This window comes from Mastacembelus armatus, chromosome 18 (assembly GCF_900324485.2).
Source record: "Mastacembelus armatus chromosome 18, fMasArm1.2, whole genome shotgun sequence".
Classification (NCBI taxonomy): Eukaryota; Metazoa; Chordata; class Actinopteri; order Synbranchiformes; family Mastacembelidae; genus Mastacembelus; species Mastacembelus armatus.
The window spans coordinates 16,995,454-17,046,173 of NC_046650.1; the positions used below are offsets into that span (position 1 = coordinate 16,995,454).

At 41.6% G+C, this 50,720-nt stretch overlaps 4 protein-coding genes and 1 long non-coding RNA gene across 7 annotated transcripts; 4 read left to right on the top strand and 1 right to left on the bottom strand.

The window, feature by feature from the left end:
- The first annotated feature begins 3,490 nt into the window (after window positions 1-3,490).
- LOC113141881 (uncharacterized) lies at window positions 3,491-4,559 on the top strand. Its single transcript, XR_003296853.1, has 3 exons — window positions 3,491-3,577; window positions 3,854-3,985; window positions 4,478-4,559. It is a non-coding gene; the product is annotated as an uncharacterized LOC113141881 (long non-coding RNA).
- Window positions 4,560-9,821: 5,262 nt separating this feature from the next.
- Window positions 9,822-10,891, top strand: LOC113141734 (ladderlectin-like). Its single transcript, XM_026326280.2, has 3 exons — window positions 9,822-9,990; window positions 10,463-10,551; window positions 10,712-10,891. Exons 1-3 carry the CDS (start codon window positions 9,930-9,932, stop codon window positions 10,874-10,876), a joined length of 315 nt encoding a protein of 104 aa, XP_026182065.1. The 5' UTR covers window positions 9,822-9,929; the 3' UTR covers window positions 10,877-10,891.
- A 6,616-nt stretch (window positions 10,892-17,507) lies between these two features.
- Window positions 17,508-19,027, top strand: LOC113141643 (lactose-binding lectin l-2-like). Its single transcript, XM_026326187.2, has 3 exons — window positions 17,508-17,684; window positions 18,500-18,600; window positions 18,761-19,027. Exons 1-3 carry the CDS (start codon window positions 17,624-17,626, stop codon window positions 19,010-19,012), a joined length of 414 nt encoding a protein of 137 aa, XP_026181972.1. The 5' UTR covers window positions 17,508-17,623; the 3' UTR covers window positions 19,013-19,027.
- A 2,207-nt stretch (window positions 19,028-21,234) lies between these two features.
- LOC113141495 (ladderlectin-like) lies at window positions 21,235-23,290 on the bottom strand. The gene is made up of 5 exons (XM_026325943.1): window positions 23,120-23,290; window positions 22,356-22,447; window positions 22,064-22,195; window positions 21,460-21,571; window positions 21,235-21,347 (listed from the first exon to the last, which is right to left on the bottom strand). Exons 1-5 carry the CDS (start codon window positions 23,178-23,180, stop codon window positions 21,280-21,282), a joined length of 465 nt encoding a protein of 154 aa, XP_026181728.1. The 5' UTR covers window positions 23,181-23,290; the 3' UTR covers window positions 21,235-21,279.
- A 4,904-nt stretch (window positions 23,291-28,194) lies between these two features.
- LOC113141358 (ladderlectin-like) lies at window positions 28,195-40,308 on the top strand. 3 transcript variants are annotated; one of them, XM_026325737.1, is made up of 5 exons: window positions 28,195-28,255; window positions 38,608-38,708; window positions 38,849-38,983; window positions 39,933-40,044; window positions 40,168-40,308. In XM_026325737.1, the coding sequence occupies exons 1-5, from the start codon at window positions 28,195-28,197 to the stop codon at window positions 40,236-40,238; spliced, it is 480 nt and encodes a 159-aa protein (XP_026181522.1). In that variant the 3' UTR covers window positions 40,239-40,308. The 3 variants fall into 3 exon arrangements, with proteins under 3 accessions (XP_026181522.1, XP_026181530.1, XP_026181512.1); XM_026325745.1 differs by lacking the exons at window positions 38,608-38,708; window positions 38,849-38,983; window positions 39,933-40,044; window positions 40,168-40,308 and adding exons at window positions 32,360-32,451; window positions 32,612-32,743; window positions 33,236-33,347; window positions 33,482-33,564; XM_026325727.1 differs by lacking the exon at window positions 28,195-28,255 and adding an exon at window positions 37,612-37,790.
- Window positions 40,309-50,720: the final 10,412 nt, after the last annotated feature.

Genomic DNA, 50,720 nt, shown 5'->3' on the forward strand with positions numbered 1-50,720 from the left:
CATACAAAGAGGCAGCAAACTTAACTCAAACCCAGGAGAACAAAGGCAGACGGCAGATCTGGCAGTACTGGCAAGGGAAAACATGCGAGGGGAGACAACCACATATCAGGACAGACAAAACGCATGTGAGGGCAGATGACCTAGCAAAAAAACAAAGACTGAACCAAGGTATAAGAAGGAAAGGAACACAAACGAGGCAAGGGTGCAAACAATCAACTAATTGGGTCAAAGTAAAGTGGAACAAGGGAAAACAAAACCATATCCTAAAGGAACTACAAAATAAAAGCACAAAACAGGAACTCAGAAACACAAATCCTGACAACAATAGTGTGTTAACAATACTTTTCAGTCATTGCTTAATACAACTTCTGTTGTTCTAGTGAAGTATCACTATCGTATGTGATCACGGGGTCTCTCTCCACCTGATCACACCCCCTCTCCGGAGGAAGATAGCGGTGTGTTATTATGCAGCTGCATATGATGTGCTTACACATTCAATAAAGCCTCAGATTACAAAGATGGACTGTTTGCCTGTTTTACTTATATCACACGAGTCAACAGGAGTAATAACATGGAAAAAACAAAAGTCAGTCTCTTTCAAACATTAATTTCGGTGTTTCACTATCGGAATTGCTCCTTCACCAAATTCTACATTTTAGTTCAGTAACAAAAGACAAACACAACTGATGGCACTCTCCTGTACATGAGCTCAGGCTTAAGGCATGTTTTCATCTTATAGTGAATTTGAATAATTTGAATGTAAGAACGAGGCAGATGACCCAAACTGAGCCAGGTTCTGCTGCAGGTTTCTACTTTTAAGGGGAGTTTTTCCTCTCCACTGTCGCCAAGTGCTGCTCACAAGGATTTGTAGGGTTTCTATGTAAAGTGCCTTGAGATGCTTTTATTGGTGCTATACAAATTGAGTTGAACTGAAGTGAAATTGTTTCTGTTGTCACACTGGTCCTTGTATAAACAGTACGAAGTGTCTGTGTGTCTGATCAGTCATCACATTAAACAGCAGATCTCCTCAGGAATAGTAGAGAACAGCGCCCCCAGGTGGATGCACAGAGGAATGTATGACAGTAAGTAAAATGCTTGTGTCACAGTAATGAGCTGTAGTTCAGAGACAGAATGAGGTTTGGACACTTTAGTTGTCTCCTCTTGTATCTTAAATAACAGTCACATGTTTTTCATATTTCTGTCCATAATATATTCAGTTCATGCTAATTTGTGAGCCTGATCCCCCCTGAAATACTGCACATCATTTGAGTCCTGCCGCCCAGAACCACAACTATTCTGAAAAAGTTGACCTAGGACGTCCAGATGGGGGCAGCACTAATCTAAATCCATCGATCATCTATACCCACTTATTCCTAACCAGGGTCACAGGGATCTGCTGGAGCCAATCCCAGCTGCCTTTTTTATCTTTAATAAGATTTGTAGATTCTGGTTTGCACAGATGAGGCCATGAGGGTTGAATCCAGATATTGTTCTCCTGAAATATGTTGATCTTGTGATCACGATGACATTTGATATTTGTGTAGGGAAATAGGTCAAAAAGCCTTTAGCCTCTAGTCTCTGCCAACACATGTCCTGAGAGGAGAAACGGTTCCTGCTGTTTTAACATGTTGTTGAACTTTTTGTTTGACTCCTGCAAATATTTTCTGTCAGACGACATTAAAGTTTGCTCTGACTGTTTGTAATGAGCAGGTGACAGATCAGCTTTGGGCGACATGTGAGACTGATCCAGGGCGTTGTTGGACCAGAGACACTGAGTCTGTCTTCGTGGAAAGCCATCCAGGTTGTCTGGGACATTTCCACACTGCCATCCATATCATCCACTGGCCTGGCTAAAAACTGGGAACGTACCAGCTCTAGAGTTTGCATGGACACAAAACATCCAGGTGTCTCAGTCTGTCCAGCGTTCTGTCTCCTCTGAATGAGCCTTTGAGCCAATCACAACTTAAGGCACAAAATCCATATATGGTCCAGGTCCAGCATCAAGGGACGGTCTCTGCTTAACCTGCCTGGCTGAATACATTTAAGTTACGTCTGTGAATTTAAGGCACAACAAGACCATATTTCCTCAATACTCATGTACACGACCAAACACAGGCCACAGTTACTGTCAACACACTGTACTTCTAAGGAAATGAGATGATCTTATATTGAGATTTAAAATCTAGTCTGACCTGTTTGGAGTTCGCAGTTTGGACTATCAAGTGCTGACTAGTGCTGCCAGGCTGTTTGACTTAGGTCAAGTACTTTAATAAGAAACTGGAATTAAAGTGGAGCAGTGTTTTCTAGGTAATAGGAACTTATCTGGTATGAGAGGCTCCAGTGGGATTTGACATCAACTAGTCAAAGTCCATTAATAACAACGGTGCTGTCTTATATTTATAGATTTAAAATCTAGTCTGACCTGCTGCCTACAACTGTCTACACTGTTCAGTCTGTCCTGCTGACACGTCTGAACTAATAAACACAGTAAAAGCCACATTAGGACGTTCTTTGACGTTATGGCCTTAAGGTTTGTGATGTTCTGTCTCTCATTGGACTGTGTTGGATTTTAGCTCAGGAAACATAATGTTTATCCCCTGAGACATAATATAATTAACGTTTTTAAATGGTGTTTGCACAGAAGGATCTGTGAAACTTTTAGGCTAATTCAGGGCGTTTCTGAAGAAGAAGATGTATGCTGAGTAAACAGCTTCACTACATAAATACCAGAGACTCCAACTCCGTGATCATCTGGTGTCTTGTCTTTGACAGGCTGTCAGTCTTTACAGGTCTGTTCCCTACAGAGATATCAGCCTCATCTTTAACATCTGCATCATCTTCACCATGAAGACTCTGATTCTGGCTGCTCTTCTTTGTGCCCTGTTGGCTCTGGACACAGCTCAGGGTGAGTATTACTACACTATATATTGTGTGTATATATGTTTATGGAATAGATATCCAGATGTTATAAATGTATATATTCTGTGGATCAAACCAAATGACTTCTGCGTTAAGTTTCCTAGAGCCCAACACAGATATGAAATGGATCAATATAATGTCTTTCCACCTGTTGTGTCTCTGGAAATGATGCTGACAGGATGTTCTACACAGAGCTGCACTGCCCAAATTCCAACCCAGTCTATTAGAGTTTGTGTTATTGGACTTTGACCACTTTGTTCATCAGAGTTAGATACAACATCCTGCACATTTCCTTCTCTCTGACTTCCTTTAAGGCAAACTAAGGGCTTTGTACTTCTTCATACATTAAGACACATCAGAAATAAAACCTGATTATTTCCTTTATGGTCATTTCTGTATTTTCTCACCTTCATCCAAAGATGCAGCTGTGGACCAAAGGAAACTGTTTAATAATTACAGAGTTTTTATGTGTCAGAGGAAGAGATGTGACAATAAATAAATAAATAAATAAATAAATGCTGATGGTTCAAATTCATGAGAAACTAAACATTGTGCATTTTATTTGTCTTTAGGACAGTCTTGTTTCTCTGGTTGGACATGGAATAACGGCCGTTGTTACATGTATGTTCCCACAGCCAAGGACTGGCCTGTTGCTGAGGTAATCAGATTGTTACACACACACACACACACACACCAAGAACCAGGGAAGGAGAGAGAGCTGACCACAATCACAATGATAAATCACAGCAACAACATTATTAATGACCCAAGGTCATAATCAGAGTGATGTGGATTCAGTCCACAATGATTCTACACTGTTTATTTGGTCTGTGTTCACTTTAACACTGGCATCTATTCCTGCCTTGGTGTTTTCCTACTACTCAGCTCATTTTGCTTCTTTACTGACTCCACTGTCTGTTTATCTGCACTATAGGGAAAGTGCTTCATTCTGGGTGGTCACCTTGCATCTGTGCGTGATGCTGAGGAGTATGAAGTGATTCAGAAAGTGATCGCTGACGCTAAAAGGACTGGAAGGGCATGGATTGGAGGCTGTGATTGGAGACAGGTGAATTCACACAGTCTGACAGATAAATACTCAGCTGATATTGGCTTTGTCCTAATGTCATATTGTCACCATCACAATGAACAGCCTACATTACCCACAATGCAACTGGCCTGCTGACAACAATGGACATGTGTTATGGTAGAAGCTGCTAATGTTGATTCTCCTTCCTCATTGTCAAACTTCAGTCCAAACCAACACTGACTCAGATCAGACACTCAGTCATTTTATCAGATGTCATGAAGTTCTTCTTTAAAGAACAACTATTGAATTCTCTTTCTGCACTGTTCACATAATCACTGACTCTTGGTGACTGATGTTGACACATAACAACTAATTCATGGCTTTGTAGCTCAAACCAGCCTGAATGTGTCTCTCCTGACTTATTCTGTGTCCCCTCCATCAACCCTAAACACAGTCAGTGTCCTGTGGTTGGATTTGTCTTCATCAGACACTGAAACACGTCACTACATTTGATTCTCTTCTGGTTTATAGGAGGGCAAGTGGAGATGGACTGATAGAACACCTTTCACATACACAAACTGGGCTCCTGGACAACCTGACAACTGGAAGGGCGATGAGGACTGTCTAAGCATTTCTACTGAAGGTAAATCACCAAAATGTCACTATAGTAAAACAAACCATGTTAACATGAATGTCTCAGGTCTCAGGTCTTGGTCTGTAGCACTGACTGACTCACATGTTGTTGGTACTTACAGGTAGAAGGTTCTGGAACGATCTGAACTGTCAGACTCCTCTCCCATATGTCTGTGAGCGTGATTAATGATCCCAGGTCTGATCCAGAGGCATGAAATCCCTGTGAAAAGCACAAACACTGGTGGAGGTGTGTTTGTCTTTGCATACTCTCACATTTTGTGCCATCAGTCTCATAGAACCTGAATTCTACTGTATCTCATTTGACATCTTCTATCATATCCAGTATATATCATCTGTTTCTTTTCTATGGCTGTAACGCTACTGAAGGAAGGAAGAGACAAGTAACATAAACAGGAGCTGGACTGTCTCTGAGGTTTTGTGCCTTTAATAAGAGCAGACTGAATGTGTTATGGAAAGAATGCTTTGAGCTCCACTTTATTCTGAACTGTCCTTTCTCCTTTAGAGCAAAAATAAAAATGTCAAGCATTAAATCAATGTGGTCTATGACTCTATGTTATAGCTCCTGTTCTGTCAAAATCCTCTACTATAATACTGAACATAATGACAAATGATTCCAAACCTGTTAAACTGTGAACTGTAACTATGGTGTTAAACAGTTTTCAGGTCAGCATAAATATCACACTGACATGTAAGGCCACAGCCTCCTAGAGTACAGCCATAAAACCACCACATGGCACTGAGGCCAACTTTATAATAAAAGCTGTATTGATGCTGATTTAGCTTCAGCATGTATGTTGTTGTACCTGCTGTACAGCCTGCAGTACACGCACCTGTCCACACGACGTCACTGTGTTAACTTCATCAGGGGGAAATATCCAACTACAGAGGAAGAGAAACACACAGATGACAAACAAAATAGTTAACAAAAACCAAAGTTTCTGTTGTTCTGCGTTCCAAAAAGTTTCAATGAACATCAACATTTATTAAATGTCATCTTTATGGTACATTTACAGCAGAATTGTGGGTCTTTATAAACACTATAGGTCTACACCCTTGTCTGTTATAACTAGTGACAACAGTCAGCAGGTGGAGAAGTGAAACATGACAAACAGAAAAACAAAAATCTATATTTTTATACTACAGAGCAGGAACATTGGCACTAAAACTGTATGTCTGATCTTTATTAAATTATTTTTTTTGTTTCATTTTATGTGATTTATTTAATTTCACAAATTTTGAGCTGATTTTTTCTCCTGATTTTCTTTTTCATTTTTTAATGGGATTCATGTTTTTCTTTTCCTCTGTAAAACACTGACAGTCTGTTTTTGAATTGTACTAACTTGTACTTGTAATGTCAGATTTATTTAAAAAACAGATGTTAACGCTGCAGTTTCCTCATTTTCTGCAATAAAGTGAGATTATGAGAAACGTAACAGTAAATAATATAATATATTCATCTAAAATATAACTAATGTTAAAACAACAATATAAGAAAGACAATTCTAACAGAGACCTGCATTTTATCAAGTGAATCAGTTCTTTCTGCGTCATTGAGATGTTCTTAAGAACTAAAGAACTTCGTCACTGTTTGGAAATACACATCTGGTCAATGATTGCTACACTCTGCAAACACTATGGCTAAATACACATGACCAGCGATACAAAACAACATTTGTCCTTAAAAATATCAAAGTATTGGATTTAACTGAGCTTGTGCTGGGCTGGTGGCAGATGAGCACTGGGTAAGATATTAAACCAAATCACTGTGTTGTTCTGAGCAACACGATCCCCAGTTAAATACCAGCAAAACAAAAGAATTACTTGGTGCTTCATTGTTTATTAATCCCTAACATCAATAATTTACATATTCAAGTTTGTGTTCTTACAACTTCCATCAAATTTGCATTTCTGTGTGTGTTATCATTGTTGCTGGCCTCTGTTCTTGCGTTAGAGGGAAACTGTATAAAAGAGCTGGTCCTTTATACATCCTCTAAGACCAGTGCTGGAAGGTAAAACCAGACACAGAGAAGGAAGATTGATTATGTCTGCTTCTTTCAATAAAGTGATAGTTACTCTGGGTTATTAACAAGTCTGTTGTTTGTTAAAGATCAGTATCATCTGCGTCATCTCAACCATGAACATGCTGATTCTGGTTTTTGGTGCCCTGATTGGTCTTACCCGAGCTGCTGGTGAGTTTTTGTGCTTTTATTGTGTATATTCATGTGTACACAGCAAAAACAATATATAGTCAATACACATATGTGTATTCAAGTTGTTTTGTGTAAGAAAAAGAAACTGACTTTATGTAAACACACATGGCGGCCACAACTAGATTTCATAATGGTTTTGGAAGATATTTTCTTAAATCCAATGATGTTACCTTAAAGGTGTAGTGTAGTTTTATAAGTCAAGTCAGTGTCAAAACAATAATGCGGTATCTTTATTTCTGTAAACAGAAAAGGTTACCGTCATTTCTCGTACTCTCTAAACTGACCCTGAATGTTTCCACTTTCCTAATTTGCTCTGCCCTACCGAGCTGTGGCGGAGGGACATGTTCTATTTGTCACATGAACCCAGCCCGGGTTAAGGTTGCGGCTACTACTTTCCAAGAACAAAACTTACATTTGTATCAAATACACGAGAACTTCAGAAGATACAGACTCAAAAATTCTCAGTGATATAGCAGAAGATGCCTTGGAGCCTCAGAGGAACTGCGGTGTTAACGTTTGTGTAAATGCTGAGTTGAGCATGTCAGGATCTGCATTTTTGTGTCTTCCTGTTTCTTTTATTTTGAAGGATCCTGACAGGAACCTGTTTTTGTTTTATTTTGTTCACTTTGTGTTGACCTAATGAGTTATTGTTTTCACCTGTTCCTTGTTTGTGTCTTTCCTTTATATACCTTTGTTGAACCATGTTCTAGTTGCCAGGTTGTCTGTTGATACATGGTTTTGAGCTCCGTTATACCCTTATGGTCCAAGCCTAGAAATGCTGATTTCACCACAACTGAAGTCTGTCTTGTGTAGTGATGGGCAAGTGAAGCCTCATGAAGCGCTGAGGCTTTCCGGACAATTGTGCCGAAAAAGATTTAAAGCTTCAACACTTCAGAGACGGTGACATCTGGTGGACAACTGAAGCCATAGCAACCTCTAAAGAGCACGACTGAAGCACTGGCACTGTTTCAATCCCATGACAGCAATAAAAGTTCAGACCTCTTGAAATCAAAATGATCCCAAACTTTAGGAACGTCGCTTATTGGTGGGATTCGACGTGAAACTTGCCAAAATACTCTCACTCTCCAAATCCTGAAGCAGAATGACGCATGTTATATAGGTGGTATGGCACCAAACCACTCAAATCTGTCAAACCTGTCAAGCTGTCATTGACTCAGAAAACTCCGAAGCCTCGGTATCATTTGCCCATTACCAATGAGTAGTCGTTTCAACCTAAAAAATGAAAGTACAGTTGCCATGAGAACCACTGGAGTAATTGTGTGTCTGATCAGTCATCACATTAAACAGCAGATCTCCTCAGGAATAGTAGAGAACAGCGCCCCCAGGTGGATGCACAGAGGAATGTATGACAGTAAGTAAAATGCTTGTGTCACAGTAATGAGCTGTAGTTCTGAGACAGAATGAGGTTTGGACACTTTAGTTGTCTCCTCTTGTATCTTAAATAACAGTCACATGTTTTTCATATTTCTGTCCATAATATATTCAGTTCATGCTAATTTGTGAGCCTGATCCCCCCTGAAATACTGCACATCATTTGAGTCCTGCCACCCAGAACCACAACTATTCTGAAAAAGTTGACCTAGGACGTCCAGATGGGGGCAGCACTAATCTAAGTCCATCGATCATCTATACCCACTTATTCCTAACAAGGGTCACAGGGATCTGCTGGAGCCAATCCCAGCTGCCTTTTTTTATCTTTAATAATATTGTAGATTCTGGTTTGCACAGATGAGGCCATGAGGGTTGAATCCAGATATTGTTCTCCTGAAATATGTTGATCTTGTGATCACGATGACATTTGATATTTGTGTAGGGAAATAGGTCAAAAAGCCTTTAGCCTCTAGTCTCTGCCAACACATGTCCTGAGAGGAGAAACGGTTCCTGCTGTTTTAACATGTTGTTGAACTTTTTATTTATTTTCTGTCAGGCAACATTAAAGTTTGCTCTGACTGTTTGTAATGAGCAGGTGACAGATCAGCTTTGGGCGACATGTGAAACTGATCCAGGGCGTTGTTGGACCAGAGACACTGAGTCTGTCTTCGTGGAAAGCCATCCAGGTTGTCTGGGACATTTCCACACTGCCATCCATATCATCCACTGGCCTGGCTAAAAACTGGGAACGTACCAGCTCTAGAGTTTGCGTGGACACAAAACATCCAGGTGTCTCAGTCTGTCCAGCGTTCTGTCTCCTCTGAATGATCCTTTGAGCCAATCACAACTTAAGGCACAAAATCCATATATGGTCCAGGTCCAGCATCAAGGGACGGTCTCTGCTTAACCTGCCTGGCTGAATACATTTAAGTTACGTCTGTGAATTTAAGGCACAACAAGACCATATTTCCTCAATACTCATGTACACGACCAAACACAGGCCACAGTTACTGTCAACACACTGTACTTCTAAGGAAATGAGATGATCTTATATTGAGATTTAAAATCTAGTCTGACCTGTTTGGAGTTCGCAGTTTGGACTATCAAGTGCTGACTAGTGCTGCCAGACTGTTTGACTTAGGTCAAGTACTTTAATAAGAAACTGGAATTAAAGTGGAGCAGTGTTTTCTAGGTAATAGGAACTTATCTGGTATGAGAGGCTCCAGTGGGATTTGACATCAACTAGTCAAAGTCCATTAATAACAACGGTGCTGTCTTATATTTATAGATTTAAAATCTAGTCTGACCTGCTGCCTACAACTGTCTACACTGTTCAGTCTGACCTGCTGACACGTCTGAACTAATAAACACAGTAAAAGTCACATTAGGACGTTCTTTGACGTTATGGCCTTAAGGTTTGTGATGTTCTGTCTCTCATTGGACTGTTTTGGATTTTAGCTCAGGAAACATAATGTTTATCCCCTGAGACATAAAATAATTACCATTTTTTAAATGGTGTTTGCACAGAAGGATCTGTGAAACTTTAAAATAAATTAGGGGCGTTCCTGAAAAACATTTATTATCAGCAAACAGCTTCACTACATAAATACCAGAGACTCCAACTCCCTGATCATCTGGTGTCTTGTCTTTGACAGGCTGTCAGTCTTTACAGGTCTGTTCCCTACAGAGATATCAGCCTCATCTTTAACATCTGCATCATCTTCACCATGAAGACTCTGATTCTGGCTGCTCTTCTTTGTGCCCTGTTGGCTCTGGACACAGCTCAGGGTGAGTATTACTACACTATATATCCAGAAATTATAAATGTATATATATATATAGACTATAAGCTGCAATGGAATATTAGTCTCTTTTAGCAACAATCCATTGTTGAACAGAACAAATATATCTAGAGTATATATTATATATTGCAGCTTTACATTCAAATGTAAATCCTGTTGTGTATCTATATATATATATATATATATATATATATATATATATATATATATGTAAAGATCAACTCATGTCAAAGGCCACTGGAGGTCCTGTACTAGAACTGTTCTGTGTATCTAGAAAAACATTTATTTGAATAAAGTCAAAGAACCTTGGAGCACTAGTCAACACTATGATGAAGTCCAAACTCAAAAGAAGTCGGACTAGATTTTCATGTAAATATAAGGTTGTGTCATTTCCACCACACACACACACACATAACTTATTTATATAAATATGTTCATTTCTTGGGGCTTGTCTTTAGGACAGAACAGGTGTCCTCGTGGTTGGACACTAAGTTATGGTCGTTGCTTCATCTTTGTTCCTAGAGCCATGACCTGGCCTGATGCTGAGGTAATCAGAGTGATGTGGATTCAGTCCACAATGATTCTACACTGTTTATTTGGTCTGTGTTCACTTTAACACTGGCATCTTTTCCTGCCTTGGTGTTTTCCTACTACTCAGCTCATTTTGCTTCTTTACTGACTCCACTGTCTGTTTATCTGCACTGTAGAAAAACTGCCAGTCACTGGGTGGAAACCTTGCATCTGTGCACCATGACATTGATTATCAAGTGGTTCAGAATGTGATTTATATCGTGAAAGGGACTGGACCAGCCTGGATTGGAGGCACTAATGCACAACAGGTAAACTATTCACCAGTTCAGTCTAACAGATAAATACTCAGCTGATATTGGCTTTGTCCTAATGTCACATTGTCACCATCACAATGATCAGCCTACATTACCCACAATGCAACTGGACTGCTGACAACAATGGACATGTGTTATGGTAGAAGCTGCTAATGTTGATTCTCCTTCCTCATTGTCAAACTTCAGTCCAAACCAACACTGACTCAGATCAGACACTCAGTCATTTTATCAGATGTCATGAAGTTCTTCTTTAAAGAACAACTATTGAATTCTCTTTCTGCACTGTTCACATAATCACTGACTCTTGGTGACTGATGTTGACACATAACAACTAATTCATGGCTTTGTAGCTCAAACCAGCCTGAATGTGTCTCTCCTGACTTATTCTGTGTCCCCTCCATCAACCCTAAACACAGTCAGTGTCCTGTGGTTGGATTTGTCTTCATCAGACACTGAAACACGTCACTACATTTGATTCTCTTCTGGTTTATAGGAGGGCAAATGGAGATGGACTGATGGAACACCTTTTAACTTCTCAAACTGGGGTATTGGACAACCTGACAACTATCAGGGCAATGAGAACTGTCTACACATTTTTACTGAAGGTAAATCACCAAAATGTCACTATAATAAAACAAACCATATTAACGTGAACGTCTCAGGTCTCAGGTCTTGGTCTGTAGCACTGACTGACTCACATGTTGTTGGTACTTACAGGTAGAAGATTCTGGGATGATCTGGACTGTAAGACTCCTCTCCCATCTGTCTGTGTCAGAAACTATTAAGGATCCCAGGTCTGATCCAGAGGCATGAAATCCCTGTGAAAAGCACAAACACTGGTGGAGGTGTGTTTGTCTTTGCATACTCTCACATTTTGTGCCATCAGTCTCATAGAACCTGAATTCTACTGTATCTCATTTGACATCTTCTATCATATCCAGTATATATCATCTGTTTCTTTTCTATGGCTGTAACGCTACTGAAGGAAGGAAGAGACAAGTAACATAAACAGGAGCTGGACTGTCTCTGAGGTTTTGTGCCTTTAATAAGAGCAGACTGAATGTGTTATGGAAAGAATGCTTTGAGCTCCACTTTATTCTGCAGTCTGACTCTTCTTTCTTGGCTCATGTCAAAATAAAAGTCTATCAGCATTGAAACCAGTTGGTCTGTGTTTTATGGCTCCTTCATCATAGTGTTGACTAGTGCTCCAAGGTTCTTTGACTTCATTCAAATAAATGTTTTTCTAGATACACAGAACAGTTCTAGTACAGGACCTCCAGTGGCCTTTGACATGAGCTGATGGCCTAATAACAATAGTCCTTCAGACAGTTCAAGTCTCAACCAGTACAACTTTATACAGTATCTGACAGAAGTGAGTCCACCCCTCACATTTTTGTAAATAATTTATTATATCTTTTCATGTGACAACACTGAAGAAATGACACTTTGCTACAATGTAAAGTAGTGAGTGTACAGCTTGTAAAACTGTAAATTTGCTGTCTCCTCAAAATAACTCAACACACTGCCATTAATGTCTAAAACGCTAGTAACAAAAGTGAGTACACCCCTAAGTGAAAATGTCCAAATTCGGCCCAATTAGGCATTTTCCCTCCCCGGTGTCAGGTGACCTGTTAGTGTTACAAGGTCTCACTTCCAGTGACCAGTATGAGAGACTGAGAGCAATAACACCAAATTTAACACACCTGCTCCCCATTCAATTCAATTCGATTCAATTTTATTTGTACAGCACCAAATCACAATACAAATCATCTCAAGGCACTTTACAAAAAGTAAAACTAAAAACCCAACAAATCCCTTATGAGCAGCACTTGGTGACAGTGGAGAGGAAAAACTCCCTTTAACAGAAGAAAAAACCTCCAGCAGAACCTGGCTCAGTTTGGGCGGCCACCTGCCTCGACTGGTTGTGGTGAGTGGATAGAGGAGAGAGAAAAGAACAGCAACAATAAACAACAAATAGACACTGCAGGTTGGTGGGGCCAGTAACTGCACATCAGCAATATACAGCTCCAGGACCAGGGACACCTGCAGAAGGTACAGAGAGAACAGAGAGAGAGAGGGAGAGAGCACAAACTAGGGGAGAGAGAGAGCACAAGGTTAGTAACATTCAATGGTGGAATATACATGAGGTGGGAGAAGAGGAAGAGAGGGGAGGGGAAGGGAAGGGAAAGGGGGGGGGGTCTACTATGAGGTCTTTAAGGTATGAAGGAGCTTGATCTTGAAGGGATTTCGTATGTGAGGAGAAGCATTTTAAATTCTATTCTGTATTTTACAGGGAGTCAATGAAGTCCTGACCAGGGTGCCACTAGTGTGGGCCCTTAGGCAAGGTCCTTAACGCTACTGGCCTACCTCATTACAAAAATGAGCCATAGAAACACAGTGTCAGGATTCGCGTTTTTTGACTTTATGTTTCTTTTATTTTGTAGGATCCTGACAGGAACTGGTTTTTGTTTTATTTTGTTCACTTTACTTTGACCTAATTAGTTATTGTTTTCACCTGTTCCTTGTTTGTTCCTTTTCCTTTATATGCTTTTGTTGAGCCACAGTTTAGTGGCCAGGTTGTCTGTTAATACATTCTTTTGAATCCAGCTGATACACTTGCGTTTTTTTTTGGAATTTTGATCATGGACTACCTTTTGTTCCTCCAGGTTTAAGTTAAGTATTCTGCTTCTTTTTGTATTAGTTTTCTGGTCTTTTTCCCATGTCCTCTGTTCATGTGTCTTTGTCTCTTGTCATTTTTCATGTCCTTGTTTCCATGCCTTGATTCCCTGTGTTCCATGTTCTTGTTCTGTGTAGTCTGGTGTGTCTCCCTCAATGTGTGTGTGACCCAGACTACCTCATGCCTTCACTCCCTTCTTGTGTTCATGTGTCTGTGTGGTCTGGTGCGTCTCCCCAGGTGTGTGTGACCCAGACCCTCATGCCTTGTTCCCTGGTGTCCATGTCTTCGTTCCATGTTCATGTTTCATGTCCTTGTTTCCCTGCCTTGACCCATCCCCACTTAGCCAAGTGTTTTGTTTCCTGTTTTGCCTAGTTCAGTTAAATTAAGTCTTGTTTTGAACCCTGAGTACATGAGTGGGTGCATCATTGGGCCTAAAATTAAATAATTCCCGAAACCGGACACACAGGAATTGTTCAGTTCCAACCAATATCTATGTCACAGCTAGAGGATGTGGTTGGCTCTCTTAATCCCTCAGGCTCCCCTCGCGATCCAGCTCCCCCCTGGTTTTTTAAAGAAGATTTTCCGTGTAGGCAAATTGGTCCTTAACATTATTAACAGTAGTCTATCATCTGGTGTTAACAGTAATTTCAAACATGCAGTAGTTGCAACTGCTTATAAAGAAACATAGTCTTGATCCATCTGTGCTGGCTAACTATGGACCTATTTCTGGACTACCGTTTTTTTTTTTAAAAGGTTTTAGAAAAAGTTGTGTATGCTCAATTGAAAGCGTTTTTGGATGAGCATGAGATCCTAGACATCTTTCAGTCTGGTTTCAAACCACACCACAGAGTCAGCTTTAAAGTTTTTAATGATATTTTCACTTGTTCTGATACTGGCTGTTTCGTGGTTCTTATTCTTCTTGATTTATCGGCTGCCACTGACACAATTGACCACCACATTTTGATTTCTCGCCTGCATGACGTTGTAGGTATCTGTGGTCTTGCATTGGAGAGGTTTAGATGGTTTACCTGGCAGCTAGAACGTTCTCCGTAGGTCTTGCCAGCTTTGAATCCTCTGCTCATCTGTCCTCTGGGGTTCCCCAGGGTTCAGTTTTGGGGCCTTTGCTTTTTTCCCTCTACTTGCTTCCTCTGGGTTTCATCTTCAGACAACATGGCATATCGTTCCATCATTATGCAGATGATACCCAGGTTTATTTTCCGTTGAAGCAAAAGGAGGGTTTTCCAATTGCACGTTTGCTTGGATGTCTTGATCACTTTAAAGCCTGGATGGCATTAAATTTTCTTCACTTTAATGAGGCAAAGTTGGAAGTAATGCTGGTTGGTTCTAGTGCTTTCAGTGAATCTTCTGGTGTGAATCTAGGCCCCTTGACATCACATCTTAGACCACTGGTCACTAATTAAGGCTTCAAAATGGACACGGACCTTAAATTTGATAAGCAAATTGGTGCGGTGGTAAAATCCAGTTTTTTCCACTTAAGGCGTTTGCCAAAACTACGACCTCTAGTGTCAAGGCAGCACTTTGAGCAAGTAATGCATGCCTTTGTTACATCACGGCTTGACTATTGTAATGCACTGTATGTTGGGGTTAGTCAGGCATCCCTTTCATGTCTCCAGCTGGTTTTATTTGTTTTTAAATCTTTAAATAGCCTTGCCCCATCTTATCTTACTGAACTCTTTCACCCTTATACTCCTAGCCGCTCCCTTAGATCAGCCGACCTCCTGCTTCTGCCTAAAACAAGGAGGAAGCTCCGTGGAGATAGAGCTTTCTCTATTGCTGCCCCAAGGCTGTGGAACAATTTGCCTTTGCACATAAGACAATCCCCTACATTAGTTATGTTCAAAGTACAACTCAAAACCTATTTGCATACCCAAGCCTATGGACCGGTGTGATGGATTGATTATGCACTGTTTTTTGTTTTATTTTATAAAACTTTTAACCTATTTTTAAAATTATTATTTTATGTATATTTGTTTCCTGTTTGTTTTGGTGTACGACAATTTGTGTCAGCTTTTGCTCTTCTTAAAGCGCCTTATAAATAAAAGTATTATTATTATTATTATTATACCGGCTCAGACGTTGCCTGGGTCAACAAGGTCTGTGTCAGATGATGGGGAACCAGGGCAGCTTGATATGAAGTGGGCTACTGGAACACGACACTCATGGACGAGGGCAGAGAATAGAGAACTGCTGGAACACTACTACATAAGTAATCCCAGGGAAAGGGGTTATATGAAGACGATGTGGGACATATGGAAACTTGGAAACCCAGGCATGAAGAACTGAGCAGCACCAGGAACTGACATGATCCACACCTACTGTCTAAAGAAGCCAACTCCACTCCATGAAAGCCTGGCAGATCAAATGAACCAGCTGCAATAGATGGGACTCACCCTGAATGGATAACTGAAGGAAGGACAGTCTTGATCCTGAAGGACCCCCAAAAGCGAGCAGTCCCATCCAACTACCATCCAATAACCTGTCTCTGCACAACATGGAAACTCCTGTCAGGCATCATAGTGGCTAATATGAGTAAACACATGGCTGAATACTTGAGCAGGGCCCAGAAAGGAATGGGGAAGAACACCAGGGGGGCAGAACACTGTAAGACCAGACTGACCAACCTGTGCACTGCCTGGATTGATTACAAGAAAGACATCGAAGACATCGACTCACTGATCCACACCACCAGAGACTACAGCAGTGACATTGGAATGTAAATGTACTGGAAGTAAAGCAGCTACAGAGAGTAAAGCAAGTCCTAAGAAGTCAGCTAAATGGGAAGAACAAGGTCCAAGCCATCAACACCTACGCCTTGCCGGGCATCGGATACCCCGCTGGTATAATAAGCTGGCCAAAAGAGGAGATAGAGGCTGCTGATGTCAAGACAAGGAAGCTCCTCACAATGCATGGAGAGTTTCACCCCAAATCCAGCATCCTGAGACTGTACACTAAGAGGACGGAAGGAGGTCGAGGACTGGTGAGCATTATAGACACCATCTGAGAAGAACCACCAAAGATCCATAAGTAGATCAGGAAGATGGCCCAGAGCGATGGAGTATTTAGTGAATATCTCAGACAGCAAAAGCCTGAAGCAGAGGTCTTACTGGAAATTCCTGATTTTATCATAAGGATGTTTGATTTTTTTTTTATTCAAACCTGTGTATTTTCTGTTAATCTGAGACCTACATTTGTAGATGACAGTTTCATGCTATTTCACACTGCTCTGAGATTCTGTTGCTTTGTCCTCTAATGACATTTTTACACAACGTAAAGGTTAATAAAGGAGTTTTCACTGAGATATGGCACCACTGTCAGACTGAAAATAACTAGCAGGTCACTAATGTCTGACACCTGACAGTCCATCTTTCTTTGGTTTGACTTGAAACCTGATCAGTGACACCAGTGAGACCAAACAGCCCCATCAGTTACACTGACATCACTTTAGGTAAATGACTGGTTTATAGACAGACAGTCTGACCTGGTTTCAGTTTGGATTGGATTAGTTAGTGCTGACTAACACTGCAGGCCTGTTTGACTTAAGTCAACTTTCCTTAATTTGCAGCTTTTCCTCCTCTGGGATAATGTTTGGTTAAATTCAAGGAAGATGCAATATAACCTTCTAATCTCAGAACAACCCTTAGACCTCCAGTAGGTCTTGTGAAGCTCCAGAGTTTTGAGGCCACAGGAGACACTGTAGAGAATTCCTCCAAGTGGTATCTGGAAGTGCTGTCCTGAAGAACCATGTAAAGAACCCACATGGCTGAATTAATAAACACTGAATAAAAGTCATAAAATGTTTCCCCTCAAGACATAATAGAATATTTATTATTTTGATACTTATTTACTTATTGGTGCTTCACTGGGTGGCTCAAAGAGTGGCATCTGGGAAACTGTGAAATTAATTCAGGGCCTTGCTGAAGAAGATTATTGCTCAGCAAACAGCCTCACTACATAAATACCAGAGACTCCAACTCCCTGATCATCTGGTGTCTTGTCTTTGACAGGCTGTCAGTCTTTACAGGTCTGTTCCCTACAGAGATATCAGCCTCATCTTTAACATCTGCATCATCTTCACCATGAAGACTCTGATTCTGGCTGCTCTTCTTTGTGCCCTGTTGGCTCTGGACACAGCTCAGGGTGAGTATTGTGGTTTATCCTGCACCCTGTGTGTATATGAAAATATAATTCATATTCATGTAAAACACATATATGCATGTATTGTATGTACAGCACTGTGTAAGTTTTAGGCACAAAAAGTAAAGTATGTTTTCAGAAATTATACTATAAATAAAAATTTTAGAATTATTTTATAGTGGTTTTCTCTCATTTTAGTTTCTGTAAATCAATTTTTCCTCAGTTTGTGGATTTTTGTAAGTTTTTTAGTAATTTCATTGACTTTCTAATGAAAGGCTAACAGCCCCATTATGGTTCTCTGGTCTAGGGGCCCCTGAGACACTCTGGGCCCCTGAGAACCTGCTGAGACAGACATGTTCAGTAATCCATCCATGAACTAAAGTTCCTAACACTTGTACAAGATTCAGTTCTCTGCTCAAGAAAATGAAACGTTACTTCTGGTTGATGCCTCATTGACCCCAACTATAAAATGTAGAGATTCTGTTATTGGAGTTTTAACACTCTGTAAGAGTTAGACCTCTGAAGTTTACCTGACCCCATGAATTTACTACAAATTATACTGCACACTTCTACCTGTTGAATCACTTCAAGGCACCAAATGGATTTATACTTCATACAGTACTTCTATAAAACATGAAATACGTCCTGAATTGTCTTTATGGTCATTTCTCTATTTTATCACTTTCATCAAAGGTGCTGCCCCAAAACAACAAACATGGAAGTGAAAAATTCATGAACAGCGTCTTTCTGGGATACATGGAAGAGGTTTAACTTCAATGCAAACTCAATAATGTGTGTTTTTCTTTGCTTCTCTTCAGGCCAGTGTGGAGACAAACCAGCTTGTCCCTCTGGTTGGACTGAGTACAAAGACCGTTGCTTCTTCTATGTTCCCAAAGTCACGTCCTGGCCTGATGCTCAGGTAATCAGAGTGATGTGGATTCAGTCCACAATGATTCTACACTGTTTATTTGGTCTGTGTTCACTTTAACACTGGCATCTATTCCTGCCTTGGTGTTTTCCTACTACTCAGCTCATTTTGCTTCTTTACTGACTCCACTGTCTGTTTATCTGCACTGTAGAAAAACTGCCAGTCCCTGGGTGGAAACCTTGCATCTGTGCGTGACAAAGACGAATATGGGGCTATTCAGAATGTGAGGCTGTATGTCTGTGCCAGCCAGCCAAGTTACACTATGCATGCTGGGACACCGTACATCACCACTGACTATACATCAACCACAGGGGGATGCCTGGAGCAAAGCACCCTGGGTAAAGGAAAACTGGCTGGTTACCTTATCTGTTCTATTGTTCTACTGTGTGTGTTCTGGTTGTGAACTGTTCATTGTGTGTTCTGGAGTTAATACAGGGGTTTGGGAGCATGTGTGTCGTGTTTTGGGGAGATGGGTTAGTGGCACCGTAAGTGTGGAGGATTGTTGTGGGAGGGACCTCCCTGATGATGGGGGCCTGTAGGGAGAGTGAGTTTGTTATGCTGAATTGTGCAGCTAATAAAGGAGAATATGGTCATGTACAGTTTGTGTACAGTCATCAAACACAAAGAGGTAGTGTGTGTGTCTCATTAGCTATCTAGCTGCAGTCTAGGTAGACCTGTCAGATTGCTGCAATACAAAATACTACGCCGTTCTGTTGTTCCGGAAGGGTTCATGGTTCTGGGCTGATGGAACACCTTTCAGATACACAACCTGGTCTCCTGGACAGCCTGATAACAAGGATGGCAATCAGAACTGCATTCAAATGAACTTCGGAGGTAACTCACCAAACTTTGGTAATAGACAATCTGTCTATATACTGATGTGACCATGGCCTCAATAGACAGTCTCAGGTCTTGGTCTGTAGCACTGACTGACTCACATGTTGTTGGTACTTACAGCTAAGAAGCTCTGGGATGATGGAGACTGTAACCGTGGTAACCCATCTGTCTGCTCTAAGAGGCTGTTCTGATCCCAGGTCTGATCCAGAGTCATGAAATCCCTGTGAAAAGCACAAACAAAATAAAAGTATTGAAACCACCTGCTCTGTGTTTGTGGATCCTGTTTGTGCTACAGATAATCTCCTTCTTGCATCACACTTGCTTATGTCTAAAAGTGACTTTGACAAAGAGTAAAACAAAAGGATTTGCCTTCCCATGTAATCCTGTTTATTAGGGATTTTTCTACCAGTAAAGTACATGTAACATTTCTTTTTCTACAGAAAGTCAAAGAAACAGCGTCATGTTTAAAAAGTGAAACCCAGACCACAATCGGTAAGATTGACAGTTGGATTTCAAAGCTTAAAAATCCATTTAAAACGTGTCAAATCTGGTTTTGAAACAGAAAAAAAGATCAAACATTTGAAAATTAGATTTAAATGTGTGAAGAAATGTCTTTGTTACTGTTTGTGTTAAAAATGTGTCCAGCTGCTGTTCCAAAGCTGTCCCTCTTCACGGTTAGAATCCAGGTGGAATTACTCATGTCCAGTAAACACGTCTTCACACGACTTCAGTTCACAAATCAATAAATCAATCACTCAATCAATCAATAGGTCAAAAAGTCTTTAGCCTCTAGTCTCTGCCAACACATGTCCTGACTGGAGAAACGGTTCCTGCTGTTTTAACATGTTATTGAACTTTTTATTTATTTCCTGTCAGGCGACATTAAAGTTTGCTCTGACTGTTTGTAATGAGCAGGGGGCAGATCAGCTTTGGGCGACATGTGAAACTGATCCAGGGCGTTGTTGGACCAGAGACACTGAGTCTGTCTTCGTGGAAAGGCATTATAAATGTGATGGAAGTTTTCCTCTTCATGAGCTTGTGCAAATTTCCATAACAGAAAAAGTTTACTCAACATCAGTGATCTCAACATCTTCATCTGTGTGTTTCTCTTCCTCTGTAGTTGGATATTTCCCCCTGATGAAGTTAACACAGTGACGTCGTGTGGACAGGTGCGTGTACTGCAGGCTGTACAGCAGGTACAACAACATACATGCTGAAGCTAAATCAGCATCAATACAGCTTTTATTATAAAGTTGGCCTCAGTGCCATGTGGTGGTTTTATGGCTGTACTCTAGGAGGCTGTGGCCTTACATGTCAGTGTGATATTTATGCTGACCTGAAAACTGTTTAACACCATAGTTACAGTTCACAGTTGAACAGGTTTGGAATCATTTGTCATTATGTTCAGTATTATAGTAGAGGATTTTGACAGAACAGGAGCTATAACATAGAGTCATAGACCACATTGATTTAATGCTTGACATTTTTATTTTTGCTCTAAAGGAGAAAGGACAGTTCAGAATAAAGTGGAGCTCAAAGCATTCTTTCCATAACACATTCAGTCTGCTCTTATTAAAGGCACAAAACCTCAGAGACAGTCCAGCTCCTGTTTATGTTACTTGTCTCTTCCTTCCTTCAGTAGCGTTACAGCCATAGAAAAGAAACAGATGATATATACTGGATATGATAGAAGATGTCAAATGAGATACAGTAGAATTCAGGTTCTATGAGACTGATGGCACAAAATGTGAGAGTATGCAAAGACAAACACACCTCCACCAGTGTTTGTGCTTTTCACAGGGATTTCATGCCTCTGGATCAGACCTGGGATCATCACATGTTCTTGGCACAGACAGATGGGAGAGGAGTCTGACAGTCCAGATCATTCCAGAACCATCTACCTGTAAGTACCAACAACATGTGAGTCAGTCAGTGCTACAGACCAAGACCTGAGACCTGAGACTTTCACGTTAATATGGTTTTTTTTATTATAGTGACATTTTGGTGATTTACCTTCAGTAAAAATGTGTAGACAGTCCTCATTACCCTTCCAGTTGTCAGGTTGTCCAGGACGCCAGTTTGTGTATTTGAAAGGTGTTCCATCAGTCCATTTCCACTTGCCCTCCTATAAAACAGAAGAGAATCAAATGTAGTGACGTGTTTCAGTGTCTGATGAAGACAAATCCAACCACAGGACACTGACTGTGTTTAGGGTTGATGGAGGGGACACAGAATAAGTCAGGAGAGACACATTCAGGCTGGTTTGAGCTACAAAGCCATGAATTAGTTGTTATGTGTCAACATCAGTCACCAAGAGTCAGTGATTATGTGAACAGTGCAGAAAGAGAATTCAATAGTTGTTCTTTAAAGAAGAACTTCATGACATCTGATAAAATGACTGAGTGTCTGATCTGAGTCAGTGTTGGTTTGGACTGAAGTTTGACAATGAGGAAGGAGAATCAACATTAGCAGCTTCTACCATAACACATGTCCATTGTTGTCAGCAGGCCAGTTGCATTGTGGGTAATGTAGGCTGTTCATTGTGATGGTGACAATATGACATTAGGACAAAGCCAATATCAGCTGAGTATTTATCTGTCAGACTGTGTGAATTTACCTCTGTAACATCATGGCCTCCAACCCATGTGAATCCAGTCCCTTTAGCGTCAGTGATCACTTTCTGAATCACTGCATACTCCTCAGCATCACGCACAGATGCAAGCCATCCGCCCTGACGAAGACAGTTTTTCTACAGTGCAGATAAACAGACAGTGGAGTCAGTAAAGAAGCAAAATGAGCTGAGTAGTAGGAAAACACCAAGGCAGGAATAGATGCCAATGTTAAAGTGAACACAGACCAAATAAACAGTGTAGAATCATTGTGGACTGAATCCACATCACTCTGATTACCTGAGCATCATCCCAGGTCATGGCTTTGGGAACATAGGTGAAGCAACGATTTTTACTGGGCCTCCAAACGTCCAGACAATCAAAGGAAAATGCTAAAAACAAACAAAATGCATAATGTTGAGTTTCTCATGAATTTAAACAACCTCCCTGTTTCTGACAAAGATACTAACAATTACCTTTGTTTCCCTTCATTGTGTTGGGCTAGTAAAATTAACCACTTTCTCCTTGAATATACATATATATATGTTATATAGGGTATCACTGCATCTCTTCCTCTGACACATTAAAGCTCTGTAATTATTAAACAGTTTCCTTTGGTCCACAGCTGCATCTTTGGACGAAGGTGAGAAAATACAGAAATGACCATAAAGGAAATAATCAGGTTTTATTTCTGATGTGTCTTAATGTATGAAGAAGTACAAAGCCCTTAGTTTGCCTTAAAGTAAGTCAGAGAGAAGGAAATGTGCAGGATGTTGTATCTAACTCTGATGAACAAAGTGGTCAAAGTCCAATAACACAAACTCTAATAGACTGGGTTGGAATTTGGGCAGTGCAGCTCTGTGTAGAACATCCTGTCAGCATCATTTCCAGAGACACAACAGGTGGAAAGACATTATATTGATCCATTTCATATCTGTGTTGGGCTCTAGGAAACTTAACGCAGAAGTCATTTGGTTTGATCCACAGAATATATACATTTATAACATCTGGATATCTAGTCCATAAACATATATACACACAATATATAGTGTAGTAATACTCACGCTGAGCTGTGTCCAGAGCCAACAGGGCACAAAGAAGAGCAGCCAGAATCAGAGTCTTCATGGTGAAGATGATGCAGATGTTAAAGATGAGGCTGATATCTCTGTAGGGAACAGACCTGTAAAGACTGACAGCCTGTCAAAGACAAGACACCAGATGATCAGGGAGTTGGAGTCACTGATATTTATGTAGTGAAGCTGTTTGCTGATTATAAATGTTCTTCAGCAACGCCCTGAATTAATTAAAAAAATTCACAGATAACGGCTGTTTGAGCCACCCAGTGCAAACGGTAGAGAGACACCACAAACCTTAAGGCCATAACATCAAAGAACGTCCTAATGTGACTTTTACTGTGTTTATTAGTTCAGACGTGTCAGCAGGTCAGACTGAACAGTGTAGACAGTTGTAGGCAGCAGAGATACAACAAAAACCTTTCAAATCCCTTTTAAACAGATTGTTGCTGCTGATGTTGTGGATGTAAATAAAAGACAAAACCCAGCTGGTGGAGAATTTCTGGGTAAATGTTGATGGGAGCTGTAGTTTTTGCTCACACTAGCAGCATGTTAGCCTGCTACAATGCTGAACAAACATATTTATTATTCCACCTGCTCAGAATCAGCATGAACAAATGAAACATCACCTTGAGTCAACAGGCAGTTTTAAGGAAAACCAAACTCTGATCCAACCTTTCATCATGATCTGGGAGCTGTTTGGGGGACTGATGGTGGATCTTTGTTGGAGGAGGAAAAGCTGCAAATTCAGGACAGTGACATGAACTTAAGTCAAACAGGCCTGCAGTGTTAGTCAGCACTAACTAATCCAATCCAAACTGAAACCAGGTCAGACTGTCTGTCTATAAACCAGTCATTTACCTAAAGTGATGTCAGTGTAACTGATGGGGCTGTTTGGTCTCACTGGTGTCACTGATCAGGTTTCAAGTCAAACCAAAGAAAGATGGACTGTCAGGTGTCAGACATTAGTGACCTGCTAGTTATTTTCAGTCTGACAGTGGTGCCATATCTCAGTGAAAACTGTTTTATTAACCTTTACGTTGTGTAAAAATGCCATTAGAGGACAAAGCAACAGAATCTCAGAGCAGTGTGAAGTAGCAGGAAACTGTCATCTACAAATTTAGGTCTCAGATTAACAGAAAATAAACAGTTTTGAATAAGAATCAAATATCCTTATGATAAAATCCGGAATTTCCAGTAAGACCTCTGCTTCAGGCTTTTGCTGTCTGAGATATTCACTAAATACTCCATCGCTCTGGGCCATCTTCCTGATCTACTTATGGATCTTTGGTGATTCTTCTCAGATGGTGGCTATAATGCTCACCAGTCCTCGACCTCCTTCCGTCCTCTTAGTGTACAGTCTCAGGATGCTGGATTTGGGGTGTAACTCTCCATGCATTGTGAGGAGCTTCCTTGTCTTGACATCAGCAGCCTCTATCTCCTCTTTTGGCCAGCTTATTATACCAGCAGGGTATCCGATGCCCAGCAAGGCGTAGGTGTTGATGGCTTGGACCTTGTTCTTTCCATTTAGCTGACTTCTTAGGACTTGCTTTACTCTCTGTAGCTGCTTTACTTCCAGTACATTTACATTCCAATGTCACTGCTGTAGTCTCTGGTGGTGTGGATCAGTGAGTCGATGTCTTCGATGTCTTTCTTGTAATCAATCCAGGCAGTGCACAGGTTGGTCAGTCTGGTCTTACAGTGTTCTGCCCCCCTGGTATTCTTCCCCATTCCTTTCTGGGCCCTGCTCAAGTATTCAACCATGTGTTTACTCGTATTAGCCACTATGATGCCTGACAGGAGCTTCCATGTTGTGCAGAGACAGGTTATTAGGTGGTAGTTGGATGGGACTGCTCGCTTTTGGGGGTCCTTCAGGATCAAGACTGTCCTTCCTTCAGTTATCCATTCAGGGTGAGTCCCATCTATTGCAGCTGGTTCATTTGATCTGCCAGGCTCTCATGGAGTGGAGTTGGCTTCTTTAGACAGTAGGTGTGGATCATGTCAGTTCCTGGTGCTGATCAGTTCTTCATGCCTGGGTTTCCAAGTTTCCATATGTCCCCCATCCTCTTCATATAACCCCTTTCCCTGGGATTACTTATGTAGTAGTGTTCCAGCAGTTCTCTATTCTCTGCCCTCATCCATGAGTGTCATGTTCCAGTTGTCCACTTCATATCAGGCTGCCCTGGTTCCCCAGCACCTGACGCAGACCTTGTTGACCTGGGCATCGTCTGAGCCGGTATGATAATGATAATAATAATAATAATAATTATTATTTTATTCATAAGGTACTTGAAGAACAGCAAGAGCTGACACAAAGTGCCCTACACCAAAACAAACAGGAAACAAATATACATAAAATAAGAATTTTAAAAATAGGTTGAAATTTTTATAAAATAAAACAATAAAAAACAGTCCATAATCAATCCATCACGCCAGTCCAAAGGCTTGGGTATACAAATTTTAAGTTGTACTTTAAACATAACTAATGTAGGGGCTTGTCTTATGTGCAAAGGCAAATTGTTCCACAGCCTTTGGGCAGTAATAGAGAAAGCTCTATCTCCACGGAGCTTCCTCCTTGTTTTTGGCACGTCAAGAAGCAAAAGGTCGGCTGATCTAAGGGAGCGGCTAGGAGTATAATGGTGAAGGAGTTCAGTAAGATAAGATGGGGCAAGGCATTTTTATAAGATTTACAAACAAATAATAAAACCTTAAAATGAACCCTAAAAGACACTGGCAGCCCATTTTTTCGCGTTCCAGTTAAAAGACGAGCCACCGCATTTTGGACCAGCTGGAGACGTGAAAGGGATGCCTGACTAACCCCAACATACAGAGCATTACAATAGTCAAGGTGTGATGTAACAAAGGTATGCATTACTAGCTCAAAGTGCTGCCTTGACTCAGAGGTTGTATTTTTGGCAAACGCCTTAAGTGGAAAAAACTGGATTTTGCTTATCAAATTTAAGATCTGTGTCCATTTTGAAGCCTTAATTAGTGACCAGTGCTCTAAGATGTGATGTCAAGGGGCCTAGATTCACACCAGAAGATTCACTAGAAGCACTAGAGCCAACCAGCATACTTCCGTCTTTGCATCATTAAAGTGAAGAAAATTTAATGCCATCCAGCCTTTAATGTCATCAAGACATGCGAGCAAACGTGCAATTGAAAAACCCTCCTTTTAAACCTGGGCATCATCTGCATAACAATAGAACGATATGCCATGTTGTCTGAAGATGAAACCCAGAGGAAGCAAGTAGAGGGAAAAAAGCAAAGACCCCAAAACTGAACCTTGGGGAACCCCAGACGACAGACAAGCAGAGGAGGATTCAAAGCTGGCAAGACCCACAGAGAAAGTTCTATCTGCCAGGTAAGATCTAAACCACTCCAATGCAAGACCATGGATACCTACAACATCATGCAGGCGAGAAATCAAAAGGTGGTGGTCAACTGTGTCAAAGGCAGCAGATAAATCAAGAAGAATAAGAACCACGAAATTGCCAGTATCAGAACAAATGAAAATATCATTAAAAACTTTAATTAAAGCTGACTCTGTGGTGTGGTTTGAAACCAGCCTGAAAGATGTCTAGGATCTCATGCTCATCCAAAAACGCTTTCAATTGAGCATACACAACTTTTTCTAAAACCTTTGAAAAAAAACGGTAGTCCAGAAATAGGTCTATAGTTAGCCAGCACAGATGGATCAAGACTAGGCTTCTTTATAAGCTGTTGCAACTACCACATGTTTGAAATTAGAAGGAACAACACCAGATGATAGACTACTGTTAATAATGTTAAGGACCAATTTACCTACACAGGGAAAAACGTCTTTAAAAAACCAGGAGGGAGCTGGATCGTAAGGGAAGCCTGAGAGATTAAGAGAGCAAACCTCATCCTCTAGCTGTGACATAGATATTGGTTGGAATTGAACAACTCCTGTGTTTCTATTGCTCATTTTTGTAATGAGGTAGGCCAGTAGCGTTATGGACCTTGCCTAAGGGCCCACACTAGTGGCACCCTGATCAGGACTTGAACCTCCCCAAATCCCAATCTTCTGTACCTGGTATCATAATTTCATTAGAGGACACAGCAACAGAATCTAAGAGAAGTGTGAAGTATCATGAAACTGTCATCTCCAGGTTTAAGTCTCAGATTAACAGAAAGGAGACTGATCTGACAAGTGAAGGTAAATGCTGCTCAAAGTCTAATCATGTATACCCACTTATTCCTAACCAGGGTCACAGGGATCTGCTGGAGCCAATCCGAGCTGACTTTTTTATCTTTAATAATATTGTAGATTCTGGTTTGCACAGATGAGGCCATGAGAGTTGAATCCAGATACTGTTCTCCTGAGATATGTTGATCTTGTGATCACGATGACATCTGATATTTGTGTAGGGAAATAGCTCAAAAAGCCTTTAGCCTCTAGTCTCTGCCAACCCATGTCCTGAGAAGAGAACAGTTCCTGCTGTTTTAACATGTTATTGAACTTTTTATTTGACTCCTGCAAATATTTTCTGTCAGGTGACATTAAAGTTTGCTCTGACTGTTTGTAATGAGCAGGTGACAGATCAGCTTTGGGCGACATGTGAAACTGATCCAGGGCGTTGTTGGACCAGAGACACTGAGTCTGTCTTCGTGGGAAGGCCTCCAGGTAGATAGATAATAGGAACTTATCTGGTATGAGAGGCTCCAGGGGGATCTGACATCAGCTCATTTTGTCAACTAGTCAAAGTCCATTAATAACAACAGGCCTACAGATTCAATCACATAGAAATTTACAGCGAACACAATGTTTACGCTTCAAGACACAATTAAATGTAATTTTTTGCAAATTGGTGTTTATACTGATTGTAGGGGCTCAAAGAGCAGGATCTGTGAAACATTTAGTCTAATTCAGGGCGTTTCTGAAGAAGATGATGTATGCTGAGCAAACAGCCTCACTACATAAATACCAGAGACTCCAACTCCGTGATCATCTGGTGTCTTGTCTTTGACAGGCTGTCAGTCTTTACAGGTCTGTTCCCTACAGAGATATCAGCCTCATCTTTAACATCTGCATCATCTTCACCATGAAGACTCTGATTCTGGCTGCTCTTCTTTGTGCCCTGTTGGCTCTGGACACAGCTCAGGGTGAGTATTACTACACTATATATTGTGTGTATATATGTTTATGGAATAGATATGATTGGTGACGGTACAGCAGCATGGATTGGAGGCACTGATGCACAACAGGTAAACTGTTCATGAGGACAGAAAAGTCCTCTGCTGATATAGGCTTTGTCCTAATGCTGTCCTTCATCATTTTATTCTATTCTGTTTTACAGGAGGGTAACTGGTACTGGGTTGATGGAACACCTTTCAGATACACAAACTGGGCTCCTGGACAACCTGACAACTATCAGGATGTTCAGCACTGCCTACAGATGAATTTTGGAGGTAAACCACAAAAACTTCACGAAAACAGCACATTCTCTCTAGATACTGATGTGACCGTGGCCTCATTAGACAGTCTCAGGTCTCAGGTGCATGCTACTTCACACTGCTCTGAGATTCTGTTGCTGTGTCCTCTAATGAAAATATTTCACAACAACTAATAAACTGCTTTCACGGACCGATGATCCCTCACAAAAACATTTTCTTGAATCCTGATCAGTGATACCAGGTACAGAAGATCAGTGTTTGGGGGGGTTCAAGTCCTGACCAGGGTGCCACCAGTGTGGGCCCTTAGGCAAGGTCCTTAACGCTACTGGCCTACATCATTACAAAAATGAGAACAGGAGTCATACAGGCTCAGACGTTGCCCAGGTCAACAAGGTCTGCGTCAGGTGCTGGGGAACCAGGGCAGCCTGATATGAAGTGGGCTACTGGAACATGACATTCATGGATGAGGACAGAGAATAGAGAACTGCTGGAACACTGCTACATAAGTAATCAAAGGGAAAGAGGTTATATGAAGAGGATGTGGGACATATGGAAACCCAGGCATGAAGAACTGATCAGCACCAGGAACTGACATGATCCACACCTACTGTCTAAAGAAGCTAACTCCACTCCATGAGCGCCTGGCAGATCAAATGAACCAGCTTCAGATAGATGGGACTCACCCTGAATGGATAACTGAAGGAAGGACAGTCTTGATCCTGAAGGACCCCCAAAAGCGAGCAGTCCCATCCAACTACCACCTAATAACCTGTCTCTGCACAACATGGAAACTCCTGTCAGGCATCATAGCAGCTAATACGAGTAAGCACATGGCTGAATACTTGAGCAGGGCCCAGAAAGGAATGGGGAAGAACACCAGGGGAGCAGAACACTGTAAGACCAGACTGACCAACCTGTGCACTGCCTGGATTGATTACAAGAAAGACATCGAAGACATCGACTCACAGATCCACACCACCAGGGTATACAGTAATGATACTGGAATGTCATTTGGACTGGATAAGTGTGGTCGGATGATAACAGAGAGAAAGGGTTGTCAGGACTGAAGGAACTGAATTGCCAAAAGGCAGCAGAGCAGATGTTGAGGGAAGCTACAAGAAACTTGGAATCCCACAGGCAAATGGGAATCAAGAAGAAGCTGCAAGTAAAGCAGCCACAGAGAGTAAAGCAAGTCCTAAGAAGTCAGCTAAATGGGAAGAACAAGGTCCAAGCCATCAACACCTACGCCCTGCCGGGCATCGGATACCCTGCTGGTATAATAAGCTGGCCAAAAGAGGAGATAGAGGCTGCTGATGTCAAGACAAGGAAGCTCCTCACAATGCATGGAGAGTTTCACCCCAAATCCAGCATCCTGAGACTGTACACTAAGAGGACGGAAGGAGGTTGAAGACTGGTGAGCATTATAGCCACCATCTGAGAAGAATCACCAAAGATCCATAAGTACATCAGGAAGATGGCCCAGAGCGAGGGAGTATTTAGTGAATATCTCAGACAGCAAAAGCCTGAAGCAGAGGTCTTACTGGAAATTCCGGATTTTATCATAAGGATATTTGATTCTTTATTCAAACCTGTTTATTTTCTGTTAATCTGAGACCTAAATTTGTAGATGACAGTTTCCTGCTACTTCACACTGCTCTGAGATTCTGTTGCTTTGTCCTCTAATGACATTTTTACACAATGTAAAGGTTAATAAAACAGTTTTCACTGAGATATGGCACCACTGTCAGACTGGAAAATACAGTGGGTACGGAAAGTATTCAGACCTCTTTACATTTTTCACTCTTTGTGTCATTGCAGCCATTTGCCAAAATCAAAACAGTTCATTTTATTTCTCATTAATGTACACTCAGCACCCCATCTTGACAGAAAAAAACAGAAATGTAGAAATGTTTGCAAATTTATTAACAGAGAAAAACTGAAATATCACATGGTCATAAGTATTCAGACCCTGTGCTCAGTATTGAGTAGAAGCACCATTTGGAGCTAGTACAGCCATGAGTCTTCTTGGGAATGATGCAACAAGTTTTTCACACCTGGATTTGGGGATCCTCTGCCATTCTTCCTTGCAGATCCTCTCCAGTTCTGTCAGGTTGGATGGTGAACGTTGGTGGATTCCAAGGTTGGTGGACACTGTAATTAGCAGGTCACTAATGTCTGACACCTGACAGTCCATCTTTCTTTGGCTTGACTTGAAACCTGATCAGTGACACCAGTGAGACCAAACAGCCCCATCAGTTACACTGACATCACTTTAGGTAAATGACTGGTTTATAGACAGACAGTCTGACCTGTTTCAGTTTGGATTGGATTAGTTAGTGCTGACTATCACTGCAGGCCTGTTTGACTTAAGTTCATGTCACTGTCCTGAATTTGCAGCTTTTCCTCCTCCAACAAAGATCCACCATCAGTTCCCCAAACAGCTCCCAGATCATGATGAAAGGTTGGATCAGAGTTTAGTTTTCCTTAAAACTGCCTGTTGACTCAAGGTGATGTTTCATTTGTTCATGCTGATTCTGAGCAGGTGGAATAATAAATATGTTTGTTCAGCATTGTAGCAGGCCAACATGCTGCTAGTGTGAGCAAAATCTACAGCTCCCATCAACATTTACCCAGAAATTCTCCACCAGCTGGGTTTTGTCTTTTATTTACATCCACAACATCAGCAGCAACAATCTGTTTAAAAGGGATTTGAAAGGTTTTTGCTGTATCTCTGCTGCCGACAACTGTCTACACTGTTCAGTCTGTCCTGCTGACACGTCTGAACTAATAAACACAGTAAAAGTCACATTAGGACGTTCTTTGATGTTATGGCCTTAAGGTTTGTGGTGTCTCTCTACCGTTTGCACTGGGTGGCTCAAACAGCCGTTATCTGTGAATTTTTTTAATTAATTCAGGGCGTTGCTGAAGAACATTTATAATCAGCAAACAGCTTCACTACATAAATATCAGTGACTCCAACTCCCTGATCATCTGGTGTCTTGTCTTTGACAGGCTGTCAGTCTTTACAGGTCTGTTCCCTACAGAGATATCAGCCTCATCTTTAACATCTGCATCATCTTCACCATGAAGACTCTGATTCTGGCTGCTCTTCTTTGTGCCCTGTTGGCTCTGGACACAGCTCAGGGTGAGTATTACTACACTATATATTGTGTGTATATATGTTTATGGAATAGATATCCAGATGTTATAAATGTATATATTCTGTGGATCAAACCAAATGACTTCTGCGTTAAGTTTCCTAGAGCCCAACACAGATATGAAATGGATCAATATAATGTCTTTCCACCTGTTGTGTCTCTGGAAATGATGCTGACAGGATGTTCTACACAGAGCTGCACTGCCCAAATTCCAACCCAGTCAATTAGAGTTTGTGTTATTGGACTTTGACCACTTTGTTCATCAGAGTTAGATACAACATCCTGCACATTTCCTTCTCTCTGACTTCCTTTAAGGCAAACTAAGGGCTTTGTACTTCTTCATACATTAAGACACATCAGAAATAAAACCTGATTATTTCCTTTATGGTCATTTCTGTATTTTCTCACCTTCGTCCAAAGATGCAGCTGTGGACCAAAGGAAACTGTTTAATAATTAGTTTTAATGTGTCAGAGGAAGAGATGCAGTGATACCCTATATAACATATATATATGTATATTCAAGGAGAAAGTGGTTAATTTTACTAGCCCAACACACTGAAGGGAAACAAAGGTAATTGTTAGTATCTTTGTCAGAAACAGGGAGGTTGTTTAAATTCATGAGAAACTCAACATTATGCATTTTGTTTGTCTTTAGCATCTTCCTTTGATTGTCTGGACGTTTGGAGACCCAGTAAAAATCGTTGCTTCACCTATGTTCCCAAAGCCATGACCTGGGATGATGCTCAGGTAATCAGAGTGATGTGGATTCAGTCCACAATGATTCTACACTGTTTATTTGGTCTGTGTTCACTTTAACACTGGCATCTATTCCTGCCTTGGTGTTTTCCTACTACTCAGCTCATTTTGCTTGTTTACTGACTCCACTGTCTGTTTATCTGCACTGTAGAAAAACTGCCTCCTTCAGAATGGATGGCTTGCATCTGTGCGTGATGCTAAGGAGTATGCAGCGATTCAGAAAGTGATCACTGACGCTAAAGGGACTGGACTCATATGGCTTGGAGGCCATGATTTGACACAGGTAAATTCACACAGTCTGACAGATAAATACTCAGCTGATATTGGCTTTGTCCTAATGTCATATTGTCACCATCACAATGATCAGCCTACATTACCCACAATGCAACTGGCCTGCTGACAACAATGGACATGTGTTATGGTAGAAGCTGCTAATGTTGATTCTCCTTCCTCATTGTCAAACTTCAGTCCAAACCAACACTGACTCAGATCAGACACTCAGTCATTTTATCAGATGTCATGAAGTTCTTCTTTAAAGAACAACTATTGAATTCTCTTTCTGCACTGTTCACATAATCACTGACTCTTGGTGACTGATGTTGACACATAACAACTAATTCATGGCTTTGTAGCTCAAACCAGCCTGAATGTGTCTCTCCTGACTTATTCTGTGTCCCCTCCATCAACCCTAAACACAGTCAATGTCCTGTGGTTGGATTTGTCTTCATCAGACACTGAAACACGTCACTACATTTGATTCTCTTCTGTTTTATAGGAGGGCAAGTGGAAATGGACTGATGAAACACCTTTCAAATACACAAACTGGCGTCCTGGACAACCTGACAACTGGAAGGGCGATGAGGACTGTCTACACATAACTACAGGAGGTAAATCACCTAAATGTCACTATAATAAAAAAAACTATCTACATATTGATTAGACCATGGCCTCATTAGACAGTCTCAGGTCTCAGTTCTTGGTCTGTATCACTGCCTGACTCACATGTTGTTGGTACTTACAGGTAGATGGTTCTGGAATGATCTGGACTGTCAGACTCCTCTCCCATCTGTCTGTGTCAGAAACTATTAAGGATCCCAGGTCTGATCCAGAGGCATGAAATCCCTGTGAAAAGCACAAACACTGGTGGAGGTGTGTTTGTCTTTGCATACTCTCACATTTTGTGCCATCAGTCTCATAGAACCTGAATTCTACTGTATCTCATTTGACATCTTCTATCATATCCAGTATATATCATCTGTTTCTTTTCTATGGCTGTAACGCTACTGAAGGAAGGAAGAGACAAGTAACATAAACAGGAGCTGGACTGTCTCTGAGGTTTTGTGCCTTTAATAAGAGCAGACTGAATGTGTTATGGAAAGAATGCTTTGAGCTCCACTTTATTCTGCAGTCTGACTCTTCTTTCTTGGCTCATGCCAAAATAAAAGTCTATCAGCATTGAAACCAGTTGGTCTGTGTTTTCTGGCTCCTGTATTATGAAATTTCAAATCACACCAGACATAGCAAATAAATAAATAAATGATACTGTACAACATTATTTTTGAGGCTACTTATTGGAATTTTGTGCCCCACAATATGGACTGTAATTATCAAAGTTACAAATTTATATTTTATATATAACGATGCATCAGACATGGTTTAGTTGTGATAACTGCTGCCATCATTTGACCCATAGTCTGTTGTAGTTGTAGTATTGGTTCGGCTCACTAGGACCCTCAGCTGAGGTTCTTCTGGCTGTTGGTCTGACAAAATGACTCACAGAACCGTGGGGTCATTTCTGGGAACTCTTTAAGGTCGACCAGCTTGAAAACCCGATCATCCATCAGTAAACTTGGACTTGGACTAGACTTGGATCCAACACATTGATACAGAATATCTACCTCTGTATCACCCCAAGACCAAACAGTAGTAGAAGTTACACAGAGGAAAATATATACTTTTAGGTAAATGAGACGACCTTATATTTACATGAAAGTCCAGTCCGACTTCTTTTGAGTTTGGACTTCATCATAGTGTTGACTAGTGCTCCAAGGTTCTTTGACTTCATTCAAATAAATGTTTTTCTAGATACACAGAACAGTTCTAGTACAGGACCTCCAGTGGCCTTTGACATGAGCTGATGGCCTAATAACAATAGTCCTTCAGACAGTTCAAGTCTCATCCAGAACAACTTTATAATCTCAGAATATTCATCAGACCTCCAGATCTGCCTGTTTATCCCCAAGACATTCTTAGGACACATGGCCCAATACTATCCAATACTGTGCAGAACTGATCAACCTCAGCCACTGGGGTTGCACAAGCCAGAGTGGTCTTAGTGTTGGTCCCAAGCCAGAATAAATGAGGAGGGTTGCATCAGGAAGGGCATCTGGCTTAAAACCTGTGCTGAATCAATCGTGCAGATCAACTGACCAACTGCATAGATCCCCAATCCCCATCATCTGTACCCCCTTATTCCTAACCAGGGGCACAGAACTGCAGCCTATCCCAGCTCTCTTTGGGTGAAAGGCAGGGGTCCTCCCTGGACAGGTCCCCAGTCCATCACAGGGCCACATAGAGACAAACAACCTCCCACACTCACACTTACTTCTAATGTCTAGAGTTATAGTGTATGAATTTAATATAATGGTGGAAACCTTTACCTATTTATTTATTTGTTAGTTATGGCTGGTGTGTCCTGAGATTTCATAATACATAAACACAGACCAACAGGTTTCAATGCTGATAGACTTTTATTTTGACATGAGCCAAGAAAGAAGAGTCAGACTGCAGAATAAAGTGGAGCTCAAAGCATTCTTTCCATAACACATTCAGTCTGCTCTTATTAAAGGCACAAAACCTCAGAGACAGTCCAGCTCCTGTTTATGTTACTTGTCTCTTCCTTCCTTCAGTAGCGTTACAGCCATAGAAAAGAAACAGATGATATATACTGGATATGATAGAAGGGAATAAGTGGGTATAGATGATGGATGGATTTAGATTAGTGCTGCCCCCATATGGACGTTGTGGAATGCAGATGCACCCATGGGGACTTCACATAAAATAAAGGAAGTACCTGGCCTTGGTTTGCTCAAGCGACCCCCACCCAGAACACATAGAAGACAGTTGGCAATAAAAACTCCATATAAGGTAATATCATAAATTCCTTTTGGTGGGGCGCTGCCCAACAGCTTAAACATTGTATAGTTTCCATCTATTGTTTAGATCTCTCTGCGTGCGTGTATGAGTGGATCTCCGGAGACGTCTCTGTACTTTTACAATAAACCGGTGTATCGATTCCTAACTTGCATTCCGTCTTCTTTTATCCCTTCATTAATGAACCCGGGGAAAGTCATAAGGTAAGGTTTTCCAACAACATCCTAGGTCAACTTTTTCAGAATAGTTGTGGTTCTGGGTGGCAGGACTCAAATGATGTGCAGTATTTCAGGGGGGATCAGGCTCACAAATTAGCATGAACTGAATATATTATGGACAGAAATATGAAAAACATGTGACTGTTATTTAAGATACAAGAGGAGACAACTAAAGTGTCCAAACCTCATTCTGTCTCAGAACTACAGCTCATTACTGTGACACAAGCATTTTACTTACTGTCATACATTCCTCTGTGTATCCACCTGGGGGCGCTGTTCTCTACTATTCCTGAGGAGATCTGCTGTTTAATGTGATGACTGATCAGACACACACTTTTCTAAATACACTGATGGATGCACATGGATCAGTGTCAGGAGACCATCAGTCCTAATGTGTTCAAACTGTAACTAGTAGTTAGACTTTGAGCAGCATTTACCTTCACTTGTCAGATCAGTCTCCTTTCTGTTAATCTGAGACTTAAACCTGGAGATGACAGTTTCATGATACTTCACACTGCTCTTAGATTCTGTTGCTGTGTCCTCTAATGAAATTATTTCACAACAACTAATAAACTGTTTTCACTGACCTATGATCCCTCACAAAAACATTTTCTTGAAACCTGATCAGTGACACCAGGTACAGAAGATCAAGGTTTGGGGGGGTTCAAGTCCTGACCAGGGTGCCACCAGTGTTTGCCCTCAGGCAAGGTCCTTAACGCTACTGGCCTACATCATTACAAAAATGAGTACAGGAGTCATACAGGCTCAGACGTTGCCCAGGTCAACAAGGTCTGCGTCAGGTGCTGGGGAACCAGGGCAGCCTGATATGAAGTGGACTACTGGAACACAACACTCATGGACCAGGGCAGAGAATAGAGAACTGCTGGAACACTGCTACATAAGTAATCCCAGGGAAAGGGGTTATATGAAGACGATGTGGGACATATGGAAACTTGGAAACCCAGGCATGAAGAACTGAGCAGCACCAGGAACTGACATGATCCACACCTACTGTCTAAAGAAGCTAACTCCACTCCATGAGCGCCTGGCAGCTCAAATGAACCAGCTGCAAATAGATGGGACTCACCCTGAATGGATAACTGAAGGAAGGACAGTCTTGATCCTGAAGGACCCCCAAAAGGGAGCAGTGCTTTGTCCTCTAATGGCATTTTTACACAACGTAAAGGTTAACTAATAAAACAGATTTCACTGAGATATGGCACCACTGTCAGACAAAAATAACTAGCAGGTCACTAATGTCTGACACCTGACAGTCCATCTTTCTTTGGCTTGACTTGAAACCTGATCAGTGACACCAGTGAGACCAAACAGCCCCATCAGTTACACTGACATCACTTTAGGTAAATGACTGGTTTATAGACAGACAGTCTGACCTGTTTCAGTTTGGATTGGATTAGTTAGTGCTGACTAACACTGCAGGCCTGTTTGACTTAAGTTCATGTCACTGTCCTGAATTTGCAGCTTTTCCTCCTCCAACAAAGATCCACCATCAGTTCCCCAAACAGCTCCCAGATCATGACGAAAGGTTGGATCAGAGTTTGGTTTTCTTTAATACACATGACTGAACTAATAAACACTGAATAAAAGTCATAAATTGTTTCCCCTTAAGACATAATAGAATATTTATTATTTTAATACTTATTTACTTATTGGTGCTTCACTGGGTGGCTCAAAGAGTGGCATCTGGGAAACTGTGAAATTGATTCAGGGCGTTGCTGAAGAAGATTATTGCTCAGCAAACAGCCTCACTACATAAATACCAGTGACTCCAACTCCCTGATCATCTGGTGTCTTGTCTTTGACAGGCTGTCAGTCTTTACAGGTCTGTTCCCTACAGAGATATCAGCCTCATCTTTAACATCTGCATCATCTTCACCATGAAGACTCTGATTCTGGCTGCTCTTCTTTGTGCCCTGTTGGCTCTGACCTCAGCTCAGGGTGAGTATTGTGGTTTATCCTGCACCCTGTGTGTGTATATGAAAATATAATTCATATTCATGTAAAACACATATATGCATGTATTGTATGTACAGCACTGTGTAAGTTTTAGGCACAAAAAGTAAAGTATGTTTTCAGAAATGATACTATAAATAGCTATTTTAGAATTATTTTATAGTGGTTTTCTCTCATTTTAGTTTCTGTGAATCAATTTTTCCTCAGTTTGTGGATTTTTGTAAGTTTTTTAGTAATTTCATTGACTTTCTAATGAAAGGCTAACAGCCCCATTATGGTTCTCTGGTCTAGGGGCCCCTGAGACACTCTGGGCCCCTGAGAACCTGCTGAGACAGACATGTTCAGTAATCCATCCATGAACTAAAGTTCCTAACACTTGTACAAGATTCAGTTCTCTGCTCAAGAAAATGAAACGTTACTTCTGGTTGATGCCTCATTGACCCCAACTATAAAACGTAGAGATTCTGTTATTGGAGTTTTAACACTCTGTAATAGTTAGACCTCTGAAGTTTACCTGACCCCATGAATTTACTACAAATTATACTGCACACTTCTACCTGTTGAATCACTTCAAGGCACCAAATGGATTTATACTTCATACAGTACTTCTATAAAACATGAAATATGTCCTGAATTGTCTTTATGGTCATTTCTCTATTTTATCACTTTCATCAAAGGTGCTGCCCCAAAACAACAAACATGGAAGTGAAAAATTCATGAACAGCGTCTTTCTGGGATACATGGAAGAGGTTTAACTTCAATGCAAACTCAATAATATGTGTTTTTCTTTGCTTCTCTTCAGGCCAGTGTGGAGACAAACCAGCTTGTCCCTCTGGTTGGACTGAGTACAAAGACCGTTGCTTCTTCTATGTTCCCAAAGTCACGTCCTGGCCTGATGCTCAGGTAATCAGATTGATGTGGATTCAGTCCACAATGATTCTACACTGTTTAACACTGGCATCTATTTCTGCCTTGGTGTTTTCCTACTACTCAGCTCATTTTGCTTCTTTACTGACTCCACTGTCTGTTTATCTGCACTGTAGAAAAACTGCCAGTCCCTGGGTGCAAACCTTGCATCTGTGCGTGACAAAGACGAATATGGGGCTATTCAGAATGTGATACTCTCTGCCAGCAAAGACAGTAAAAAAGCATGGATTGGAGGCTCTGATGCACAACAGGTAACAGATTCTGACACTTTACACTCATATACTATCGTCTGCCTCATAATGAACCGCCCACATTAACCACTATGCCACTCAGGTGTGTTATGGTAGTTGAAGGTAACGTAGGTATAAGTCCTGCTATCCAGGGTCACAGGGGGCTAAGGTCTCCAGGTGGGTCTGAACTTGTTCAGCTTCATCCTGTCAGAAGCTGATGACAGAGACACAACCCACTGTTGTCTCTGAGCAGCTGCAGCCCTCATCATCTGTCCTGCTCTTTGTTTTGGTTCCTGACACATGTGGAGCTGTGGCTCTTGATTTGTCGTCTGCTTTACCTCACAGTCACGTCACTCACAGTGTGTCACCGGCGACAGCGTTGTACTTGGTCTGTGCTTTTAACAGCTATTGTAACTGTGTATCCAGAGAACGTCTTTCTCAAAGACAGATTTAAAAAGTCACACTGAGGCTGTATGTCTGTGCCAGCCAGCCAAGTTACACTATGCATGCTGGGACACCGTACATCACCACTGACTATACATCAGCCACAGGGGGACGCCTGGCGCAAAGCACTCTGGGTAAAGGAAAACTGGCTGGTTACCTTATCTGTTCTATTGTTCTACTGTGTGTGTTCTGGTTGTGAACTGTTCATTGTGTGTTCTGGAGTTAATACAGGGGTTTGGGAGCATGTGTGTCGTGTTTTGGGGAGATGGGTTAGTGGCACCGTAAGTGTGGAGGATTGTTGTGGGAGGGACCTCCCTGATGATGGGGGCCTGTAGGGAGAGTGAGTTTGTTATGCAGAATTGTGCAGCTAATAAAGGAGAATATGGTCATGTACAGTTTGTGTACAGTCATCAAACACAAAGAAGTAGTGTGTGTGTGTGTGTGTCTCATTAGCTATCTAGCTGCAGTCTAGGTAGACCTGTCAGATTGCTGTAATATAAAATACTACCCTGCTCTGTTGTTCCAGAAGGGTTCATGGTTCTGGGCTGATGGAACACCTTTCAGATACACAAACTGGTCTCCTGGACAGCCTGATAACAAGGATGGCAATCAGAACTGCATTCAAATGAACTTTGGAGGTAACTCACCAAACTTTGGTAATAGAAAATCTGTCTATATACTGATGTGACCATGGCCTCAATAGACAGTCTCAGGTCTTGGTCTGTAGCACTGACTGACTCACATGTTGTTGGTACTTACAGCTAAGAAGCTCTGGGATGATGGAGACTGTAACCGTGGTAACCCATCTGTCTGCTCTAAGAGGCTGTTCTGATCCCAGGTCTGATCCAGAGTCATGAAATCCCTGTGAAAAGCACAAACAAAATAAAAGTATTGAAACCACCTGCTCTGTGTTTGTGGATCCTGTTTGTGCTACAGATAATCTCCTTCTTGCATCACACTGGCTTATGTCTAAAAGTGACTTTGACATAGAGAGTAAAACAAAAGGATTTGCCTTCCCATGTAATCCTGTTTATTAGGGATTTTTCTACCAGTAAAGTACATGTAACATTTCTTTTTCTACAGAAAGTCAAAGAAACAGCGTCATGTTTAAAAAGTGAAACCCAGACCACAATCGGTAAGACTGACAGTTGGATTTCAAAGCTTAAAAATCCATTTAAAACGTGTCAAATCTGGTTTTGAAACAGAAAAAAAGATCAAACATTTGAAAATTAGATTTAAATGTGTGAAGAAATGTCTTTGTTACTGTTTGTGTTAAAAATGTGTCCAGCTGCTGTTCCAAAGCTGTCCCTCTTCACGGTTAGAATCCAGGTGGAATTACTCATGTCCAGTAAACACGTCTTCACACGACTTCAGTTCACAAATCAATAAATCAATCACTCAATCACTCAATCAATCAAGGTCAATCAATAGGTCAAAAAGTCTTTAGCCTCTAGTCTCTGCCAACACATGTCCTGAGAGGAGAAACGGTTCCTGCTGTTTTAACATGTTATTGAACTTTTTATTTATTTCCTGTCAGGCGACATTAAAGTTTGCTCTGACTGTTTGTAATGAGCAGGGGGCAGATCAGCTTTGGGCAACATGTGAAACTGATCCAGGGCGTTGTTGGACCAGAGACACTGAGTCTGTCTTCGTGGAAAGGCATTATAAATGTGATGGAAGTTTTCCTCTTCATGAGCTTGTGCAAATTTCCATAACAGAAAAAGTTTACTCAACATCAGTGATCTCAACATCTTCATCTGTGTGTTTCTCTTCCTCTGTAGTTGGATATTTCCCCCTGATGAAGTTAACACAGTGACGTCGTGTGGACAGGTGCGTGTACTGCAGGCTGTACAGCAGGTACAACAACATACATGCTGAAGCTAAATCAGCATCAATACAGCTTTTATTATAAAGTTGGCCTCAGTGCCATGTGGTGGTTTTATGGCTGTACTCTAGGAGGCTGTGGCCTTACATGTCAGTGTGATATTTCTGCTGACCTGAAAACTGTTTAACACCATAGTTACAGTTCACAGTTGAACAGGTTTGGAATCATTTGTCATTATGTTCAGTATTATAGTAGAGGATTTTGACAGAACAGGAGCTATAACATAGAGTCATAGACCACATTGATTTAATGCTTGACATTTTTATTTTTGCTCTAAAGGAGAAAGGACAGTTCAGAATAAAGTGGAGCTCAAAGCATTCTTTCCATAACACATTCAGTCTGCTCTTATTAAAGGCACAAAACCTCAGAGACAGTCCAGCTCCTGTTTATGTTACTTGTCTCTTCCTTCCTTCAGTAGCGTTACAGCCATAGAAAAGAAACAGATGATATATACTGGATATGATAGAAGATGTCAAATGAGATACAGTAGAATTCAGGTTCTATGAGACTGATGGCACAAAATGTGAGAGTATGCAAAGACAAACACACCTCCACCAGTGTTTGTGCTGGAATAGGCAGGAATAGATGCCAGTGTTAAAGTGAACACAGACCAAATAAACAGTGTAGAATCATTGTGGACTGAATCCACATCACTCTGATTACCTGAGCATCAGGCCAGGACGTGACTTTGGGAACATAGGTGAAGCAACGATTTTTACTGGGTCTCCAAACGTCCTGACAATCAAAGGAAAATGCTAAAGACAAACAAAATGCATAATGTTGAGTTTCTCATGAATTTAAACCACCTCCCTGTTTCTGACAAAGATACTAATTAAACAGTTTCCTTTGGTCCACAGCTGCATCTTTGGACGAAGGTGAGAAAATACAGAAATGACCATAAAAGAAATAATCAGGTTTTATTTCTGATGTGTCTTAATGTATGAAGAAGTACAAAGCCCTTAGTTTGCCTTAAAGGAAGTCAGAGAGAAGGAAATGTGCAGGATGTTGTATCTAACTCTGATGAACAAAGTGGTCAAAGTCCAATAACACAAACTCTAATAGACTGGGTTGGAATTTGGGCAGTGCAGCTCTGTGTAGAACATCCTGTCAGCATCATTTCCAGAGACACAACAGGTGGAAAGACATTATATTGATCCATTTCATATCTGTGTTGGGCTCTAGGAAACTTAACGCAGAAGTCATTTGGTTTGATCCACATAATATATACATTTATAACATCTGGATATCTATTCCATAAACATATATACACACAATATATAGTGTAGTAATACTCACCCTGAGCTGAGGTCAGAGCCAACAGGGCACAAAGAAGAGCAGCCAGAATCAGAGTCTTCATGGTGAAGATGATGCAGATGTTAAAGATGAGGCTGATATCTCTGTAGGGAACAGACCTGTAAAGACTGACAGCCTGTCAAAGACAAGACACCAGATGATCAGGGAGTTGGAGTCTCTGATATTTATTTAGTGAGACTGTTTGCTGAGCATCTTCATCTTCAGCAACGCCCAATTTTTCAGTTCCCTGTAAGAAAATAAGTCTCAAAATAAAAAATATTCTATTTTCTTGACGGGGAAACATTATGTTCCCTGAGATAAAATTCAACATACTCCAGTGTAAGACAGAACATCACAATCCTTAGGGCCATAACATCAAAGAACGTCCTAATGTGACTTTTACTGTGTTTATTAGTTCAGACGTGTCAGCAGGTCAGACTGAACAGTGTAGACAGTTGTCGGCAGCAGAGATACAGCAAAAACCTTTCAAATCCCTTTTAAACAGATTGTTGCTGCTGATGTTGTGGATGTAAATAAAAGACAAAACCCAGCTGGTGGAGAATTTCTGGGTAAATGTTGATGGGAGCTGTAGTTTTTGCTCACACTAGCAGCATGTTAGCCTGCTACAATGCTGAACAAACATATTTATTATTCCACCTGCTCAGAATCAGCATGAACAAATGAAACATCACCTTGAGTCAACAGGCAGTTTTAAGGAAAACCAAACTCTGATCCAACCTTTCATCATGATCTGGGAGCTGTTTGGGGAACTGATGGTGGATCTTTGTTGGAGGAGGAAAAGCTGCAAATTAAGGACAGTGACATGAACTTAAGTCAAACAGGCCTGCAGTGATAGTCAGCACTAACTAATCCAATCCAAACTGAAACCAGGTCAGACTGTCTGTCTATAAACCAGTCATTTACCTAAAGTGATGTCAGTGTAACTGATGGGGCTGTTTGGTCTCACTGGTGTCACTGATCAGGTTTCAAGTCAAGCCAAAGAAAAGATGACAGCAGATCTCCTCAGGAATAGTAGAGAACAGCGCCCCCAGGTGGATGCACAGAGGAATGTATGACAGTAAGTAAAATGCTTGTGTCACAGTAATGAGCTGTAGTTCTGAGACAGAATGAGGTTTGGACACTTTAGTTGTCTCCTCTTGTATCTTAAATAACAGTCACATGTTTTTCACATTTCTGTCCATAATATATTCAGTTCATGCTAATTTGTGAGCCTGATCCCCCCTGAAATACTGCACATCATTTGAGTCCTGCCACCCAGAACCACAACTATTCTGAAAAAGTTGACCTAGGACGTCCAGATGGGGGCAGCACTAAGAGATCAGGGAAAGGCTCCAGCAGATCCCTGTGACCCTATTTAGGAATAAACAGGTATAGATAATGGATAAATTTTATGTGCAACATTACAGTTAATAAAATTATCAAGTATTGTAAGTATAAGTATTGTCTATAATTATAGTGCATATTGTGGGGCAGGAATTTCCAGTAAGTCCTTCAAAAATAATGCTGTACAAAATCATTTATTTATTTATTTGCTATGCCTGGTGCGGTTTGAAATTTCATAATACAGGAGCCATAAAACACAGACCAACTGGTTTCAATGCTGATAGACTTTTATTTTGGCATGAGCCAAGAAGTTCCAGGAGCGCAGTTTGTGTATTTGAAGTTGTCTCCATTAATCCAGAACCAGGAACCCTTTTAAATGGCAAGTAGTTTATTTAAAGGTCAAATTGACATAACAGATGTGTGAACACACTGTTCAGCAACTTAAAACACAATTAAGGAACAGACCAAAACAGGAGTGTTGACCATAGAAAGAAATGAATCAAAAGCTGAGGTTTCTCAGCAGAGAAACATATAAGATGCTTTGTCAAGTCTAATTCCATGTCAAATATCTGAATAATTGAGACAATGGTCTCCTGAAGACAAAGACAGAGGAGGCTGATTGGCAGCTCAGGAAGTTTAACCCTCCACAGAAGCGGGTGGTCACCTTCTATACCACCATCATTCAGTCTGTCCTCTGCACTTCAATGACGGTCACCAAACTAGACAGGCTATGATGGAAAATCCGGTCTGCAGAGACAGTCATCAGGGCCGACCCTCCCTCTATCCAAGACCTGTCAGGAAACCAGAAAGGAGCATATATGCTTATATGACCTTAAAGACACTAATGTGCTGTCTTTAGGAAAAACTGTAATAAACGTCCCCCAGAGCTAAATGTTATGTGACTCTCAAGAACACCTACATTTCAGACAGTAACTAAGTTAATAAGTAATGACAACAGTGCTCTTAGTATTTTCCCACACTGAACACGGGAGATGTCCGGTTTCCATGTTTTCATTGACAGATCCAGGAACCAGGACAGACATAACCATTGAAAAAACACACACATACAGAGTCCAAACACCATGTTAAAGTTTCTGTTTGCATTATTTTTGAAATAACAACTTGAACATGGTTGACATTTCAGTCAAGTGATATATTTTGAGAAACTTGACCTAGGATGCCTAGGGTACTCCTCAGCACCACACACAGATGCAAGGTTTCCACCCAGGGACCGGCAGTTTTTCTACAGTGCAGATAAACAGACAGTGGAGTCCACATCACTCTGATTACCTGAGCAGCAGGCTAGGACAAGGTTTTTTAGCATGTGAGGTTTTGTATGATAGGTTGGACTCTAAGGAGGGAGAGGTGGATTTGTACAGGTTGGTGAGGCAGAGAGACAGAGATGGGAAGGATGTGCAGCCGGTTAGGGTGATTAAGGACAGGGATGGAAATGTGTTGACAGGTGCCACAAGTGTGATGGAAAGATGGAAGGAATACTTTGAAGAGCTGATGAATGAGGAAAATGTTATAGAGCACAGAGTAGAAGAGGTGACTGTTGTGGAGCAGGAAGTAGCAAAGATCAGTAGGGATGAAGTGAGGAAGGCGTTGAAGACGAATGCTGATGGAGAAATACAGAGAAGGCCAGAAGGAGCTGCATTATGTCTTTGCAGATTTGGAAAAAGCGTATGACAGAGTGCTGAGAGAGGAGCTGTGGTTTTGTATAAGGAAGTCTGGAGTGGCAGAGAAGTATGTTCGAGTGGTGCAGGACATGTATGAGAGCTGTAAGACAGTGGTGAGGTGTGCTGTAGGGCTGACAGAGGAGTTCAAGGTGGAGGTGGGACTGCACCAAGGATCGGCTTTGAGCCCCTTCTTGTTTGCTGTGGTGATGGACAGGCTGACAGATGAGGTTAGACAGGAATCTCCATGGACCATGATGTTTGCAGATGACATTGTCATCTGTAGTGAGAGCAGAGAGCAGGTGGAGGAAAATCTAGAGAGGTGGAGGTTTGCTCTGGAAAGGAGAGGAATGAAGGTTAGCCGCAGTAAAACAGAGAACATGTGTGTAAATGAGAGGGACTCAAGTAGAATGGTGAGGTTACAGGGAGCAGAGGTGAAGAAGGTGGAGGATTTTAAGGACCTAGGGTCAACAGCCCAGAGCAACGGAGAGTGTGGAAAAGAAGTGAAGAGACGTGTGCAAGCAGGTTGGAACGGGTGGAGGAAAGTGTCAGGTGTGATGTGTGACAAAAGAGTGTCAGCAAGAATGAAAGGAAAGGTGGACAAGACAGTGGTGAGACCAGCAATGTTGTCTGGTTTAGAGACAGTGGCACTGAGACAAAGACAGGAGGCAGAGCTGGAGGTAGCAGAGCTGAAGATGTTGAGGTTCTCTCTGGGAGTGACGAGGATGGATAGGATCAGGAATGAGGACATCAGAGGGACAGCTCATGTTAGATGTTTTGGAGAAAAAGCCAGGGAAGCCAGATTGAGATGGTTTGGACATGTTCAGAGGAGGGACAGTGAATACATTGGTAAAAGGATGCTGCAGGTGCAGCTGTTGCCGTGTCTCTTCTCCACAGTCAGTCTGCTGCTGATGTAGCAGGTTGGATTTGCTATATGTTTAGTTGGATAGAAACAAGACACCCCTCTATTTTTTTGTTAATTGTGAACTAGTAGCTGTGTATTTAGTACCTACTCTGGTGTAGTGGCATTTTTATGACAGTAGAGGGCGCCACTGCTGGGTGGATTCACTGGGAGGAACATTGGTTAGCGACCCAGCTGAGTGCTTCAGTATTAAACGAGCACTGGCTTTGGCAAAACGTTTATGTCTGTTCCTCTTCATTAATCCACAGGTACTGTCAAACTTTATATATTCATGCTCCGGGTTGCGTAAACATCAATGGATGCAAAATGTGTTTGTGATGATTTTCGTGCCATTCTGAGACGTGTTAGATGTATTTGGAGTTAGTAAGTAACAGGAGGAAGTTGTATATTTCCTACCGACATCCGTATGGTTAGCTGTAGTATCATCGCATTGTATTAACCGAGAGGCAGTGTGAATGCTCTGTAACGGGGAAATATATGTTTTAAATGTTTTTTAAAAAGTGCTGATTAGCTTAGTTTGGGTACTTATAAGAACTGCATTGTTACGTTATGGGTGTTGTAGAGAAGCATGATTGTAGTGACCCCCTGCCGCCATTATATGGACAATAAGACCAAATGGCGCCAGCGAACACATTAGAGAAACCATATCGATGTTAAAATCCAGAACAATTGGTTAAATGTGGGATATGTCATGAATGTGTACCTGTATCTATGTTTTAAGGAAATTCAACATTAGTTAAAGTATTTTCCTTATTTTGGCACATTGAGGTACATGTTTATACAGTTTTTCATCTCGCTTAATTTAACTGTACTTTTTCTGTTGATGTGATTATGTTAATGAAACATTATTGAAAGAAATTCAGTATTAAACGAGCACTGGCTTTGGCAAGACGTTTATGTCTGTTCCTCTTCATTAATCCACAGGCCTTACGGCTTGTGTATCACTTGCTGCCGGCACGGATTTCCCCTAGGTCTGGCGCCGGTAACAATTGGGGGCTCGTCCGGGATCCGTGTAGTGCATCTACCTGGTGAAACGGTTGCTGAAACGATGTGAATCAGTGTACACGACTTCAGGGAAGACAGCAAGTTACTTCATCCAGAGAGCGGGTGTCACCTGTGTCACGTCGTCATGGTCATTGTAACACCACGGCGGATGCTGGTCTGCAGGATCCAGAAACGACTTTCTGATTTGAGCACGGATCAGCTGCTGACCACTGCAAATGCAATCGATGACAGTGGTGCAGCTAGCAACATTGACAGTTTAAGCGAAACAGAACTGTATGAACTGATTGTTGATTATGTAAGGAGTGAGAAACTGAGAGCACTTGAGGATGAAGGCATGGCTCAGCTCCTCCTGCTTCATGACATGCTGGATGACATGTTGGCGGTACCAGAGGCCGGGGCGACTGTTGCTGAGAAGACAAAACCCACATCGGCTGAAGAGTCATCACACCACCAGACAATTACACCAATCAGAGACATTCTCACTCACACACATATGGACAGAGACATCCCCACACTCCCAACATGTAAGGATAGAGACAGTCCTACCCTGTCTCCAGGTACAGTAGGAGAAGCAGGAACACCAGCCAGAAATTCAGCTGGGCTCGCATCAGCCAAGTCACACCCAGCAGGTATCTCTCCTGGTAGGGTGAGGTCTTCATTCCACTTGGAAGACCAGGTATTAAGGATAAATGATGTTGCAGCTCTGCTTCCACGCAGAGAGTTTAAACTGCATGGTGGGCAGATTTCTGATTTTGGTTCTGATGTGTCATATAGCAGTCTGTGCAAACAAATTGATGGTGGGTTACAAGAAGGTTTCACTGAGTCTGAAATAATCCGTACAGTGCTAAAAGTAATGAAACCTGGTACATTTAAAGATATGTTAACTAACAAAGATGACTTGACTGTTGAAGAGCTCAAGAGATTTCTTCGCTCTCACATCCGAGATAAAAGTAGTACTGAGCTCTTTCAAGAGTTAAGTAATGCTAAACAGCAAGACAAAGGGAGCCCACAGCAGTTTCTGTATAAAATCATGGGTTTAAAGCAACGTGTCCTCTTTGAGTCACAGCAACCAGGTGCAGATTTTAGCTATGACAGGAAGCTGGTCCAGGGAACTTTCCTTCACGCGTTGTACCAAGGATTAAATGAAAACAACTACTATGTCAGACATGACCTTAAACCCCTACTTACTGACTTGCAGGTTAGTGATGACTTCCTGTTAGAGCAGATAACCAAGTCCACTAGTGAGGAGGCCGAAAGACTACGGCACCTTGGCAAGATTAAACCTCGACCAGCAACTGTTAGCGTAGCTCAGCTTGACAGTGACTCGGCTAGGCAAGCTAAAATTGACATGCAATTGCAAGCTAATGGGGCTGCGATAGCTGAACTGACGGTACAAGTGTCCTCGCTGATCAAACAGCTGACTCAGACGGTAAGACCTCCTGACAGTGCAGCACACGGACACCTCCGCTCACAAACAAACCACTCTAAAGTACCCACAAACGAGACCAAGGGCAGATGCCAGGACTGTGTGCAAAAAAATAATATGAGCTGTTTCCACTGCTTTGTCTGTGGTCAAACTGGACACAGGGCCATCGGTTGCTTGCAGAGGAGAATGCTGGGAAACGGGGGGAGGTCATTGGAGAGGGGCAGCCAGTGACCGGAGTAACAGAAGCGCCCCCCCAGCACAGACCTAAGTCAGCTATCCCTATAAATCAAGACGAAGTGGGTCAACCACCACCAAGTAAATGCTTGGCACAATTAATTGGAAAGCGATGCATGGTCTCCTGTGCCATCAATGGTGTTCCCCTCCAGATGCTGCTGGACTCAGGTGCGCAAGTGACCATGGTAGGGAAAACCTGGATTGAGAAAGCACTTCCTGACATTCAGATCCAGTCCCTGGAGTCCCTTCTTTCAGATCAGCCATTACAAGTGACTGCAGCTAATGGAACAGATGTACCCTTTGAGGGGTGGGCAGATGCTGAACTCCAGATCCGTGGTGATAACTGTGGACGTGTCACCATACAAGTACCATTACTTGTTAGTCAGAACTGTCTCAACTGTCCGGTTTTGGGTAGCAATGTCCTAACAGAGATAATCAAAGCTAACAAAGAGCAGAGGGGTGAGGCTGATATTACAGCCTTGCTTAAAGAGGCATTGAGTGTCAGCGACAGTAGAGTGGAGGCTTTAGTTTCAGCTCTTCAGATGTTGACTTCTGATGAAGAAGCAACTGAGTACAGTGTAAGAATAGGGAAGAAAGGTGTAATGATACCAGCAGGTCAGATCTGTGAGGTGAAGTGCAGAGTCAGGGAATGGCCAAGTGGCGGATTAATGTTGTTTGAACCCAACATTGTGAGTAAGTGTCCTGAGGGACTAGAACTGTTCTTGGCTTTGGTAGATGTTCCTTGTGGATTAACAAAAATTGTGAAAGTCCCCATTGAGAACCTCATTAAGCATGATATTTATCTCGATAAGAGAACAGTTCTAGGCACATTAGAGGAAGTTACTGAAGTGAAGCCAGCTAAATGTTTTCCTGGTTGTTCAGAGTCAATGTGTAAACCCACAGTGAACACATGTGCAGCTCAGTTAAACACAGGCAACCAAGGAATTACACCTGTCAACTACAAGACAAAAGAGAAATGGCATCCTCCTGTCGATTTGTCACATCTCCATCAGGATGAGCAAAAGGTAGTGAGAGACATGTTGTACGAGGAGTCGGATGCTGATTGCTAAGAGCGATTCTGATATTGGTTGCATTCCTAATTTGCAAGTGAACATTCATTTAACAGATGAAATACCAGTTCAGGCATCCTACAACACAATCCCCAAACCCCTGTACAAAGAGGAAAAGGAATATGTGCAGAACCTGCTCAAAAATGGTTGGATCAGGAAGTCCACCTCACCATACTCATCTCCTGTGGTTTGCGTCAGAAAAAAAGATAAGAGCTTACGGCTGTGTGTTGACTTTAGGGGGCTGAACCGCAAAACCGTCCCTGACCGCCACCCACTTCCACGCATTCAGGACCTGCTGAACAATCTGGGGGGTTACTCATGGTTTTCGATCCTAGACCAAGGCAGTGCTTATCATCAAGGCTTCGTTGATGAAGGTTCTAGACACCTGACTGCCTTTAGCACACCTTGGGGCCTGTACGAGTGGATCCGCCTCCCTTTTGGCCTAACCAATGCCCCAGC

Excerpts from the sequence above, each read along its gene's own strand:
- LOC113141734 (XM_026326280.2), top strand. The coding sequence starts at position 9,930 with ATGAAGACTCTGATTCTGGCTGCTCTTCTTTGTGCCCTGTTGGCTCTG. Across the intron at positions 9,991-10,462 it reads GGCTCTGGACACAGCTCAGG|GACAGAACAGGTGTCCTCGT; the intron begins GTGAGTATTACT and ends GCTTGTCTTTAG. Across the intron at positions 10,552-10,711 it reads TGACCTGGCCTGATGCTGAG|AAAAACTGCCAGTCACTGGG; the intron begins GTAATCAGAGTG and ends TCTGCACTGTAG.
- LOC113141643 (XM_026326187.2), top strand. The coding sequence starts at position 17,624 with ATGAAGACTCTGATTCTGGCTGCTCTTCTTTGTGCCCTGTTGGCTCTG. Across the intron at positions 17,685-18,499 it reads GGCTCTGGACACAGCTCAGG|GCCAGTGTGGAGACAAACCA; the intron begins GTGAGTATTGTG and ends GCTTCTCTTCAG. Across the intron at positions 18,601-18,760 it reads CGTCCTGGCCTGATGCTCAG|AAAAACTGCCAGTCCCTGGG; the intron begins GTAATCAGAGTG and ends TCTGCACTGTAG.
- LOC113141495 (XM_026325943.1), bottom strand. The coding sequence starts at position 23,180 with ATGAAGACTCTGATTCTGGCTGCTCTTCTTTGTGCCCTGTTGGCTCTG. Across the intron at positions 22,448-23,119 it reads GGCTCTGGACACAGCTCAGC|CATTTTCCTTTGATTGTCTG; the intron begins GTGAGTATTACT and ends GTTTGTTTTTAG. Across the intron at positions 21,348-21,459 it reads TCTACACATTTTTACTGAAG|GTAGATGGTTCTGGAATGAT; the intron begins GTAAATCACCAA and ends TGGTACTTACAG.
- LOC113141358 (XM_026325737.1), top strand. The coding sequence starts at position 28,195 with ATGAAGACTCTGATTCTGGCTGCTCTTCTTTGTGCCCTGTTGGCTCTG. Across the intron at positions 38,709-38,848 it reads CGTCCTGGCCTGATGCTCAG|AAAAACTGCCAGTCCCTGGG; the intron begins GTAATCAGATTG and ends TCTGCACTGTAG. Across the intron at positions 40,045-40,167 it reads CATTCAAATGAACTTTGGAG|CTAAGAAGCTCTGGGATGAT; the intron begins GTAACTCACCAA and ends TGGTACTTACAG.